Source organism: Lycium barbarum, chromosome 3 (assembly GCF_019175385.1).
Source record: "Lycium barbarum isolate Lr01 chromosome 3, ASM1917538v2, whole genome shotgun sequence".
Taxonomy (NCBI): Eukaryota; Viridiplantae; Streptophyta; class Magnoliopsida; order Solanales; family Solanaceae; genus Lycium; species Lycium barbarum.
Window position 1 is genome coordinate 89,479,699 of NC_083339.1, and position 72,089 is coordinate 89,551,787.

Genomic DNA, 72,089 nt, shown 5'->3' on the forward strand with positions numbered 1-72,089 from the left:
GAATTTAGCCAAAACTCGCATTTTGAAAATTTTTCATACAATTCTCGTGTCCGAAGAATTCCAAGGACAATACACAAATGGTCTGCATGCTTCGCTTGTGTCTGAGAGTATACTAGAATATCATCAATGAACACCATCACAAACAGATCTAAGAGAGGCCTGAATATATTATTCATCAGATTCATAAACACCGCCGGAGTATTAGTCAACCCAAATGACATCACTCGAAATTCATAGTGGCCATACCTCGTTCTGAAAGCTGTTTTGGGAATGTCCTCTTCTCTAACTCTCACTTGGTGATACCCTGATCTTAGATTAATTTTTGAAAACCATTCGTCACCCTGTAATTGGTCAAACAAATCATCAATTCTTAGAAGCGAATATTTATTCTTTATTGTCACCTTGTTCAATTGCCTATAGTCAATGCACATCCGTAGGGAGCCATCTTTCTTCCTCACAAATAGGACGGGTGCTCCCCACGGTGATGAACTGGGCCTAATGAATCCCTTCTCGGGCAAATCCTTCAGTTGTGTCTTTAGCTCCTCCAATTCTGCAGGAGCCATTCTGTAAGGAGGAATAGAGATAGGCTTAGTATCCAGCAACATATCAATAGTGAAATCAATCTCTCGTTCTGGAGGAAGGCCTGGAAGTTCATCTGGAAATACATCCGAAAAATTATTCACTCTCAGGACGGATTGAAAAGTCGGTGGCTTTGCTTCGGTATCATGAACTCGGACTAGATGATAAATATAGCCTTTAGCTATCATCTTCCTTGCCTTAAGGTTGGAAATAAACCTACCTCTTCGGGATGCTGTATTACCTTTCCATTCAAACACGGGCTCTCCCGGGAATTGGAATCGGACCATTTTCGTTCTGCAATCCACATTGGAATAACAAGAAGCCAACCAATCTATGCCCATAATCACATCAAAATCTAACATTTCCAGCTCAATTAAATCAGCAATAGTCTGACGATTACATACCACAATCACACAATTTTTATAAACTTGTCTAGCTACTGCTGGGTCACCAACCGGAGTAGATACCTCAAAAGGTTTAATTGGCTCGGGTTTCACCCCAATGCTGTTACACCTCAGAAATTTCCCCGTGAACGTAGAGTGAATAGACTAACGAAGAATACGAGTATACGATGTTTTAATCAGAAGGGAAAGACGTTTGACGACCCTAAGTAAGATTTCAAAGGCAATGGGAATAAGGGATAGATTATGCTCCACAATGACTAATTATAGGTTTTGAAGACGTGAAAGTTGCAGATTTACACTTTTATCCAGTCGATCGTAAAATGAAATACGCACCGTAAAGTGGTATACGGCCTATAAACTACCATGTCGTATTTCAACTTACAAAACTTTAACTTTCTACCAAAGAATTGAATGGTTAAAAACGACTTGAAATACGGACCGTAAATTGAAATACGGTCCGTAAACTGAGTCGTAAACCACCATGTCCTCAGCCTGACTTTCTGGTTCTGTTATGCTTTAATACGTCCACAGAATACGGGCCGTAAACTGGAATACGGACCGTAAATTGGGTTTACAACCACTGTGCACTTCAACAACTGTTCATTTCGGATTAGATTTTAAGTCATTAAAAAGGAGACCTAAGCTCATTAATTCATTTCATTTCCACGATACTTCTCTCTAGAAACCTCTAGAATATTCTCCACTCTTCATCTACAAGAAAACAAATGAAATCAAAGATCAATATCAAGAATCCAAGTGAATCAATTGGTTGAAACTTATCAAAGTTCATCGAAGTTAAGAAATTTCAAGAGAAGCAAACTAGGGTTTTGGTGCAAGAAGAGTAATACCACTCAAGGCTTGTTCCTACAACATCTAAGGTAGGTTTTATGGCATTTACATGTTATTTAGGGTATGGAAGAGTTGAAATACTTGGATTATGGAAGGATGTAAGAAATGGGTCATGAATGTGTGAATAGTAGCATTTTTGAGTAAACGTTTGAATTGAGCCATGATCATTGATAATTTGTGACTATAAAAATGTTATGAATGACATTTAGAACATGAAATAAGTATTATATATGAGAAAACGCAATAGTGAGCTATAACCATAAATGTGGAGAAATTGAAGAGAAATGGTGGATTGTGGTCAATGTATATAAATGATGATTGTTGATTGCAATATTGTGAATGTTGTTGTGAGCGTTTGGGAGTTGATATAGAATATGGGAAAAGTAGTAGAAACAGAGGAAATTCTGCCCAATTTTCCCTAGAAATAGTAGCACGTTCTTATAGCCGATTAACTAATGTTAATGCGACTTCTTTTGAAGGTAGAAACGTCTAAGGAGAACAAGAAAGCGACATATTAGTAAACGACAAAGGTATGTAAGGCTAGTCCTTTATTTCCCAGGGCATGAATCTTATGATATGATATCCCCTCCTTCTTCATGATTTTCCTACGTACCAAAAACTATGAGTCTGCAATTATGAAGAGCTTCACAATATAAAGGAAAGAGATATGCTACGAGCATGACGATACCGACGATGGATATAAGTATATAAGTTCTAAAGTTAGGATACGACATTATTACGGAACTAATGATCCTTGTGTACCTTCTATGATATTATGTTCCCTACCTCTCCATGACCTTCCTACCTTTCGGAAAACTAAGAGTTTATGATCAGGAATAGCCACGTGAGATAAAGTTAAGAGGCATGCTATGAACACGATAATGAAGATGATAAACTTAAGTCTAAAGATCTTAGAGTTCATGGTATAATGTTTCTACAAAGCTAACGACATTAACTATGATCTATTGGTGTTGCTTGTTGTATACACTCACCTCATATACTAATTCCTTCAAGGTGAGACAGACTACTTAAGAATGCTCCGTAATGTAATCGGGGGTTCTCAACCTTATGTCACCCCGACAATGTTATAGATTGTCCATAAGCCTTAATGCACGTCCTACGATCAATGTTCCGAAAAATTACAAGTCTATGTTCATAAAGGATTTCATATGAGATAAAGGTGAGAGATATACTATAGAAACGATAATGGTAATGACGAGCTTAAGCCTAAAAGATTATAAAGATTATCATACGATACTTATACGAAATTCGTGCTACGAATATAATGTGATTTTCATAGATTGCCGTTAAATTTAAATGTGTGCATTAATGAAAGGTTACGATAAGCTTATAAGATGTATGTGATGGCAATAATAATGATGAGATATACTGATCCTTGTATGATGTATGTGATATGGTCGAGCCACTACGTGGCCGAATACGGAAGATATGTATGTGATATTGTCGAGCCACTACGTGGTCGAATACGAATACTGTCGAGCCACCACGTGGCCGAATACGGATATTGTTGAGCCCTACGTGGCCGAATAAGGATAATGTATTATGTGTATGTGAAGCTACGGTACTACGATGATGATGTATACGCTATGATGATTCATGCACGACGATTATGTATATGTGATATATGTATGAAATGAATTCATCCTTAAGGGTCGCACAGGTTTTCCCTTCACCTTATGACTTACGATTTCTCTATCATGTTTATTTCATTCAGTACAATATTCGTACTGATGTCCATTTTCTTTGGACGCTGTGTTCATGCCTACAAGTAGACAGGGAGATGGCGCAGACCTTTAGAAGCTATCAGCAGATTTGCAGAAGCACTCCATTATTTCGGAGGTGCTAATCGGGTTTATACTTTTTTGTATATACATATATGTATAAGTATTTTGGGCACGACAGGGTCTTGTTCCGTCCATATGTCTAGCACTCTAGTAGAGGCTCGTAGATAAGTATAGGTGGGTATTATGGTCTCACGATGCTACTATGGTGTATATGTCATTATTTTGATAGCCGAAGGGCGTATGTATATAAAAATCAATTATGTTTTCAAATGAAAAATGATTGTCTTATGATTATGAGTTTATAAATGGTAAAGAAGTGTGTGATGACTATGGCGAATAGGGAAATGAGCGGTGCTCGGTGGTTAGCCCTGGGTACCCGTCACGGCCCCTAGTCGGGTTGTGACAAAAATGGTATCAGAGCAGTTCAGTCCTAGGAAGTGTCTACGAGCCGTGTCTAGTAGAGTCTTGTCTATGGTGTGTTGTGCGCCACATCAATAAACAAGAGGCTACAGGGCATTTAGGAAAAAAAATGGCCATCTTTCTTCCTATGAGATCGTGCGATAGAGCCATGTATAAGATCTTATCCTCCCTAATAGTGTGTAGTGATTCCAGAAATGCCGCCAAAGGGAAAAGCTACAGCCACCCAGAAGGGCAAGACTACGATAAAGAGACGGGTAGAAAGAGAGCCTCCAATGAATATTGAAGAGGGTGAATCGCATAATGAGGCCTTGTCTAATACTTCCTCCACCCCACCTAATGTGGAAGAAAAAGGAGGAGCTCCAGCTCCAATTCCTCCACCGGGTGCTTCGGCTAAACAAGTGACCGAGACCATTCAGTTATTGACACAGTTGGTTGCCGCCCAGGCACAGCGGCAAAATGCGGGCCCAAGTGATCGGTCAGCCAGTACTAGAGCCCGTGATTTTATGAGTCTAAATCCTCCAGAGTTCTTCGGGTCAAAGCCGGATGAAGACCCGCAAGGTTTTGTAGATGAGATGTTGAGGACATTGAAAATTATTCCTGCCTCCGAGACTGAACCCATGGAGTTGGCATCGTATAGACTTCGAGATGTGGCAGTATTGTGGTATAATAATTGGATAGCATCGAGACAAGAGAATGCGCCTCCACCCGTATGGCAAGAATTTATAGATGCTTTTATCCGTCACTATTTGCCACCCGAGGTCTGCCGAGCTACAACAGATAGATTTCTAAATTTGAGGCAAGGGAACATGAGTGCCCGGGAATATAGCCTCCAATTCAATTCATTGGCTAGATATGCCCCGGCTATGGTGGCCGATATGGGAGATAGAGTGCATAGGTTTGTGAGTGGCCTAGGGAAACATTTGTTCAGAGATTCCTTAATGGCTTCATTGCAAGACGGGATGGATATTTCCCGCATTCAAGCCCATGCTCAAAATCTAGAAGAGCAACGACGTTCGCAAAAGGACGAGCGTGATATGGGTCAGGGGCAAAGTAAGAGGGCCAGATCCATAAGTGCTGATAGTGACTATAGAGGGGGATCGAGGCAGTCACATTTTAGACACTCAGGTCAGTCGGTGACTAGTGTACCTCCACGATTTGCAGACTAGGGGTCTGACTTCTCTAGTCATCCCAGACCGGATCAAAGTTTCACAGAGTCGGGCTCTCGGTATAGGAGTGATTCAGGCCAGAGGAGATCATCTATACCACAATGTACTGAGTGCGGTAAGCTACATTGGGGACCGTGCCGATTGGGTTCGGATATTTGTTATGTTTGCGGCCAGTCAGGTCATATTATGAGAGACTGCCCATTTCGAGGCGGTAGGCGTGCGGTTCAGCCCGCAGGATTAGGGGCTGGTTCTTCTTCGGTGCGCCCAGGAGGGCAGACTCCCCCGATCCCAGCAGGTCGAGGTAGAGGCAGAGGGGGAGCATCTACTTCAGGTGCCACTCAGCCCTATATATATGCTTTAGCTGAGCAACAGGATCTAGAGTCATACCCCGATGCCGTCACAGGTACATCTGCACCTTTGATAATGTGTGAAAGGAGAAATGAATATTTGTAATATTAAGCAAGTATGAACTGAGAGGTTTTATGCTATGTAGCGACGGTAATCGATAAAGTACGATATGTGGTATTAACAATTTTTATATATATCCTTGAGGACAGTATTGATCCATCACCTGTAATCTTTATGAAATACCTTTTTAAAAGTACTACCGATGGCACTTAAACGGGATTGTAGGGACGATGGTACTTAAGTCTTAAGGAAGTAAGATATGAGGAGAAGAACCTCCAAGATAGTAGTTGCTGAAGGATAGAGAAAAGATAGAGCTAGTTAGAAAGAAAAAAGAAAAGAATAAGAAAAAAAAAAGAGTGACATACGCAACCGAGTAAGTTAGTTATGAATGAAAGTTCCCTTATCATGTAAACTATATTGTCAATATGTTTTATGAAGATGAGAGTATGAAGTTCAACTATCTGCACTTATTTCAACCCCCAGGAGAGATTCAAGATGAAACGCCAACGATATAAGGTATATATGCTTACTTTTCATGCTTTTGGTCGTGTGTGGCCATAGATATGTTGATATTGTGATGTAGCCCTGTGAGGCAATGACATTATGGGTTGTTGTGACAGGAAGGTAGTACCAAATGTTATAACCCATATTTCCATACATTGGGGCGTTTTAAAATAAACACGACAAGTTAAAGACAAGACTATCTCAAGATACGAAGTAGAGACTTTAACTTCCGGTTTCGTTTCAAGTCACAATTTAACTACAAATTTCGTTTGACATTGAAATATTAATGGAAAATTGGGATTAAACTAACCATAATTGGATTATTAGTGGGATTGGGAAAAACAAAAATCAGTCCATTTAAAATGGACATTGTTGGCCGTGTAGTTTAAGTGGGATGGTCAATGGTCATTGACCCAAAATAGTGTGAGACACATGTCCAAATCATGGGGTAAATACATATAGTAAAAAAAAAATCTGATTCATACCTCATTACACAACTCATTTTAACATTTCAAAGTCAAGAAACTATAGAGCTAGAGAGAGAAGCTCTCGGCCTAGAGCTAGCCGAGAGTGAGGGGTCAAACATTGCTCCAAAAAAATCGGTTTCTCCATCAAATCAACTCCTCATCAAGTGCATAAGAACGTGTAGTAGTTGTTGGAAAGAAACAAGGAGGTATAGCATTTCAATAGGGTTGAAGATTCGGCCAAGGTTGAAGAATAAGTTGTAAGGTAAGAATGATCATTGTTCTTGTGTTGCATGATGATTTGAATGTAAAATTCATGCATGTTGTTGTTGGATTGTTGTTGTGGTTGAACTTGAGGGTGAGCCGTGAGCTTGGTGAAGCCATTGTTGGTCTTGTTTTGCATGTATTGTTGATGGATTGAATGTGTGTCAACATATGTAAATGAACAAAGATTGTAAGAAGTTTGTTTATGATGTTGCATGTTGGTATTGGACTGTTTTTCTTAAAAATTGAAATGAGCCGTGTGTTGTAGACTTAATGGAATCATGTTTAATCTTCTTGTATATATATTGGAAATGGATTGAATGTGTTGTAGTATGGATAAATGGATGAAAAATCATGAAGTTGTTGGAATGGTGTTGAAGCCGTGTAAGGGGACTGTTATAGGGGGATTGCGGACTGTTTTGTGCCAAGTTTTGATTGTTGTTGTTATGGACATGGTGGTGTATTGTATGCATGTTGAATATGTGAATTGAAGTGTTAAAGAAACGAATCATGTTGAAGTATACAAGCAGTCCAAAACCGTGGACTGTTTTAAGGTCAGAAGTGAATTAGTGTATGTTGAATGTTGAATGTTGTTATGAACATATAGTGAAAGTGATGTGCAATGATTCAAGTTGAAATTGAAATGATTTGTGGGCTGTTGTAAGAATAAAAATGATGCTAAAACAGTTCCAAGAATCCTGAAAGTAATGTTATTAAACGTGTTGTTGTCGTTGTAAGTTAAAACTGGAAAATTGTGAAGTGAAAATGGTATTGTGGTATGTGCTGTTTGGCCGTGAGTTTGGGAGTGATTTGAATGATGTGCAAGCTGTCCAAAGTCCCCTAAGTCATGTTAAACAAGTTTGGATTGATATATGAAAGAATGATTAACAATGTTAGCTTGTAGCACTAGTTGGTTTGAATATGAACGAAACGTCGTTTAAATGTTAGAAAGGGATTGTGAGCGTCAAAATACGTATTAAATTCCTTTGTAGACCAATAGTTGCTCTTGATATCTTGATATAGGGTAAGTGTTTTTGGGCAGCAAGTACAAGTTATAATATGACTAAACGCTAAAGGTATGGCCCAATCCTTCTTTCTTTTGGCATGCCTTAGTTTTCGATAGGCTAGATTATAAGCCTTGAGGAAAATTCTAAGATTCGAAATCCGAGCATGTTATGATCCTTATATATTCCTTGGCACTCTTATGTATGATTTGATGAAATATGAACCATTATGTCTTTGAAATAATCGCTTTCCGAACCTTGCATAGAAAGGTTTCGCTTTAAAGAATTTCGTAATTTTTGAATGCCATATCTTTCGCATAAAGGCTCGGATTGTTCCAATATTTTTATAGAAGTTGGCATGATGTATAATGAGTATGTTTTCCATAGGCGGGCCCGACTCGGGTCAATACCCGTCCACGGGTCCCGCGACTTTCCTTTATGTAATTCGGAGAACTATTGAAAGAATCTGTTATGACTATTATTTCGATTTTCAAGTATGATCATTTTACTTATGTTGAGTTCATGATAATGATTTTATGCATATGATTACTCACGACTCTACTCGTGCGTTCTGTTATATCTTTCGCCGGTTCTGTTGTCGTGCGCACTTTGATATACTCCGGAGTTATGCTGTGTTTATGGTTCACCGAGCTACTCGCCAAGAGGGTCGGGTTCCACTGATATTTGGTGTTATGCTGTGTATGGTGGTATGTTGTGTATGGCGTTATGCTGCATTATTATATGTGACGGAGGTACGGAGATTTGAAACTTTCTGGTGTTATGCTGTGTTATGGCGCCATCGACGGGCGGACGACCATATTCTTCTGTACCCTACGCATGACTTATGTTTTAAAGTAAACATTTTGATATGTTGAATTTATACTTATGTTTTGTACTACTAGTTCGTTTATGCCTCAGATTTGTTTCTGTATTTTCTGCTTTGTATACTCAGTACATATTTCGTACTGACCCCCTTTATTCGGGGGGCTGCGTTTCATGCCCGCAGGAACAGACGCACAGTTTGGTGATCCACCAGTTTAGGACACTCTTCTGCTGTTTGGAGTGCTCTTCTCATTTCAGAGCATATATTTTTGTATACATATTTGTTTGCTGTGTATGTATACATTTGTTCAGGGGTACGGCGGGGCCCTGTCCCGCCATATGTTTTGGTTGGTCTGTTTAGAGGTCTGTAGACGTATTTGTGGGTGTGTGTGCCTACTTCTGTTCAGATGTGTTTGTATGATCCTACTCGTTATGGCAGCCTTGTCGGCGTGCATTTTGTATATGTTTTGGGACCGTTGTGCCATTTGATAACCTTGTCGGCTTTTGATATATGTATATGCATCTGGTTGTGCTGAAATGTGTCTGAGATAGTTTGATATAATTTAAGGCAGCGTGTGGCAATTGTGCCAGTATATGCTATCTGTATGTGATTCGAATTGGATAAGTTCGTTAGGGTGACCAACTCGGGCACTAGTCACGGCGTACGGGGTTGGGTCATGACAGAAGTGGTATCAGAGCGGTTTGTCCTCGGAATGTCTACAGACCGTGTCTAGTAGAGTCTTGTTTATCGGTGTGTTGTGCACCACATCTATAAACAGGAGGCTACAGGACATTTAGGGTGTTTCTTTTCTTTGAATCTTAGATCGTGCGTTAGAGCTGTGCTATTAGGATGATTCTGTTCTGACTCGTTGATGTGATTTTCAGTGATGCCTCCGAAAAAGGCGACGGCTGCCCAAAAGGGCAAGGCGGTGGCAGGAGAAACTAGTCAGGTGCAGAGAGTTACCCGGGCTCGTGCTCAGGATTTGCCGGATGTTGTGCCCCAGTCTGAGTGTTCTACTACACCACCGGAGGAGCATGGAGTAGGTCCATCATTAGCTCCAGAGGCTCCAGCGCCTGAACGTCCAGCTCCTCAGCCAGCGGCGGAGGATAGGACGTTGAGGGAGGCCGTACAGTTATTGACTACTTTTGTAGCGGGGCAGGCTCGCAGGCGTGGGCTGAGAGGTGATGATGATGACGACAGGCGTGATAGCCTGAGGGTTCGTGATTTTCTGACATGCAGTCCCCCAGAGTTTTTCGGGTCTAAGCCCGAGGAGGACCCCCATGACTTCATTCGGGGGATGAGGCGCTCATTAGATCTGGTAAGGGCTTCAGAGATTGAGTCCGTTGAGTTAGCCTCGCACAGATTACGAGATGTTGCTGCTAACTGGTACGAGTCTTAGGAGCTTTCCAGGGGTGAGAGTGCTTCCCCAGCTACTTGGGATGAGTTTGTGACTGCTTTTCTCCGCCACTTTTTGCCCCCGGAGTTACGGCGGGCGCGGGTTGATAGATTTTTACAGTTGCAGCAGAGAGGCCGCAGTGTTCGCGAGTATAATTTGGAGTTTGATTCTTTGGCTCGATATGCACCTGCTATAGTGGCTGACATGGCTGACCGGATGCACCGGTACGTGATAAGGCTGGATCTTTACTTAGTTGACAGCTGCATGGCGATGGCATCGCAGACTGATATGGACATCGCCCGGTTACAGGCCTACGCGCAGGGGGTGGAGGACCGGCACAGAGAGGATCAGTCGGGCAGAGATCGTGATAGGTGACCGCCCAAGCGGGCCAGGTCAGCTGGGTATTCTGGGGAGTCTCAAGGCGGGCAGCCTCAACAGTATGTTAGACAGTCTTCTCAGCCGGCGCAGAGTGCACTCCCGCAGTCTACCGGAGAGGGATTTGATAGTGTCAGATACTCAGGACCATCTGGGGTCGGTCAGAGTTTCAGGGTATCAGGTTCGCAAGCATCCAGGGGTCCCAGCCAGTCCAGACCACCCAGGCCCTGTTGTACTTATTACGGGAAATCGCACCCAGGGGAGTGCTATCGAGCTACAGGATCTTGTTTTTCTTGCGGCCGTCAGGGCCATATGATGCGTGATTGTCCGATGGCAAGTGGTTCCGGTAGTACAGTTCAGCTGACGGGATCAACCGCGGGTTGATCTTCTACTCCCTCAGCTATGCGCCCTGCGGGGCGAGGTATGCCGGCACAGGCGGGTCGCGGTCGAGGCCGTGGCGGTGTTTCAGGTTCTAGCGGTTCTTCGAACCGCATATATCCATTGGTTAGCCGCCAGGATCACGAGGCTTCGCCAAATGTTGTTACAGGTACCTTACCGGTTTTCTCCCGATCTGTATATGCACTGATTGATCCTGGTTCTACTTTATCGTATATCGCTCCACTTGTTGCTGATAAAATTGGGATAGGATCTGAGCCGATAGAGCCATTTGAGTTAGCATTGAAATTGGTTGTATGTTATTATGGGGAATTATGTGATTTTATAAAATTGTGAGCGTGAGATTCTAAATATGAATTATGGTTGTTGTTAATGGATTTGGAAGAAAACAATGCGATTTGGTATGTTTGTCCGTTTGGGTGCCCAAGTAGGGCACCAGTCGCGGCCCACGGGGCTGGGTCGTGACAAAAGTGGTATGACATCCAAAAAAAAAAAAAAAATTGGAACGATACAGAGAAGAAATGACCTGGGAAGCTGAGGAGCAGATGAAGAAAAATTATCCTCACTTATTTCCGGTACCTACAAATAATCCAAATCCTTTGTTTGACTATGTTGATTTGTGAAAGACTTGTATGTGATGGCTATAAAGGAAACTCCCCCGAATATTATATAAGACCCGTGGAATTAATCCAACATTCGAGGACGAATGTTCTAAAGGGGGGGAGAATGTTATAACCCATATTTCCATACATTAGGGCGTTTTAAAATAAACGCGACAAGTTAAAGACAAGACTATCTCAAGATATGAAGTAGAGACTTTAACTTCCGGTTTCGTTTCAAGTCACAATTTAACTACAAATTTCGTTTGGCATTGAAATATTAATGGAAAATTGGGATTAAACTAACCATAATTGGATTATTAGTGGGATTGGGAAAAACAAAAATCAGTCCATTTAAAATGGACATTGTTGGCCGTGTAGTTTAAGTGGGATGGTCAATGGTTATTGACCCAAAATAGTGTGGGACACATGTCCAAATCATGGGGGTAAATACATATAGTTAAAAAAAAACTGATTCATACCTCATTACACAACTCATTTCATCATTTCAAAGTCAAGAAACTATAGAGCTAAAGAGAGAAGCTCTCGGCCTAGAGCTAGCCGAGAGTGAGGGGTCAAAAATTGCTCCAAAAAAATCAGTTTCTCCATCAAATCAACTCCTCATCAAGTGCATAAGAACGTGTTGTAGTTGTTGGAAAGAAACAAGGAGGTGTAGCATTTCAATAGGGTTGAAGATTCGGCCAAGGTTGAAGAACAAGTTGTAAGGTAAGAATGATCATTGTTCTTGTGTTGCATGATGATTTGAATTCAAAATTCATGCATGTTGTTGTTGGATTGTTGTTGTGGTTGAACTTGAGGGTGAGCCGTGAGCTTGGTGAAGCCATGGTTGGTCTTGTTTTGCATGTATTGTTGATGGATTGAATGTGTTTGAACGTGTGTCAACATATGTAAATGAACAAAGATTGTAAGAAGTTTGTTTATGATGTTGCATGTTGGTATTGGACTGTTTTTCTTAAAACTTAAAATGAGCCGTGTGTTGTAGACTTAATGGAATCATGTTTAATCTTCTTGTATATATATTGGAAATGGATTGAATGTGTTGTAGTATGGATAAATGGATGAAAAATCATGAAGTTGTTGGAATGGTGTTGAAGCCGTGTAAGGGGACTGTTTTAGGGGGATTGTGGACTGTTTTGTGCCAAGTTTTGATTGTTGTTGTTATGGACATGGTGGTGTATTGTATGCATGTTGAATATGTGAATTGAGGTGTTAAAGAAACGAATCATGTTGAAGTATACAAGCAGTCCAAAACCGTGGACTGTTTTAAGGTTAGAAGTGAATTAGTGTATGTTGAATGTTGAATGTTGTTATGAACATATAGTGAAAGTCATGTGCAATGATTCAAGTTGAAATTGAAATTATTTGTGGGCTGTTGTAAGAATAAAAATGATGCTAAAACAGTTCCAAGAATCGTGAAAGTAATGTTATTAAACGTGTTGTTGTCGTTGTAAGTTAAAACTGGAAAATTGCGAAGTGAAAATGGTATTGTGGTATGTCCTGTTTGGCCGTGAGTTTGGGACTGATTTGAATGATGTGCAAGCTGTCCGAAGTCCCCTAAGTCATGTTAAACAAGTTTGGATTGATATATGAAAGAATGATTAGCAATGTTAGCTTGTAGCACTAGTTGGTTTGAATGCGAACGAAACGTCGTTTAAATGTTAGAAAGGGATTGTGAGCGTCAAAATACATATTAAATTCCTTTGTAGACTAATAGTAGCTCTTGATATCTTGATATAGGGTAAGTGTTTTTGGGAAGCAAGTACAAGTTATAATACGACTAAACGCTAAAGGTATGGCCCAGTCCTTCTTTCTTTTGGCATGCCTTAGTTTTCGATAGGCTAGATTATAAGCCTTGAGGAAAATTCTAAGATTCGAAATCCGAGCATGTTATGATCCTTATATATTCCTTGGCACTCTTATGTATGATTTGATGAAAGATGAACCATTATGTCTTTGAAATAATCGCTTTCCGAACCTTGCATAGAAAGGTTTCGCTTTAAAGAATTTCGTAATTTTTGAATGTCATATCTTTCGCATAAAGGCTCGGATTGTTCCAATATTTTTATGGAAGTTGGCATGATGTATAATGAGTATGTTTTACATATGCGGGCCCGACTCGGGTCAATACCCGTCCGCGGGTCCCGCGACTTTCCTTTATGTAATTCGGAGAACTTTTGAAAGAATCTGTTATGTCTATTATTTCGATTTTCAAGTATGATCATTTTACTTATGTTGAGTTCATGATAATGATTTTATGCATATGATTACTCACGACTCTACTCGTGCGTTCTGTTATATCTTTCGCCACTTCTGTTGTCGTGCGCACTTTGATATACTCCGGAGTTATGCTGTGTTTATGGTTCACCGAGCTACTCGCCAAGAGGGTCGGGTTCCACTGATATTTGGTGTTATGCTGTGTATGGTAGTATGCTGTGTATGGCGTTATGCTGCGTTATGATATGTGACGGAGGTACGGAGATTTGAAACTTTCTGGTGTTATGATGTGTTATGGCGCCATCGACGGGCGGGCGACCATATTCTTCTGTACCCTACGCATGACTTATGTTTTAAAGTAAACATTTTGATATGTTGAATTTATACTTATGTTCTGTTCTACTATTTCGTTTATGCCTCAGATTTGTTTCTGTATTTTCTGCTTTGTATACTCAGTACATATTTCGTACTGACCCCCTTTCTTCGGGGGGCTGTGTTTCATGCCCGCAGGAACAGACGCACAGTTTGGTGATCCACCAGTTTAGGACACTCTTCTGCTGTTTGGAGTGCTCTTCTCATTTCAGAGCATATATTTTTGTATACATATTTGTTTGCTGTGTATGTATACATTTGTTCAGGGGTACGGCGGGGCCCTGTCCCGCCATATGTTTCGGTTGGTCTGTTTAGAGGTCTGTAGACGTATTTGTGGGTGTGTGTGCCTACTTCTGTTCAGATGTGTTTGTATGATCCTACTCGTTATGGCAGCCTTGTCGGCGTGCATTTTGTATATGTTTTGGGACCGTTGTGCCATTTGATAACCTTGTCGGCTTTTGATATATTTATGTGCATCTGGTTGTGCTGAAATGTGTCTGACATAGTTTGATATAATTTAAGGCAGCGTGTGACAATTGTGCCAGTATATGCTATCTGTATGTGATTCGAATTGGATAAGTTCGTTAGGGTGACCAACTCGGGCACTAGTCACGGCGTACGGGGTTGGGTCATGACAGAAGTGGTATCAGAGCGGTTTGTCCTCGGAATGTCTACAGACCGTGTCTAGTAGAGTCTTGTTTATCGGTGTGTTGTGCACCACATCTATAAACAGGAGGCTACAGGACATTTAGGGTGTTTCTTTTCTTTGAATCTTAGATCGTGCGTTAGAGCTGTGCTATTAGGATGATTCTGTTCTAACTCGTTGATGTGTTTTTCAGTGATGCCTCCGAAAAAGGCGACGGCTGCCCAAAAGGGCAAGGCGGTGGCAGGAGAAACTAGTCAGGTGCAGAGAGTTACCCGGGCTCGTGCTCAGGATTTGCCGGATGTTGTGCCCCAGTCTAAGGGTTCTACTACACCACCGGAGGAGCATGGAGTAGGTCCATCATTAGCTCCAGAGGCTCCAGCGCCCGAACGTCCAGCTCCTCAGCCAGGGGCGGAGGATAGGACGTTGAGGGAGGCCGTACAGTTATTGACTACTTTGGTAGCGGGGCAGGCTCGCAGGCGTGGGCTGAGAGGTGATGATGATGACGACAGGCGTGATAGCCTGAGGGTTCGTGATTTTCTGACGTGCAGTCCCCCAGAGTTTTTCGGGTCTAAGCCCGAGGAGGACCCCCATGACTTCATTCGGGGGATGAGGCGCTCATTAGATCTGGTAAGGGCTTCAGAGACTGAGTCCGTTGAGTTAGCCTCGCACAGATTACGAGATGTTGCTGCTAACTGGTACGAGTCTTGGGAGCTGTCCAGGGGTGAGAGTGCTTCCCCAGCTACTTGGGATGAGTTTGTGACTGCTTTTCTCCGACACTTTTTGCCCCCGGAGTTACGGCGGGCGCGGGTTGATAGATTTTTACAGTTGCAGCAGAGAGGCCGCAGTGTTCGCGAGTATAATTTGGAGTTTGATTCTGCTCGATATGCACCTGCTATAGTGGCTGACATGGCTGACCGGATGCACCGGTACGTGATAGGGCTGGATCGTTACTTAGTTGACAGCTGCATGGCGATGGCATCGCAGACTGATATGGACATCGCCCGGTTACAGGCCTACGCGCAGGGGATGGAGGACCGGCACAGAGAGGATCAGTCGGGCAGAGATCGTGATAGGAGACCGCCCAAGCGGGCCAGGTCAGCTGGGTATTCTGGGGATTCTCAAGGCGGGCAGCCTCAACAGTATGTTAGACAGTCTTCTCAGCCGGCGCAGAGTGCACTCCCGCAGTCTACCGGAGAGGGATTTGATAGTGTCAGATACTCAGGACCATCTGGGGTCGGTCAGAGTTTCAGGGTATCAGGTTCGCAGGCATCCAGGGGTCCCAGCCAGTCCAGACCACCCAGGCCCTGTTGTACTTATTACGGGAAATCGCACCCAGGGGAGTGCTATCGAGCTACAGGATCTTGTTTTTCTTGCGGCCGTCAGGGCCATATGATGCGTGATTGTCCGATGGCAAGTGGTTCCGGTAGTACAGTTCAGCTGACGGGATCAACCGCGGGTTGATCTTCTACTCCCTCAGCTATGCGCCCTGCGGGGCGAGGTATGCCGGCACAGGCGGGTCGCGGTCGAGGCCGTGGCGGTGTTTCAGGTTCTAGCGGTTCTTCGAACCGCATATATCCATTGGTTAGCCGCCAGGATCACGAGGCTTCGCCAAATGTTGTTACAGGTACCTTACCGGTTTTCTCCCGATCTGTATATGCACTGATTGATCCTGGTTCTACTTTATCGTATATCGCTCCACTTGTTGCTGATAAAATTGGGATAGGATCTGAGCCGATAGAGCCATTTGAGTTAGCATTGAAATTGGTTGTATGTTATTATGGGGAATTATGTGATTGTTATAAAATTGTGAGCGTGAGATTCTAAATATGAATTATGGTTGTTGTTAATGGATTTGGAAGAAAACAATGCGATTTGGTATGTTTGTCCGTTTGGGTGCCCAAGTAGGGCACCAGTCGCGGCCCACGGGGCTGGGTCGTGACAAAAGTGGTATGACATCCAAAAAAAAAAAAAATTGGAACGATACAGAGAAGAAATGACCTGGGAAGCTGAGGAGCAGATGAAGAAAAATTATCCTCACCTATTTCCGGTACCTACAAATAATCCAAATCCTTTGTTTGACTATGTTGATTTGTGAAAGACTTGTATGTGATGGCTATAAAGGAAACTCCCCCGAATATTATATAAGACCCGTAGAATTAATCCAACATTCGAGGACGAATGTTCTAAAGGGGGGGAGAATGTTATAACCCATATTTCCATACATTGGGGCGTTTTAAAATAAACGCGACAAGTTAAAGACAAGACTATCTCAAGATATGAAGTAGAGACTTTAACTTCCGGTTTCGTTTCAAGTCACAATTTAACTACAAATTTCGTTTGGCATTGAAATATTAATGGAAAATTGGGATTAAACTAACCATAATTGGATTATTAGTGGGATTGGGAAAAACAAAAATCAGTCCATTTAAAATGGACATTGTTGGCCGTGTACTTTAAGTGGGATGGTCAATGGTTATTGACCCAAAATAGTGTGGTACACATGTCCAAATCATGGGGTAAATACATATAGTAAAAAAAAAAACTGATTCATACCTCATTACACAACTCATTTCAACATTTCAAAGTCAAGAAACTATAGAGCTAAAGAGAGAAGCTCTCGGCCTAGAGCTAGCCGAGAGTGAGGGGTCAAAAATTGCTCCCAAAAAATCAGTTTCTCCATCAAATCAACTCCTCATCAAGTGCATAAGAACGTGTTGTAGTTGTTGGAAAGAAACAAGGAGGTCTAGCATTTCAATAGGGTTGAAGATTCGGCCAAGGTTGAAGAACAAGTTGTAAGGTAAGAATGATCATTGTTCTTGTGTTGCATGATGATTTGAATGTAAAATTCATGCATGTTGTTGTTGGATTGTTGTTGTGGTTGAACTTGAGGGTGAGCCGTGAGCTTGGTGAAGCCATGGTTGGTCTTGTTTTGCATGTATTGTTGATGGATTGAATGTGTGTCAACATATGTAAATGAACAAAGATTGTAAGAAGTTTGTTTATGATGTTGCATGTTGGTATTGGACTGTTTTTCTTAAAAATTGAAATGAGCCGTGTGTTGTAGACTTAATGGAATCATGTTTAATATTCTTGTATATATATTGGAAATGGATTGAATGTGTTGTAGTATGGATAAATGGATGAAAAATCATGAAGTTGTTGGAATGGTGTTGAAGCCGTGTAAGGGGACTGTTTTAGGGCGATTGTGGACTGTTTTGTGCCAAGTTTTGATTGTTGTTGTTATGGACATGGTGGTGTATTGTATGCATGTTGAATATGTGAATTGAGGTGTTAAAGAAACGAATCATGTTGAAGTATACAAGCAGTCCAAAACCGTGGACTGTTTTAAGGTTAGAAGTGAATTAGTGTATGTTGAATGTTGAATGTTGTTATGAACATATAGTGAAAGTGATGTGCAATGATTCAAGTTGAAATTGAAATTATTTGTGGGCTGTTATAAGAATAAAAATGATGCTAAAACAGTTCCAAGAATCGTGAAAGTAATGTTATTAAACGTGTTGTTGTCGTTGTAAGTTAAAACTGGAAAATTGCGAAGTGAAAATGGTATTGTGGTATGTGCTGTTTGGCCGTGAGTTTGGGACTGATTTGAATGATGTGCAAGCTGTCCAAAGTCCCCTAAGTCATGTTAAACAAGTTTGGATTGATATATGAAAGAATGATTAGCAATGTTAGCTTGTAGCACTAGTTGGTTTGAATGCGAACGAAACGTCGTTTAAATGTTAGAAAGGGATTGTGAGCGTCAAAATACGTATTAAATTCCTTTGTAAACTAATTGTAGCTCTTGATATCTTGATATAGGGTAAGTGTTTTTGGGCAGCAAGTACAAGTTATAATACGACTAAACGCTAAAGGTATGTAAAGCCCAATCCTTCTTTCTTTTGGCATGCCTTAGTTTTCGATAGGCTAGATTATAAGCCTTGAGGAAAATTCTAAGATTCGAAATCCGAGCATGTTATGATCCTTATATAGTCCTTGGCACTCTTATGTATGATTTGATGAAATATGAACCATTATGTCTTTGAAATAATCGCTTTCCGAACCTTGCATAGAAAGGTTTCGCTTTAAAGAATTTCGTAATTTTTGAATGCCATATCTTTCGCATAAAGGCTCGGATTGTTCCAATATTTTTATAGAAGTTGGCATGATGTATAATGAGTATGTTTTCCATAGGCGGGCCCGACTTGGGTCAATACCCGTCCGCGGGTCCCGCGACTTTCCTTTATGTAATTCGGAGAACTTTTGAAAGAATCTGTTATGACTATTATTTCGATTTTCAAGTATGATCATTTTACTTATGTTGAGTTCATGATAATGATTTTATGCATATGACTACTCACGACTCTACTCGTGCGTTCTGTTATATCTTTCGTCGGTTCTGTTGTCGTGCGCACTTTGATATACTCCGGAGTTACGCTGTGTTTATGGTTCACCGAGCTACTCGCCAAGAGGGTCGGGTTCCACTTATATTTGGTGTTATGCTGTGTATGGTGGTATGTTGTGTATGGCGTTATGCTGCGTTATGATATGTGACGGAGGTACGGAGATTTGAAACTTTCTGGTGTTATGCTGTGTTATGGCGCCATCGACGGGCGGGCGACCATATTCTTCTGTACCCTACGCATGACTTATGTTTTAAAGTAAACATTTTGATATGTTGAATTTATACTTATGTTCTGTACTACTATTTCGTTTATGCCTCAGATTTGTTTCTGTATTTTCTGCTTTGTATACTCAGTACATATTTCGTACTGACCCCCTTTCTTCGGGGGGCTGCGTTTCATGACCGCAGGAACAGACGCACAGTTTGGTGATCCACCAGTTTAGGACACTCTTCTGCTGTTTGGAGTGCTCTTCTCATTTCAGAGCATATATTTTTGTATACATATTTATTTGCTGTGTATATATACATTTGTTCAGGGGTACGGCGGGGTCCTGTCTCGCCATATGTTTCGGTTGGTCTGTTTAGAGGTCTGTAGACATATTTGTGGGTGTGTGTGCCTACTTCTGTTCAGATGTGTTTGTATGATCCTACTCGTTATGGCAGCCTTGTCGGCGTGCATTTTGTATATGTTTTGGGACCGTTGTGCCATTTGATAGCTATTATATCCCGTATTTTCGCGCATTTGGAAAATTAGAAATAATCTTGACTTGTATGAAATAAAGTCATAATTGGTTACATTTAACATAAGAGTTGTGCATGAAAGAATATTAATGTGGAAGTGTCGAGGAAGACTAAGGGCAAATTTGGAATTTTCGAAATTAGTTTCGGGAATTACAAAATTTGATTCACAAGTCATTGGGTTCAAAAATTGAATTGAAATCAAAGCCCAAGACTTGATGGGGTGGCCGGCCAAGTGAGGCCCAAGCCCACCACACTTCACAAATTTTTTTCCATGTGCTACAATTAAATATATAGTGGCCTTTATCCCTTAGACCCTTCAAGAAACATAGAAGAAAGAACAAAGCAAACAAAGAGAGCAAGAAGAGAAGGTCACGGGTTGGCCATAGAAAATTTGACCCTCACAAATCTCCCTCCAAAAATTATTATCTTGTGGTTTTTATACTAATTCAAGGTCCCTTAACAACGTGGTGTAGTTGGTTTGGAAGAAGGAGGACTTGGGTCTTCAAATTGACAAGTTACCCAAGTGAAGAAGATAGGAAGAAAAGGTAAGGATTCATTCTCTTTTATATGTTATAAAGCCTTTGTTTATGTTGTATTAAGTAGAGATGAGTAGAAAATATGGTAACATGGAAGTTTAGAAAGTGGGTGTACATGTGTGCATGTGGCCGTGTATATGCATTATGATGTGTAGTTGGAATGAGTTGAATTTCATGTTTTATTTTAGTTGTGAGTAGGGTGGAATTAATATTGGAAAGAAAAGTCGAATGAATTTGGTGAAAGTTGGAAAAACTACATGTTGGCCGTAGGGTTAGGTATGATGAAATGGAAATGGTTTAAATGTTGTTTAATATGTTAATTGTGTTGTTGTGATTCTTGCATTGTAAATGTAGGAAAAATGATGTAAGCTGCAGTGAAATGGAGTGTGAGAACTTATGCCGTTTGCCTATGATTTTATAACATTATGGAATTAAGTTGTTAGGGTGCAAACTATGATGATTGTTGATGAATATAGAAGATGGAGTTGAGTTATGAATGTGTATGTTAAAGATTAGAAGAACCGGATAAATTATGGTTTTGGCGGAAAGTGTATATACCTTGTATATCTTGTGTATATAGTGTAGAAACGATATGAAATGCTTCTAAACTATGTTGTGGTGATCTAGATTGATAATGAATGTGAAATCGTCGAGATTAGTTTGAAAGTTAAGGTTAAAGTAAAGGTTATGGCATTATGTCGGCAAGTAGAACTAGTTGTGCCATATTGTGTTTCTAGTGTTTGTTGTTGATGTTGATGTTGTTGTTTGGGTTGTTGTTGATGATTGTGAGCCGAGTTGAATTCTCGGGGGTGCTATATGTATAGGGGAAGTGCTGCCGAAATTTCGGTAGACAAATATGAGTTGAATTGAATTCGTAGCATCTATAGCTTACAATTGGTAAATGTGACCATTTGCAGATTTTCGACGAAACGGAGAGTGAGCTTGGATAGGCTTAAAAAGCTCAAAAGGTATGTAAAGCTACCCCGATCCTTCTTTTGGCATGCCTAAGTGTATTAGGATCGAATTCGGGCCTCGAAAGACTTTCTGCCCCTCGTAATCCGCAAGTGAAAATATCACTTTTTCTTTCAGTAAGATTGAACTCTTTTGGTATGTTTTCTTGGAAATTATGCAAACCTTCTCTAAACTCCTTGGAAAGCTACAGAATGTCCGTAGAACCTTTATAGGTGATCCCATAAGCTTAAAGGGCGTAATTTGGACCCATCGCCTTGCTTGTCCCGAGGTGGGCCCACTATTCCCGGTTTTGCCCTTAATGTACTTAAGTCTTCTTTTCGAATAGTTCTTAAAAGAAACGTTTTGACTACCATTCTAATTACCTAACAAACGTTGTATTAAATATTCCATTAAGTCTGATAAATTGTTTTTATTCAGAGCCATGTTTTGGTATAGTCTGTCACTTCTATATATGTATATTCTCGTTCATGGGTACGGCGGGGCCCTGTCCCGTCATATGATTTTGTCGGTCTGTTAGAGGTCTGTGGACATGTTTGTGGGATGGGATATTTCTGTACAGCTGTGTGTATATGTTGTGTTTGGGCGATCCCATTCGCCGCGGTGGCCGGTCCGCATATATTTAAATGTTACTCTGTTGGCCCTGTGTGGCCTTTGTTGGTATTTTCTGCGTGCAGGGTATATGGGATAGTCCGTAAAACAAAGGAAACTCTGCCGAAATTTTTCTGGAGATTATCTAAATTGGAACTAAAGCCTTGTCGGCTTCTGCTATATACTAGAATGTGACTGAGTGCCCAGATCGGGCACTAGTCACAGCCTACGGGGTTGGGTCGTGACAAAAGTGGTATCAGAGCGGTTCGTCATTGGAATGTCTACAGACCGTGTCTAGTAGGGTCTTGTTTATCGGTGTGTTGTGCACCACACCTATAAACAGGAGGCTACAGGGCATTTAGGATACTACCCTTCATTCTGTCTTAGATCGTGCGATAGAGCTGTGTTATCAGGATGATTCCTCCCTAATGAATTGTTACATTTGCAGTTATGCCTCCAAAAAAGGCGATAGCGGCCCAAAAGGCCAAGGCAGCAGCTGTGGGAGAGACGAGTCGGGCCCAGATGGTTACCAGGGCCCATGCTCATATTGCTCCTGATATTTTGCCCCCGGGCAGAAGGCTCTTCCACACCGCCACACGTAGAGGATATTGGAGCAGCAGGAGCTGCAGGTCGAGGGGCGGCTCCACCGCCAGCTCCCGAGATTCCAGTACCTGAGCCACCAGCTCCACGGCCAGGGACTGAGGATCAGACTATGAGAGAGGCAGTCCAGCTATTGACCAGACTTGTGGCGGGACAGGTTCAGGGGCACGGATTGGGAGGTGACCGAGCATATAGGCGCGACAGTTCGAGAGCTCGTGAGTTCTTGACTTGTGGCCCTCCAGAGTTCTTCGGGACAAAGCCCGAGGAGGATCCCGAGGAGTTCATCAGGAAGATGCGGCGCACCTTACATTTTATTAATGCTTCAGCGACAAAGTCAGTCACATTGGCTTCGTACCGGTTGTATGATGTAGCGGCAAATTGGTACGAGTCATGGGAGTTATCCAGAGGCGACGGCGCTCCCCCAGCAGTTTGGGATGATTTTTCTCAGGCTTTTCTTAGTCATTTTCTGCCTCCGGAGTTACGGCGGGCCAAGGCTGACAGATGCTTATTGCTGAGACAGAGGGGTCGCAGTATTCGAGAGTACAGTATGGATTTCGACTCATTGGCCCGATATGCACCTGCTGTGGTAGCTACTATGGCTGACAGGATGCACATGCATATTATGGGGCTGGACCGTTATTTTGTCGATAGCTGTTTGGTATTGGCTGCTCAGCCCAGCATGGATATTGCCCGGATTCAGGCCCACGCCCAGGGCATGGAGGACCGGCATAGGGAGCGTCAGCCTGATAGGTGCCAGGATCGGAGACAGCCCAAGAGGGCCAGATCATCTGGGTATTCTGGAGATTTTCGGGGCAGGCAGCCTCAGCAGCCTCAACAGCCGCAGCAGCCTAGCAGACATCTATCCCAGCCGGCACAGAGCGCACCTCCACAGCCTACAGGTCGCAGATTTGATAGCCCAGGTTATTCAGGAGCAGGTCAGAGCTCCAGGGCTTCAGGTTCGCGGACACACAGGGGTTCTGGTCAGACGAGGCCACCTAGGCCTCAGTGTTCTTACTGTGGCAGATACCATCCGGGGGAGTACTACAGAGCCACCGGTGCATGTTTTTCTTGTGGCCGTCAGGGCCATTCTGTGAGAGATTGCCCGTATAAGGGTAGTGCGGGTGGTGTAGCGCAGCCTACCGGATCAGTCGCCGGGTCTTCATCTTCATCAGTGGATATGCGCCCTACGGGGCCAGGTACTTCAGCACCAGCGGGTCGCGGCAGAGGCCGTGGTGGAGCTTCTGGTACTAGCGGTCCTTCGAATCGCATTTATGCTCTGTCTAGCCGCCAGGATCAGGAGGCATTGCCTAATGTCGTTACAGGTACATTATTGGTTTTCTCTCGGTCTGTGTATGCATTGATTGATCCAGGTTCGACTTTGTCACATATTTCGCCTCTGGTTGCTAGTAAAATTGGTATAACGTCTAAACCTATAGAGCCGTTTGAGGTAGCCACACTGATTGGGGACTTTATTGTGGCAAATCAGGTATATAAAAACTGTTCTGTAATTGTATGTGGCCGTGACACTAAGGCAGATCTGGTGGAGTTAGATATGGTCGAGTTCGATGTTATTATGGGAATGGACTGGCTAGCCTCCTGTTATGCTAATGTTGACTGCCAAAATAAGGTAGTTCGTTTCCAGTTTCCCGGGGAGTCAGTTATAGAATGGGTCGATAATACAGCATCGCCGAAAGGTAAGTTTATTTCATACCTTAAGGCGAAGAAAATGATCAGGAAGGGTTATTTTTATCATCTGGTTCGGGTACAATACTTGACAGCGGAAACGCCGACTCTTCAGTCAGTTCTCGTGGTTAATGAATTTCCAGATGTGTTCCCAGATGAGCTCCCAGGCCTTCCTCCAGAGCGGGAGATAGATTTTACTATTGATTTGCTTCCAGATACTCAGCCGATATCTATTCCCCCGTACAGAATGGCACCGGCAGAATTGAAAGAACTGAAAGAGCAGTTGAAGGATCTGTTAGAAAAAGGCTTCATCAGACCCAGTACTTCGCCTTGGGGAGCCCCGGTATTATTTGTGCGTAAGAAAGACGGGTCGCTGAGTATGTGTATTGATTATCGGCAGCTGAATAAGGTAACTATAAAGAATAAATACCCCCTCCCCAGAATTGATGGCTTGTTTGATCAGTTGCAGGGCGCCAGATATTTTTCGAAGATAGATCTTCGGTCTGGCTATCATCAGGTACGGGTACGGGAGGCCGATATTCCTAAGACAGCATTCCGGACCAGATATGGGCATTATGAATTCAGAGTTATGTCTTTTGGGCTGACTAATGCTCCTGCAGTATTTATGGATTTAATGAACCGGGTATTCAGGCCATTCTTGGATATGTTCGTAATTGTATTTATCGATGATATTCTGATTTATTCTCGGTCCGAGGCAGAGCACGCAGGTCATCTGAGAGCGGTATTGGGGGTACTTCGGCATCAGGAATTATATGCAAAATTTTCTAAATGTGAATTCTGGCTGGCTTCAGTGGCATTTCTGGGGCATATTATTGCAGCTGATGGTGTCCGGGTGGATACACAGATGATTGAGGCCGTGAAAAATTGGCCCAGACCCACGACGCCCACAGAGATGCGTAGTTTCCTGGGGTTAGCTAGCTATTACAAAAGATTTGTGGAAACGTTTGCTTCGATTTCAGCGCCTTTGTCAAGGCTAACTCAGAAGGGAGCCAAGTTCCAGTGGACTGATGCTTGTGAACGAAGCTTCCAGTTGCTGAAAGAGAAGCTGACTACAGCCCCAGTTCTGACTCTTCCAGAGGGACCCGATGGATATGTTATTTATTGTGATGCTTCTGGCGTGGGATTGGGCTGTGTATTGATGCAGCACGGCAGAGTTATAGCTTATGCTTCTCGGCAATTGAAAAAGCATGAAAAGAATTATCCTACTCACGATCTGGAGCTTGCAGCGGTGGTCCATGCCCTGAAGATATGGAGACATTATTTATATGGCGTTCATGTTGATATCTATACAGATCATAAGAGTCTCCAGTATATTTTCAAGCAGAAAGAGCTTAATTTGCGGCAGCGGAGGTGGCTGGAGCTCCTGAAAGACTATGATGTGGATATTCTGTATCATCCGGGCAAGGCTAATGTTGTTGCAGATGCGCTTAGCCGGAAATCTATGGGCAGCTTGGCAGATTTACAGCCAGACAGGAGAGAGATAGTACGTGACATTCATCAGTTGGCTAATCTTGGGGTTCGTCTGGCCGATTCTGGAGGTACACGGATTTCTGTCCGAGGGGTTTCTGAATCATCTATTAAGGAAGATATCAAGCGGCATCAATATGAAGATCCTGTTTTGGCACGATACAGAGACACAGCCTATGATAAGGAGAAGACTCCGTTCGAGTTCACTCCGGACGGGACTTTATTATTTAGGGGCAGGTTGTGTGTACCTGATATTGCAGGCCTTCGGCAGCAGGTTATGAGCGAGGAACATTATGCTCGCTGTTCGGTCCATCATGGGTCTACGAAGATGTACTATGATCTTCGATGCTTATACTGGTGGGATGGCATGAAACGGGACATCGCAGAGTTCGTCGCCCAGTGTCCCAATTGTCAGCAGGTCAAGATTGAACACCAGAAACCGGGTGGACTGTTGCAGGAAATGGAAATTCTGACGTGGAAGTTGGAGATCATTAATATGGACTTCATTACAGGGTTACCTCGCACTCCACGGAAGTATGATTCCATCTGGGTTATTGTTGATAGGCTGACAAAATCAGCCCATTTTCTCCCCGTTAGAACTACTTACTCCGCTGAGGATTATGCCAGGCTTTATATTAAAGAAATTGTGCGATTTCATGGAGTTCCTATATCTATTATCACGGACAAAGGTGCTCAGTTCACAGCGAACTTCTGGAGATCTTTTCAGGAAGGATTAGGGACTCAGCTGAGCCTGAGCATAGCTTTCCATCCTCAGAGTGACGGACAGGCCGAGCGCACTATGCAGACGCTTGAAGATATGTTGCGGGCCTGCGTTATTGATTTCAGAGGTAGCTGGGAGGATCACTTGCCATTGATTGAATTTTCTTATAATAACAGCTACCATTCCAACATCCAGATGGCTCTGTACGAGGCTTTATATGGTAGGAAATGCAGGTCACCTATCGGCTAGTTTGATATTGTCGAGACAGAGTTAATTGGCCCAGATATGATCCAGTATGCAGTTGATAAGGTGAAACTTATTCGGGAGCGGCTATTGGCAGCCCAGAGTCGACAGAAATCACACGCTGATAAACGGCGTCATCCTTTGGAATTCCAGGTTGGTGATTGGGTATTTCTGAAGGTATCGCCTATGAAAGGCGTGATGCGGTTCGGCAGAAAGGTTAAACTTAGTCAGCGTTATATTGGGCCTTATTTGATTGTGCGGAAAATTGGGAATGTCGCCTATGAGTTAGATTCGCCATCTGATTTGGAAGCGGTACATCCGGTATTCCATGTCTCTATGCTCCGCAAATGCATTGGTGATCCCTCCAGAATATTTCCGGCAGATGATATTCAGGTGACGGAGCAATTATCTTACGAGGAGCAGCCCGTAGCCATCTTGGACCGCCAGGTAAGAAAGCTCCGGAACAAAGATGTAGCCTCTGTTAAGGTGTTATGGCGGAACAACAATAGGGAAGAAATGACCTGGGAGGCCGAAGAGGAGATGAAGAAGAAATATCCTCATTTGTTCCCTACGCCCACAGGTAACCTTGAATCCTTGCTAAATTCTATTTCAATAATAAATGTGTGCCGCATGTGCTATCTATAAACAGAAACTTCCCCCATAGTATTTTCAAACCCTATAAGATTAATTTAACATTCGAGGACGAATGTTCTAAAGGGGGGGAGGATGTTATATCTCGTATTTTCGCGCATTTGGAAAATTAGAAATAATCTTGACTTGTATGAAATAAAGTCATAATTGGTTACATTTAACATAAGAGTTGTGCATGAAAGAATATTAATGTGGAAGTGTCGAGGAAGACTAAGGGCAAATTTGGAATTTTCGAAATTAGTTTCGGGAATTACAAAATTTGATTCACAAGTCATTGGGCTCAAAAATAGAATTGAAATCAAAGCCCAAGACTTGAGGGGGTGGCCGGCCAAGTGAGGCCCAAGCCCACCACACTTCACAAATTTTTTTCCATGTGCTACAATTAAATATATAGTGGCCTTTATCCCTTAGACCCTTCAAGAAACATAGAAGAAAGAACAAAGCAAACAAAGAGAGCAAGAAGATAAGGTCACGGGTTGGCCATAGAAAATTTGACCCTCACAAATCTCCCTCCAAAAATTATCATCTTGTGGTTTTTATACTAATTCAAGGTCCCTTAACAACGTGGTTTAGTTGGTTTGGAAGAAGGAGGACTTGGGTCTTCAAATTGACAAGTTACCCAAGTGAAGAAGATTGGAAGAAAAGGTAAGGATTCATTCTCTTTTATATGTTATAAAGCCTTTGTTTATGTTGTATTAAGTAGAGATGAGTAGAAAATATGGTAACATGGAAGTTTAGAAAGTGGGTGTACATGTGTGCATGTGGCCGTGTATATGCATTATGATGTGTAGTTGGAATGAGTTGAATTTCATGTTTTATTTTAGTTGTGAGTAGGGTGGAATTAATATTGGAAAGAAAAGTCGAATGAATTTGGTGAAAGTTGGAAAAACTACATGTTGGCCGTAGGGTTAGGTATGATGAAATGGAAATGGTTTAAATGTTGTTTAATATGTTAATTGTGTTGTTGTGATTCTTGCATTGTAAATGTAGGAAAAATGATGTAAGCTGCAGTGAAATGGAGTGTGAGAACTTATGCCGTTTGCCTATGATTTTATAACATTATGGAATTAAGTTGTTAAGGTGCAAACTATGATGATTGTTGATGAATATAGAAGATGGAGTTGAGTTATGAATGTGTATGTTAAAGATTAGAAGAACCGGATAAATTATGGTTTTGGCGGAAAGTGTATATACCTTGTATATCTTGTGTATATAGTGTAGAAACGATATGAAATGCTTCTAAACTATGTTGTGGTGATCTAGATTGATAATGAATGTGAAATCGTCGAGATTAGTTTGAAAGTTAAGGTTAAAGTAAAGGTTATGGCATTATGTCGGCAAGTAGAACTAGTTGTGCCATATTGTGTTTCTAGTGTTTGTTGTTGATGTTCATGTTGTTGTTTGGGTTGTTGTTGATGATTGTGAGCCGAGTTGAATTCTCGGGGGTGCTATATGTATAGGGGAAGTGCTGCCGAAATTTCGGTAGACAAATGTGAGTTGAATTGAATTCGTAGCATCTATAGCTTACAATTGGTAAATGTGACCATTTGCAGATTTTCGACGAAACGGAGAGTGAGCTTGGATAGGCTTAAAAAGCTCAAAAGGTATGTAAAGCTACCCCGATCTTTCTTTTGGCATGCCTAAGTGTATTAGGATCGAATTCGGGCCTCGAAAGACTTTCTGCCCCTCGTAATCCGCAAGTGAAAATATCACTTTTTCTTTCAGTAAGATTGAACTCTTTTGGTATGTTTTCTTGGAAATTATGCAAACCTTCTCTAAACTCCTTGGAAAGCTACAGAATGTCCGTAGAACCTTTATAGGTGATCCCATAAGCTTAAAGGGCGTAATTTGGACCCATCGCCTTGCTTGTCCCGAGGAGGGCCCACTATTCCCGGTTTTGCCCTTAATGTACTTAAGTCTTCTTTTCGAATAGTTCTTAAAAGAAACGTTTTGACTACCATTCTAATTACCTAACAAACGTTGTATTAAATATTCCATTAAGTCTGATAAATTGATTTGATACTCGAAACTCATTTACTATGATTCCTTCCGACTTCATTGGATCGGTTTGTCGTTGATATGCCTCATCGAGTCTATGGAAACATTCATGATATTTTAATTGCATTAGTATCTCACTACTCCATTCGTGGATGCCCCAATGTTTCCCACACTGAGCCCGGGCCAGGATATGTTGTCTAGCGCGATCCTTTGCATTGTTCGTCGTGCCTCGATGTGAGGGGGCAGGTATACGCGTACATGGGTTTGTGGAGTATGTTGTGCCATGTACGTTTGTTCTGAGATGATTTACTATGGCCATCTGATATGACATATTATGTTACGGGGTTATGCCCCTATTCTGATTCTTCTGTGTTGTGGCACCAGCGTCGGGAGGGTGGCCACGTTCTGTCTGCTGAGTCCCTTGGCAGGGGCCGGATTTGATATGACATATGTTTCTGTACACACTCTGCATGTTTTGAAAATATGTGTTTGATACTTTGGATTTTCTGCTTACTTTCTGTACGTTCTGTACCAGTTATGATCTTGTTTCTGTAATTCAGGCTTTGCATATTCAGTACATATTTCGTACTGACCCCCTTTCCTCGGGGGCTGCGTTTTCATGCCGCGCAGGTACCGACGACAGGTTTGCTGATCCGTCCGCTTAGGACCTCCTTCTGCTATTTTTGGAGCGCTCTTTCATTCAGAGCCATCTTTTGGTATAGTCTGTCACTTCTATATATGTATATTCTCGTTCATGGGTACGGCGGGGCCCTGTCCCGTCATATGATTCTGTCGGTCTGTTAGAGGTCTGTGGACATGTTTGTGGGATGGGATCTTTCTGTACAGCTGTGTGTATATGTTGTGTTTGGGCGATCCCATTCGCCGCGGTGGCCGGTCCGCATATATTTAAATGTTACTCTGTTGGCCCTGTGTGGCCTTTGTTGGTATTTTCTGCGTGCAGGGTATATGGGATAGTCCGTAAAACAAAGGAAACTCTGCCAAAAAATTTCTGGAGATTATCTAAATTGGAACTAAAGCCTTGTCGGCTTCTGCTATATACTAGAATGTGACTGAGTGCCCAGATCGGGCACTAGTCACGGCCTACGGGGTTGGGTCGTGACAATAGCCTTGTCGGCTTTTGATATATGTATATGCATCTAGTTGTGCTGAAATGTGTCTGAGATAGTTTGATATAATTTAAGGTAGCGTGTGACAATTGTGCCAGTATATGCTATCTGTATGTGATTCGAATTGGATAAGTTCGTTAGGGTGCCCAACTCGGGCACTAGTCACGGCCTACGGGGTTGGGTCGTGACAGAAGTGGTATCAGAGCGGTTTGTCCTCGGAATGTCTACAGACCTTGTCTAGTAGAGTCTTGTTTATCGGTGTGTTGTGCACCACATATATAAACAGGAGGCTACAGGACATTTAGGGTGTTTCTTTTCTTTGAATCTTAGATCGTGCGTTAGAGCTGTGCTATTAGGATGATTCTGTTCTGACTCGTTGATGTGTTTCCCCGCTACCAAAGTAGTCAATAACTGAATCATCCTAATCTGTGATGATTCTGTTCTGGCATCAAAACAGAATCATCCTAAACCACCATGTCCTCAGCCTGACTTTCTGGTTCTGTTATGCTTTAATACGTCCACAGAATACGGTCCATAAACTGGAATACAGACCGTAAACTGGATTTACGACCACTGTGCACTTCAACTACTGTTCATTTCGGATCAGATTTTAAGTCATTAAAAAGGAACCTAAGCTCATTAATTCATTTCATTTCCACGATACTTCTCTGTAGAAACCTCTAGAATATTCTCCACTCTTCATCTACAAGAAAATAAAGGAAATCAAAGATCAATATCAAGAATCCAAGTGAATCAAGTGTATGAAACTCATCAAAGTTTATCCAAGTTAAGAAATTTCAAGAGAAGCAAACTAGGGTTTTGGTGCAAGAAGAGTAATACCACTCAAGACTTGTTCCTACAACATCTAAGGTAAGTTTTATAGAATTTACATGTTATTTAGGGTATGGAAGAGTTGAAACACTTGGATTATGGAAGGATGTAAGAAATGGGTCATGAAAGTGTGAATAGTAGCATTTTTGAGTAAAGGTTTGAATTGAGCCATGATCATTGATAATTTGTGATTATAAAAATGTTATGAATGACATTTAGAACATGAAATAAGTATTATATATGAGAAAAAGCGATAGTGAGCTATAACCATAAATGTGGAGAAATTGAAGAGAAATGGTGGATTGTGGTCAATGTATATAAATGATGATTGTTGATTGCAATATTGTGAATGTTAATTGTGAGCGTTTGGGAGTTGATATAGAATATGGGATAAGTAGTAGAAACAAAGGAAATTCTGCCCAATTTCCCCTAGAAATAGTAGCACGTTCTTATAGTCGATTAACTAATGTTAATGCGACTTCTCTTGAAGGTAGAAACGTGGGTAGTCCTTTCTTTCCTAGGGTATGAATCTTATGATATGATATCCCCTCCTTCTTTATGATTTTCCTACGTACCAAAAACTATGAGTCTGCAATTATGAAGAGCTGCACAAGATAAAGGAAAGAGATATGCTACAAGCATGACGATACCGACGATGGATATAAGTATATAAGTTCTAAAGTTAGGATACGACATTCTTACGGAACTAATGATCCTTATGTACCTTCTATGATATTATGTTCCCTACCTCTCCATGACCTTCCTACCTTCCGGAAAACTAAGAGTTTATGATCAGGAATAGCCACGTGAGATAAAGTTAAGAGGCATGCTATGAACACGATAATGATTATGATAAACTTAACTCTAAAGATCTTAGAGTTCATGGTATAATGTTTCTACAAAGCTAACGACATTAACTATGATCTATTGGTGTTGCTTGTTGTATACACTCACCTTCTATACTAATTCCTTCAAGGTGAGACAAACTACCTATGAATGCTCCGTAATGTAATCGGGGGTTCTCGACCTTATGTCACCCTGACATTGTTATAGATTGTCCATAAGCCTTAATGTACGTCCTATGACCAATGTTCCGAAAAATTACGAGTCTATGTTCATAAAGGATTTCATATGAGATAAAGGTGAGAGATATGCTATAGAAACGATAATGGTAATGATGAGCTTAAGCCTAAAATATTATAAAGATTATCATATGATACTTATACGAAATTCGTGCTACGAATATAATGTGATTTTATAGATTGCCGTTAAATTTAAATGTGTGCATTAATGAAAGGTTATGATAAGCTTATAAGATGTATGTGATGGCAATGATAATGATGAGATATACTGATCCTTGTATGATGTATGTGATATGGTCGAGCTACTACGTGGCCGAATACGAAAGATATGTATGTGATATTGCCGAGCCACTACGTGGCCGAATACGGATACTATCGAGCCACCACGTGGCCTAATACGGATATTGTGGAGCTCTACGTGGCCGAATACGGATAATGTATTATGTGTATGAGAAGCTACTGTACTACGATGATGATGTATACGCTATGATGATTCATGCACGACGATTATGTATATGTGATATATGTATTAAATGTATTCATCCTTAAGGGTCGCGCAGGTTTCGCCTTCACCTTATGACTTACGATTTCTCTATCATGTTTATTTCATTCATGCCGTACATACTCAGTACAATATTCGTACTGATGTCCATTTTCTTTGGACGCTGTGTTCATGCCCTTAGGTAGACAGGGAGATGGCGCAGACCTTTAGGAGCTGTCAGCAAATTTGCAGAAGCACTCCATTAATCCGGAGGTGCTAATCGGGTTTATACTTTTTTGTATATACATATATGTATAAGTATTTTGGGCACGACGGGGTCTTGTTCCGTCCATATGTCTAGTACTGTAGTAGAGGCTCGTAGATACGTATAGGTGGGTAGTATGGTCTCACGATGCTACTATGGTGTATATGTGTCACGACCCAGCCCCGTGGGCTGCGACTGGCACCCTACCTGGGTACCCAGACCAAATCGCATATTCGATACCAAATCCAAACTTATTTCAGAATTTTACAAAATCATAGCAAACATAGGTTATATCAAAATATGTCTTAAGCGGTCGCACAAATCAGAGTGTCATATCAAATACAAACTGAGCGGCGGAATGGCCATCGCCGGTCAAAAGCGCAAATATAAGCATAAGGGCCATTTAGGGCCATCATAACAAACAGACCGCTTTAAGACCAAAAAACAAAATCGAACAAACATCCATAGGACCCTCGCCCCACATATATGACTACAGGCCTCTACGAACTCAAAACAAAGACAGATGGCGAGACAGGGCCCCGCCGTACCCAAATAGTCAAATGTACAGAATGCACACACAACAGGGGGTATGTACCAAAAGTTAGGCTCCAGATCAAGGGGAGCGCTTCAACACAGCAGAATGAGTAGCCTAAACCGGAGGATCTCCCAAACGAGCTTTTGTACCTGCGGGCATGAAACGCAGCCCCCCCCAAAGAGAGGGGGGTCAGTACGAAATATGTACTGAGTATGTAAAGCACGGAGTACAGATATATGAACCAAACTGAAAGCAAATCAAAAGACAAAGTAGAGAACAAACCGGAGTGTCAAAATCCGTACCAAATCATATACATATACATAATGCAGGCGCAAATCATGCAAAGCTCAAGAACGTGGTCGCCACTCCGACACTGGCGCCACACACAACATAACACCAGAAGGTTTCAAATCTCCGTACATCCCCGAACACAAACATAATCATAGGTGAGCGTATCGCATCACGAGCCATATCACAGCATAACTCCAAACGGAACCCGGCCCTATGGCGAAGCCTCGGGAACCGTAACACAGCATACGGCCGAATTTGTCATAAGGCGCACGAATCAAAACCGGCCCGGGAACCGGTGAACGAAGTCATAATAAGGCACGAGCGGAGTCGTGAGCAAACAAATGCAAATCATACTTCAAAATAGTCTTCAAAACATAATAGTTTCACAAATCGTCCCATAGTACAAAATAATCGAATACTTAGTCGATATAAGGTTTCATTTCACAAAACGTTTCCAAAATAGTACGTATAGTTCAAAACATAACTTGGCGCATCGTAATGTTCAAAACATACCCCGTAGGAGGAAGTTCCAAAAATCAGAAGTAGTATATCCAACTCTATTCACAAAGATAGCCCAATGAGAGAAATAGGGCGTTTCGGGGTAGCGGGCCCACCTCGAGTCAAAGTGAGGTGGCGAACATATTTTTACAAACATTTATATGCCAAAGGTCATACATAATCGTTTCTAGGTTACCCGACCACATTTCGATAGGTTTCGGACGAGTGGTGGCATTCTAGCCAAAATAGAGCCCTTAGGCTTCAATTGAATTGAATGAATAGTAACTTTTCTGTGGATCGGGTTTCGAGGAGCAGAAATGCTCCGGAAGTTCCAATATTCGCCTAGGATACTAGGACATGCCATATGAAGGAGTAGGGAACTTTACATACCTCACAGATGTCGTATGCTCTCCCAAAAGTCCAGTCCCGTTTCGCCTGAAATCTGCAAATGGCCAAAGTTACCAATTGAGATTCTTAGGCTAAAAATGCCATTAACTTCATTTTTGCTTACCGAAATTTTGGCAGCATTTCCCCTATAAATCAAACATCCCCGAGACTTAGCTCGGCTAAAAATATATCTATAACAACAGCCCACACATCAACAAACAACACAAGCAATAATCAAACCACTCTAGGTTCAAAGTTCAACTTTATTACTTACGTTGGCAACATTCATTCAAACTTCCAAAACTCCAATTCTATATCTACATAATTGTATTCATTTCCTCATTCAAACTTATACAATCACATCCTAACTACAATCCAAGCCAAACACGAAATTTCCCCAAAATCCATTACTTTCCATAATTCTTCAAAACATCAAAAATTCACGACGAACATTCTAACTCACGTCGTTTCATTCCGAATTTATTAACATCATTATAAATTCATATTTAAAGTCTCTAGCACCCTAAATATACAATGATATACATAATGATACCAAAGGTATACGCTTTCCGATAATATCCGAAATCATTTTCCAACGCCAATTTAATTCATCAATCAATCATTTACGACACAAGGATCACAACAACACATTATGCCAACTAAACAAGATCAAATTCATAATCCTTCTTCCTCCTAGGGCACACGGCCACAACACCAAGTATACATACACCCACGGTTTCGCACACACATTAAAACTACGAAATTCTCGTCTATTCTCAATCATTAACACATTCATACCAATTCTATAACATTAGAGGGGCAAAATTCTTACCTTTTCTTGAATTTCCGACTTGTCGCAAACGAGGTTCTTGTGCCAAACTAATTATACCCCGTTGAAGAGGGCCTTGAGTACTTCACAACTATGGGAAGAACAAGAATTTTTGCTTAACAACAAAGCTTGGAAAATCTTTCTTTCTCCTTTTCTCTCCTTCGGCCGAGAGCTCTCTTTGGAGTCAAAGTGGAAATGTGATTTTTTCTTGAAAAATTCTAAGTGTGAAGTGATATATATCCAATTGTATAAGTCATGTGCTCAACACATGACATTAAAAATGGGTTGGGCTTTGGCCTTTGGCCGGCCCCTTCAAGAATTCTTGGGCCTCATTTGTGTTATATTTTTCTTGGCCCAATTCATAAAACGTCCCGTTTTGTAATTCCCGAAACTAATTTCCGAAATTCCAAATTTACCCTCGGCCTTCCCCGATGTCTTAACATTAAAGATTCCGTAACCAACATAGTCATATTCACAAAAATCAAATCATATCCTTACAACACACAAGTCGTAATTATTTCTCGATTTTCAATCATACGAAAAACACGGGACATAACAATATGTCATTATTTTGATAGCCGAAGGGCGTATGTTTATAAAAATCAATTATGTTTTCAAATGAAAAATGATTGTCTTATGATTATGAGTTTATAAATGGTAAAGAAGTGTGTGATGACTATGGCGAGTAGGGAAATGAGCGGTGCTCGGTGGTTAGCCTCGGGTACCCGTCACGGCCCCTAGTCGGGTCGTGACAAATGCGACCAGTAATATAAGGAGTAATATAGGACAACGTAGAACCCAGATCGATTAATGAATAAACGTCATGAGAGAATATGGATAGGTTAACTGTAACCACATCCGGGGAGGACCCAAGATCCTGGCGTCCGGCCAAAGCATAAATACGGGGTTGGGTACCAACCGAACTGGATGTTCCCCCTCTGACCCTACCACAGCCTGCTGGAATCTGGGGAATCTACCCTATCGGGCGCACCGATGAGGAAGAACCAGCTGCTGATCCTTTAGGCAGAACCCCAACTCTACTACCCGTGAATAGACAATCTCGCATCATATGCCTAACCTGACCATAGGCCTAGCAAGCATCTGAACCTCGGTGACACTGACCAGAATGTAATCTACTGCACTGGCTACATCGCGGCACTGATGGTATCCACTAGCTAGGATCACGTCCAAACTGAGGACCTAAGACTCTCGAACTCTGACTCGGACCTGAATAAATAGGGCGATCAAATTTCCTGCTGCAAATCAAGGAGGTGCACTGGTCGCAGACTGGCTCGAATATCTGGAATATTGTTGCCGCTGACCCCCTCTATACTCACTACTAGCACCGGCAGATCTGGCCCTCTTGCTCTGTCCACTATCAATGTCACGCTCACTCCTCTGCGGCTGTTGATGCTCTTCTAAATTTTGGGCTTAAGCCTAAATACGGGAGATGTCCATCCCCTCCTGTAGTGAAGCTGTCAAGCAATCTTTGAACAAATATGGCCCTAAGCCACTCACAAATCGATGTACTCTGTCTCCCATGTCAGCCACTATAGTCGGAGCATATCTAGCCAATGAATTAAAGTGAAGATTGTACTCCCGAGCACTCATATTCCTTTGCTTTAGATTTAAAAACCTGTCAGCTCAGGCCATTCGAACCTCGGGTGGAAAATAGTGGCAGTTGAAAGCATCTACGAATTCTTGCCAAACTGGGGGAGGTACATTTTCCCCTCTTGAAGAAATCCAATTGTTATACCATAGAACCGCCACATCCCGCAACCTATAAGACGCCAACTCAACTGACTCGGTATCCGATGCATGGATAATTCTCAATGTCTTCAACATCTCATCTATAAAACCTTGCGGGTCTTCATTCGGCTTCGACTCGAAAAATTCTGGGGGATTTAAACTTATGAAATCATGGGCTCTAGCACTAGTCGCCCTGTCACCTGAACCCGTACTCTGTTGCTGAGCCTGAGCGGAAACTAGTTGTGTCAATAGCTGATAGATTTGGTCATTTGTTGACCCGAAGTACCCGGTGGAGGAACTAGAGGCATAGGAGCTGGAGCTGAAGCCCCCTCTTGTTGTTCTAGAATAGGCGAAGTGTGAGAGGTATGGGATGGAGCCTCATTATGAGATTCACCTTTTTCCATATTTGTTGGTGGATCCCTTTCCACTCGTCTTTCTAACGTAGCCTTGCCCTTCTGGGCGGCTGTAGCTTTTCTCTTTACCGGCATCACTGAAATAATAATGCACAATTAGGGAGGAGAAAATCTTATAACATGGCTCTATGGCACAATTTAATAAGAAGACGAATGGTCATTTTTCCTAAATGCCCTGCAGCCACTTGTTTATATGTGTGGTGCGCTTCACACCCAAAAACGAGACTCTGCCGGACAAGACTCGTAGACACACCCAAGGACGGAACTACTCTAGTACCACTTTTGTCACGACGCGACAAAGGGGCAATGACAGGTACCCGAAGCTGGCTACCGAGCACCACTCGTTATGTTGACCATCATACTCATCCTGAATAGCTAAAAAAATGATATACAAGAATATATTCTGATGTATCCATGAGACAACTACAACCCACACATCCGTATCTATGAGCCTCTACTAGAGTACTGAGACATAAGGACGGGACAGGACCCTGTCGTGCCCAAATATATACACAAAAGAATACATCAAAAACTGGTACCTCCGAAATAGTGGAGTGCTCCAGTGTAGCTTCTGATAGACTACTAAGAATCCAGGCCACCTCCCTGTCTACCTGTGGTCATGACCACAACGTCCAAAAAGAAAGGACGTCAGTACGAACATTGTACTGATTATGTAAGGGATGAACAATAATAACATATCGAAGATATAAAAGAACATCAAGTAAGGGAACAACCTGTAGCTGAATGTCACTTAAGATGGAACAATGCGTGCTATCTTACATCATAAACAATATCATAGCAAGTATGTATATATAAGCTGCCCGAACATATAGGTACGGTGTGATCATCATTAGCCCGCGTCCAGGCCGCCCACGTCCGTGGTAAACATTTCATGCCACCCACTAGTGGTGTCTGCCCATGCCCTCTAGACATGGTGTGTATGCCACCCGCCTTAGCGGTCTCTGCCCGGCCATATAAGCATGGTGTAATCTCACTATCATATACTTATCATAAAGCATGCATAAGAACTCAAAGATGAACTATAACTCTATTGGGGTGACGTAAGGTCGAGAACCCCCGATGGCATAGTCATGATCATCATGCCTTACCTTGAAGGAACTAGTATTATAAGGTGAGTGTAACAACAATGAGCAACATCAAGAATCTTATGAGGATCATTAGCTTCGTAGAAATACCATTTCATAAGCTTTAGAATCTCTGTACTTAGACTCATCATCATCATTATCATATTCGTAACACATCTCTTATCGTTTTCTCATGAGAAGCTCTTTATAAGCATAGACTCATAGTTTCTGGAATATAAGAAAATCATAGAAAGTCAAAGGAAGTCATGTCATAGGAATCATGCCTTAGAAAAATAAGGGACTAGCCTCACATACCTTGATGTCTCTCTAACTTTATCAATTAAGAGCTTTCCTCCAATGTTCACGATTCTACATTCAAGGGAATTCGTACTAGAATTAGATAGTCGGAAGCATACTTAGGCTTAAGCTAAAGCTAACGAAAATTGGACAGCATCTCCTTTCTTTCTACAACTTCCTCCATATGCTATAACAACTCCCAACATCAATAACAACATTCATAATATCATAATCAATAACTTTGTCAAGTTTGACATTATTCAATTCTTACAATTCCTTCTCAAAGTCATCCATAACCATGGTTATCACCCAACGTCGCATTCATCCACATATAATGCTTCTCCAATAGTCTTAATATTATTTATAACAAGATTATACTCATAATATCTGAAGAATTATGGTTCATGTGAAACTATTATTCAAGAACACCATTATTTCACATTTGAGCTCCATATTCTACTTTCTTCTATATTCCAAGTCTTTCGACCCTTCAATATTCTAAATAACATGAAATGATCATAAAACTCACCTTTGATTATGTAGGAACGTGCTTTGGATGGAAATGCCTCACTTGGAGAGAACCCTAACTTGCACTCCAAAGAGATTTGTTGCTCCCATCAACCCTAGCTAGAATTCTTGCACTTGATTTACTTGGATTGATGATATTGATCTTTGATTTGTCTTGAATTTATGTAAGTGAAGGGTGTGGAGTGTTCTAGAGGTTTAGAGAGAAGTGGAGAAGTTTTAAAATGAGAAATAAGAAGCGGGAACACATTTATATACTTGAAAAATACTCAGCCCGTTGGGTGTTATACAGATCCTTATACGGTCCGTATATTATAATACGGTCCGTATAAGTGACCGTATTTCACCATCAAGGAAATCTCTTTTTCTGTTGGGTTATACGGACCCTTATTATGACTGTATAAAGTTATACGGACCGTATAAGTGGTCGTATAACTCCACCTTTCTGAAATTATTTCCGTCATTTTGTTTGATCTCCAATTCTTAGGGAACCTTCTTAACACTTGTTTAACACTTCATTAACAATCTAAGGAGTGTTATAACTTTTCCTCAAGACATTATTCAATCAACATTAGCTTGGTACTTTGCAAACCCTTTTCAAGAAACTACTTATGCTTGACATTCTTCAACTAACTTTCGTCTCTTGATTCTAACGTCTTTTGAATTATTAATTAGAACTGTTAAGTACTACCTTTTACTTGTAGAAACATCATATACTTCTTATCTCACGTTGGTCTATCTACCACATGATGACATGAAATTTTCTGAGGTGTAACAGTTAGCGTGTTTTGAGCAAAAATCTTATTATGAGGATAATAGCTAATGTGGAAAATGTGTTGGGGTTGTTATACTTGGTGTATTTGGAAGAATGAAGTGTTATCTACAAGCGTATATCAGGTTGCTCAATTGTATATCTTTAAATGTTGTGGATATAAGTTTAAAGAAGATCATATGAGGTAGTTATGTTAATTATTGGTTGTGGACTTTGCGGTGATGATTAAGAAATAGGGAAAATGCTGCCCGTTTCACATTATAATCAAGTTATCATTGATATACGTTATATACTAGCGCCATCTAAGTTGTATATGCATTTCTTTGTTATAGGATTGGCGCTCTAGTTGTGATAAGCTTGTTGTTGGATTACATGGACGACTTGAGGTATGTTAAGGCTAACTCTTTTTTTTTGGCATGATCCTTATGAACGGAACGTAAATGTAATGCTACTCCCTAATGGATTCAATTCTTAGTAGCTAGGGATGTTCCATGTTGATTCATGTTCTAGAATATTGTTCTCAGTAAGTTCTTCTTCGGATTCTGTATGATTCATAGAGCCACTTATTGATCGAAATGCTATTTCATAAGGTGTAATGACTTTCCATCACTCCGACGGACTTAGGATGTACTCTTATCACATTCTTCCATTGCATTTCATATATATATATATATATATATATATATATATATATATATATGTACAGACCTATGACCACTCAGACGTTATATACGCGTATAGTATGTATTATATATATGTATGAGGTATGGGCAAGGTGATGGCGTTATATACGCACTATCACCTGATCAGCTGGTCACATGATGATGATGATGCACACAGAGGCCGCTATGATACGATAGGATGCCCACAGAGGCTTGACAGGCGTTATATACGGATATATATGCATGCACAGTATTTATGTATATCATTGGCCCACAGAGGCAGTTCAGACATGCAAGTTGCATTTGTTTCATCCTATGTTCTTTTATGTCTCTTTCATGTTACTTTTATGCCTTGCAGACTCAGTACTTTGTCCGTACTAACGTCCCTTTCCTGGGGCACGGAATGTCGTGCCCGCAGGTTTAGTTAGACAGGTTGACAATCCACCCCTATAGGCTGTTGTTCAGCTGATATTGGAGCACTCCTCTCATTCGGAATTGCAGTCTAGTCTTGGTACGATATTATTTTATGTACATATGGGTACGGTGGGGTCCTGTCCCGACCTTTTATGTCAAATACTCCAGTAGAGGCTTGTAGATAGTCATGGTATAGTTAGACTTTATATGGGCCTTAGGCCAACTTTTTTTGCTATATAGTATTACACGTTAGGCTTGTTGGCATGCATAGTTTTTGTCTGGTTTAGTTGTATAGTGTATCTTCTTTGACTCATTAGTTTTTTAGCATATCTCTTATATAATTTAGCAGATTTTCATCTGGTGACCCCGAGGTCCACTCTTGCATATGATCATGATAGAAAAGCATGTTTAGCGGTTCTCGACAGGTAAGGCTCGTGTGCCCATCATGGCTCTCCAGTTTGGGTCGTGACACGAGGTTACCTTATTCCAGATTCTAGGGTGAGCTGATCCCGAGGATCTCTCTTATATCATATTCTCCCTTTCATTTTGTGACAACATTCTATTTTTGTATTGTCTAAGACTTGTATTTCTATTTAGAAGCTCTTGTATGAGTTAGACCAAGTTTTGGATTGTATTTGACTAAGTTACTTTTCGCACTTATATATTCAAGCTGAGATTGTAAGATAATGTTGTAAGTGTAATCAACTCCTTACTTTTCTTTATAAATGATTTGCTATTTTGGGTGTGGTTCACCTACCGGTGGGATAGTGTAGGTGTCATAAGGACCCGTGAATTTGGCTCGTGACAAATTGGTATCAGAGCTTTAGGTTCACCGATCTCATGAGTACAGGAGCAATATCTAGTAGAGTCCTGCAGATTGGTATGTATACGTCCGTACCCATCCTGGAGAGGTTACAGGGCATTTAGGAAACTTTCATTTTTTTCATTCCTTTCGTGGTGACTCGTTCAGACTAATATCTGACTTCATATTCTATTATCTCATAGATGGTGAGGACTCGTGAGGATATAGCTAGGGATGAGGCACCGGTACCTGCTGCTAGAGTTGTGGCACGTGGCAGGAGTCGGGCACTAGAGGCGAGTCAGACCCGTGCTAGATTAGTGTCTCCGGTGTTGGATATTGAGCATGAGATTGAGCATAAGAACGAGCCTATTGAGGAGGAGAAGTTCGGGCCAGCCCAGGCACCACCTGATATCATTGCTACACCATTAATACAAGATGCTATGGTGCACATTTTGATCCTACTTGAGGATTTGACCTATGTCAGCGCTTTCCTAGCTATACCAGATGGGTCACAGACTAGTGTTGGAGGTCAGACACTTGATTAGTTTCAGACTCTGAGGCCACAGCTTGCTACCAATATGGATCCTCGCATTAACGAGATCCCCGCACCATATTTTCCTCTCCCTACAGTCCGTGGACAAGCTATGACCCGTGATGAGTAGAAGACGTTTGATCAGTTTACCAAGATGAGCCCTTTCTGGTTCAATGGTACTCCCGAGGAGGATGTGTATGTGTTGATCGTCAGTTGTCATGAAAGGCTGCACAAGCCGGGTGTAGTGGAGTCGCATGGGTTTGACTATGTTTCTTTTAAGTTAATTAGGGGCGCCAGGTGATAGTGGAGGTCTTACATTCGGTGCCGATCAGTTAGGTTGCCTCCTTTGACTTGTACTCATTGTATCAGGTATTTTTGGAGAAGTATGTCCCTCGTAGCTTGAGAGACATAAAAAGGGACGAGTTCACCAACTTGGAGCAGAAAGGGTAATCTGTTGCGGAGTATGAGTCTCGATTTCATACTTTGGCCCGTTATGATATGTTGTTACTCCCTACTGAGGCAGAGAGAGTGAGGAGGTTTGTGAAGGGATTGACCCTTACACTTCGATTGGCAATGTTGCAGGTGATAACTTCTGGGTTTCGTTTTAGGCAGTGGTGAATCACACCAAGGAGGTTGAGTCAGTGAGGTGGCAAGAACATGATAGGGGTGATGACAAGAGGATTCGCAGAGTTGGTGGTTTCGGTGGTTCCTCTTCTAAGTGTAACGACCTATTTGGTCGTTATAGTCTTTTCGATACTTTTGACCCTTTTCCAAGCTTTTTTAGCTAACATTTGACTCGAGAAAACCGTTGACATGCTTCTTGAGATGTTTGGATATAATTTGGGTGACTTTTTAGGAAAATTGTGCTTAGAAGCGAAAAAAGAGTTGACTCAAAGTTGATTTTTAGGGAAACGTACCTTTTTCGGGAATCTGTGAATTTCGAGAGTTTCGGATGGTCATTTAGAACTTATTTGTATATTTAGTTCGATTCTCAATGCACTCGAGTGCATTTTGGGACTTGGGTTGGGAAGTTAGATTTGAGGTATCCAGGGTTGATGCGGGCAACGAGACCTTCGTTTGGAATTTTGAAGCCACGAGCACGCTCGTAGCATGTTTTTATGTATGTCTGCATATTTGGTATATAAGCAGATGGCCTTGGGTGATAGTCGGGATTTTGGGTTGAGATTATAATTTTGGGGAGTTTCTGGTTCTGGTGCCCCGCCATGGAGGCTAGTGCATATTTTAACTAACCACCGCAGCGGTTTGAGTGAGCGTTGAAGCGGGACTGCTGCAGTGGTCTTGTTATCGCAGAAGCGGTCATTGGGCAGTTGATGTCATTAAATGAGTGTTAAAATCCCTAAGTCTCTTATTCCTTATTATTTCGACTTTAGTGTTATTGGGAGCATTTCAAGGAATTTCTTGGGAGAAAATCTTGGTGGTAAGTCCTTTTACTTTCCTTTCCATTTCATGATTTCATTATTACCTTAGGATTCCATTAATCATGCTAGTTCACTAAGAGTATAAGAATTAAAAGAGGGTTCAATGAGTTCTTCTTTCTAGGCTTTGTAATCTTGATTTATTGATTTGGATAGTTTTATTAAGCATGGAATTGATGATTAGAATCTTTGTTGCATGATTTCTTCCTAATTATTGGCTAAATTATGGAATTGGAAGTTAGGGTTTATACCCAATTTTGGTGGTTTTGCCTAGCACCCGAATTTAAGTAAATTGTTGTTTCTTGTAGCTTGTAATTGATGGGAATTGATCACGTAGAGCTTTAACCTCATGTTGAGGCCTATAGATTCCTAATTTTGTCATTCTAGTTCATAGAACCCATTCCATAGGTTGGGGATTTGGGTCTTGAATAGAAGTAGGGTTTGAATGATGTTCTTCTTGATTCTAATTTCATGATTCGGATATGTTTAGACTTTCATTATCTCAAGGCTCAAAGGAAAGGGAAGACTAAGGTTTGATTTTGGAGACTTTACTGTTCGGCCTTCCAGGTAGGTTATGGTTTACCCTATGGTGAGACTTCGGTTAGCGAAGCATATATTTAGACGATATGGTCAAAGAATGTATATAAGCCTTCGCGTATGAGGTTTGGTTGGATATTACCTTAGGTTGGGCCTTGTTGTATGATTTGGGGCAAGCCTCCCTGTTGTGTTGTGACTTATCTTGTTCTATTTTTTGTTGGCACGTTGCCACATGGAGAGAAGATATTGGTGACTAGTGATATATCTTGATGATGATATTGTGACACCTTACTTGTTGCTGTTTTGAGACGAGGATTATGATTCTTTTGTGGCTTATTGTGTAGCCTTTTATTGATATTGATAGTGTGCCCACATGTGGTACTGTTGAGATTGATTTGATTATATACATTGAACTCATACATTGTACGCATTATCATCCTTTATTGTATATTGTTGATACATTGATGATACATAAGGAAGCATTGATATGAGCTGGGCTCAGTTGGATAAGAGTAACATGAGGACCCATGTCTGATGTTTATCCCGAAATCGAGGTATGAGTGCTGGTAGCGATTACCGAGGTCTTTGCCGGAATAGTGAGGATACATGGACTTCGGGGGTCCCCCATCGGTTGTGCTGCCTAGATGTGATGTTCCATCGTAGGAGTACACGTGTACGGTGCATATGCATTGCATTCACACTTCATATATGATTGCATTTCATTGTATCATTTGCCTTCCTGTGATATTCCTGTGATTTATTGTGATATAAAGATTCAGATTGGACACACTAAGACTTGGCACAGATGGGTTTAGATGCTATAACATAGGTGATGACTTGTACTTGGTTATTGGCTCGTGTTGACTTATACCTTGTTGATTTACCTGTTTATCTTACTTTATTGTCTTGGTAAATGTTAGTTAATCTTAGTCGGCCTATGACACCTACCAGTACGTGTTGTTTGTACTGACCTGCATTTGCTGCATTTTTTTTACGAATGCAGAGTATCAGGTGGGATAGGCGTCTACCCCTCGTTACTGAGAGTTCGAGGCTGCTGTTCGAGTCTGTTGAGGTGAGCATGTGGACGCCTCGCTAACCGAAGAATCTTCTTTTATTATGTCTTACTTTGCTATTCTGAGACATATTAGAGACTATTGATGTATTGTTACTACTTCCAGACTTATAGATTTTAGTTACATGTTCTTGCATGACCAGACCTGATACTGGGGTGGTTTTTGATTTACTTCCGCACTTATTATATGTTGCACCTCGGAAAATTCCCCGTTGGTACGCAAGTAAACGAACTAGTGATGTGTGCGAGGAGTGCGAGTGTATAATGTTTCATGAGCAATGTGTGTATATGGACGAGAATGATTCGAATGAAAAGTCGAGAAATGTGAAAAGTCGAAAGTTGGCAAAACTGCCCAGTGGTCGTAAAGTGCAAAATACGGACCGTAAAATGGAATACGGTCTGTAAACTGGCAGTCGTAAATTGCCATGCAAGGTTTCAACTTTCTGCCCAGCTGAGAAGTGGTAAAATACGACCTGGTGGATGGACCGTAAAGTGATTTACGGCCCGTAAACCATGGTCGTAAATCACCATGCATGCAGCCAAAGTTTCTGGTTCTGCTTAAGGTTAAAGACGACCACGAGGGACGGTCCGTAAACTGGAATACGGACCGTAAACCTCCATGGACGACCACTGTACACCTCAGCACAAAATTTCAATTCATTAAATATGAGGACCAAGACTTGTTTTATTTCATTTCTACATTACACCACTTCTCTCTAGAATCATCTCTCTACATTTATTTCATAAGTTTTCAAGGATTATAAGTCACCAACAATATAAACATGTGAAGCAAGTGTAAGCAAGCCATTAAATACCATTCAAGTCAAGAAATGCAAATGGAGAAAAACTAGGGTTTTGCTCAAAGTGGAGTATTATTAACCAAAGCTTTTTCCTACAACTTCTAAGGTAAGATTCATGATTTGTACATGATGTTTAAAGTATTGAAGAGTTGAAATACATGGATTGTAGAAAATATGGTCAAGTAGGTCATGAATGATGAATAGTGACATTTTGAGGAATAGTTTGAATTGAATCATGAATGTTGTTGTGTTGTGATATGAATGCATTATAAATGGTACTAAGATCATGAACTAGACACTTTAGACGAATAGGCAAAGTTGGATGTTATGACCATGAATATGGGTGAATTAGAGGCAAATTAAGGAATCTAAATAATGTGGATAACGTGAATGACTAATGGCCATTGTTATGATATTAATGAAGGTATAGACGCTAGCATTGGAAGGAAGCGTGCAAGTGTAGAATAGTCCGACGAAAAGGTATGTAAGGCTAACCCTTCTTTCATAAGGCATGGTTCCTTGGCCAATCTCTTAAATCCTCTATATGAGTATGTTGTATTCAAGTGATTGACACTCTGAGCTCATAAGCTCACGACCCTCGATACGTGCTATGAATGTACTACGCACCCCATTAACGAGTTAGCATAAGATAGAGATGTAGCGAAAACGATGATGATAGTGATGACGATGATAATAATAATGATGCTAAATGTACCTATGAAGGGCTATAATGACACCCCGAGCTTATAATGCCGGGTAGAATATATATATATGGATGTATACATATATATATGTATGTATATGATTACGTAACGTTCGCACACATCTGCAGATGGTACGGATAACCCTGAAGCCTTGGTAGGGCCAGGTAGAAATAACATTGAGCCTTGGTTGGCCAAGTATGTATGAAACACCGAACCTTATGGTCGGGTACGCTATGTATATATATAAGTGTATGACTATGTATATAATATGAATATGAATGTGAAAAGACTATGTATATGAATGCGAATAGGGGCATGTATACGAATACGAGCACTATTATGAAATACGCATGAGAAATGGAAAGTCCCTATGAAAGGCAGGTAAGTGCCATGATGATGATATTATTGTCTTCCCTCCTATGCCACTTCATATATTGTCTATGATGCTTCTATATTGATGTTGATCATGTTTTACATACTCAGTACATTCTTCGTACTGACGTCCTTTTGTTTGTGGACGCTGCGTCATGCCCGCAGGTGCACAGGGAGACAGACTTGATCCATAGCTGCTTATTCAGAGATTACATAGCGGAGCTCCATTTCCTTCGGAGCCGTAGCTTTTGGGTACTTATTCTTTTGTGTGTGTTATTATGGGCATAGCGTGGTCCTGTCCCGCTTATGTGATATGTTATACTCTTCCTAGAGGCTCGTAGTCATGTGTATATGGTTAGACATGTCCGGCCTTGTCAGCCTATGTTTTGTATATCATTTTGTCGGCCACGTTGGCCACGTACATTGATGTGGCATAGATGCCTATGGTGATATAAATGTACCGTTGTCCAATTGGGACTAGTTGACGAATGAATGGAAATGTATGTATAATTATGTGGCTCACCTTGATGTAAGTATAAGAGTAAGCTAAGAGGGTGCTCGGGTGGGTTAGCACCGGGTGCTCGTCGCGGCCCCGAGTCGGATCGTGACATTATATATATTCATATGCCAGAGTTACGTTATTTTATCTTCTACCGCTATTTCTTTATTGTGTTATGAATGTTAGGTTACGGGTTCACCTATCGAGGTGGGATAGCTAGGTGCCCGTGTGGCTTTGTGAAATTGGGTTGTGACAAGTTAGTATCAGAGCCCTAGGTTAAACGGTCTATAAGAAAAAAGCATGTCTAGTAGATTCTCATGGATTAGTACGATGAGCTCCGTACTTATCTGCGAGAGGCTATAGGACATTTAGGAAACTTCACTTTCTTTCATTCTTTCGTGCTACTTTATTCTAATTGGTATCTGGAACAATCGAATTGTTATCTGACTCTTATCTATTCTCTCACAGATTGTAAGGACTCGAGCTACGATTACCCAAGACTAGGTGCCAGAGCTAGCAGCTATGGCTAGCACCAGGGGAAGAGCGACAGCCAGAGAACGGGGTCAAGCTAGAGGCCGTGAGGCTGCCCCAGCCAGGGGTAGGGCTCCTGCAGTAGGGCAGCAGTGTGAGAGATCTTCATCTCCAGAGCCTGAGGTTCAACAGGTTTGAGACCCGACCGTCGAGAATGATAGGGCTCCATTAGATGTACACCCCAAAGTCACTTCAGACCAAACTATGCAGGATACTACAGCTCGTGTTCTACTTCTTTTAGATGCCTAGAAGGCTGCTGCTGGTGTTACTACTTCGGGCCGAGGACAACAGACTAGAGTTGGGGCGCAGACCCCTGAGCAGAGTCTGACCCGTATAACGCAGCTTGCTGCGGCTATGGCTCCACAGATCGATGCATTGCCAGCCACGGGAGATGATCTTAGACCCGGGGTGGGCCTTGTTATGACCATGACTGATCAGGATCTAGTTGAGAGGTTTAGGAAGTTGCAGCCGTCGAGAATCGCGGGTACTTCTGCAGAGGATACGTATGAGTTCATCTTAGACATGTAAGAGTTGTTGCATAGAATGGGGATTTTTGAGTCCTATGGGCTTGATTGTGTGTCCTACCAGTTTCGCGGGGACGCGAAGACCTGGTGGAGGGATTTCATTGCTTGCAGACCTGAGGGTTCTCCTCCACTGACTTGTACACAGTTTTATCGGGCCTTCATTCCGAAGTCTGTGCCTCAAGCTTTGAGAGAGGCACGTAGAGAGGATTTCCTCCACTTGGAGCAGAGGGGATTGTCCGTTAAGGCCTACGTGACTCGCTATTTTTATTTTGCCGGTTATTCAGCTCCCCTAATTCCTACTGAGGCTAACAGGATTCGACGCTTTATTGGTGGGCTCGTTAGTTCTCTTCAGATTCCATGCCTTCAGCTTGAGGTCATGGGGGCTTCCTTCCGGTCCATTGTTGAGCAAGCTTCTTTAGTCGAGGCTGCTAAGGCCCGCGCATTTGAGGGAGTTAGTGAGAAGAGGTAGCGATAGATCGGAGGGTATAGTGGTTCCAGCTCGAGGGGCACCAGACAGTCTTCTAGGCAGTATCAGCCCTAATTCAGCCGCCCCGTGCACTCAGCATTGCAGGCTTCTTCTAGTGGCCAATGCAGACAGAGGGACTTTGAGAGTTCATTATCCCGACCCAGGCAGGGTCATTAGTTCCAGAGGACTCCGACATCTTTCGGTAGCCGAGGTGGCGCTTTTCAGAAGGACGGTGCTCAGCCAGGCCGCGATGGTTCACAGGTTTCTAGAGGTGGATCCTAGGCTAGGAGAGGTAGGTCTCAGAGTTTGAGAGGTGGATATGGATGTGATGGAGCCTAGTGTTATTTGTTCCCAGGTAGAGCCGAGGAAGAGGCCTCAGATGCTGTTATTTCAGGTACCAATTCTGTCCGAGATAGAGCAGCGTCTATATTATTTAATCCTGGATCCACTTATTCGTATGTGTGTGCATATCATGTAGTTGATTGGGATTTACCTTGGGATAGCATAGCTGTACCTATTCATGTGTCTACTCTGGTTGGACATTTTGTTGTGGTTTGTTGAGTTTATGGGTAGTGTTAGGTTACATTTGCGGGTTATGACACTTCGGTAGATTTGATGATACTTGACATGGTGGATTTCGATATTATGTTGGGTATGACCTGGCTTTCTCCTTATGATGCGATCTTGGACTGACATGCGAAGACAGTCACTACAGCATGCTCGGCATCCCTAGACTTGAGTGGAGAGGTACTCCTATCCCCGCTCCGAAAAATATTATTTTCTTTCTTCAAGCAAAGAAGTTATTCAACAAGGGGTGTTTAGCTTATTTGGCTCATATGCGTGACACTATTGTTGTATCTCCACCCTTTGAGTCCATTCCCATTGTGAGCGAGTTCGCAGAGGTATTCTCGTCCGACCTGCCGGATATGCCACCCGATCGCGATATTGACTTTTATATTCACTTGGATCCGGGCATTCACCTTATTTCTATTCTGCCATATCGGATGGCACCTGTCGAGTTGATAGAGCTTAAGGAGAAATTGCTTGATTTATTGAGCAAGGGGTTCATTAGACCGAGTGTCTCCCCTTGGGGTGCCCCTGTGCTGTTTGTGAAGAAGAAAGATAGAACTATGAGGATGTGTATTGATTATCGCCAGCTAAAAAAGGTTACTATTAGGAACAAGTGTCCTACGCCTCGTATTGATGATTAATTTGACCAGCTTCAGGATGATTCAGTGTTCTCGAAGATTGACTTCTGTTCAGGCTACCATCAGCTGAAGATCGGGGCTAAGGATATTCCGAAGACAGTTTTTCAGATGAGATATGGATATTATGAGTTTCTGGTGATGCATTTGGGCTTACCAATGCCCCGGTTGCATTTATGACTTTGATGAATGGCTTATTTAGGCCATTACTTGACTCCTTTGTGATTGTGTTTATCGATGATATTTTGGTGTATTCCAAGAGTAGAAAGGAGCATGAGAGCGATCCTCATGCTGTACTTGGGATGTTGAAGAAGAATAATTTGTTTGCTAAATTTTTGAAGTGCGCATTTTGGTTGGAGTCTGTGGCGTTCTTAGGCCACATTATGTCCAAGGACGAGATAATAGTTGATCCTCAGAAGATTGAGGTTGTGAGGGATTGGGCGAGGCCCACTACTGTGATCGAGGTTCGTAGTTTCGTAGGGTTGGCCAGTTACTACCGTCGGTTTGTGAAGGGTTTTGCTTCTATTTCCTCGTCATCGACCAGATTGACTCAGAAAGATGTTCCCTTCCAGTGATCCGATGATTGTGAGGAGAGCTTTCAAAAGCTCAAGACTCTTTTGACTTCAGCCTGATTCTAGCATTGCCCGTGAAGGGTAAGGACTTCTTAGTCTATTGTGATGTATCCTGTATGGGTTTGAGTGTTTGTTTGATGCGGGACGGTAGAGTTATAGACTATGTTGCCCGTCAGTTGAAGATCCATGAGAGGAATTACCTTACCCATGATTTGGAGTTGTTGGCCGTGGTCTTCGCTTTGAAGATTTTGAGGCATTACTTGTATGGTGTCCATTGTGAGGTTTTTACCGCTCACCGTAGCCTTCAACACGTGTTTACCCATAGAGATTTTAATTCTAGGCAGCGCCGATGGATGGAGCTCCTGAAGGACTACGACATTTTTATTCTTTATCATTCAGGGAAAGCCAATGTTATTGCTGATGACTTGAGTCGCAAGGCTACGAGTACGGGGAGTTTAGCCCGCTTGGTTGTTTTCGAGCATCCGTTGGCCATGGAGGTTCAGACTCTGGCCAATAGTTACATTCACCTTGATATTTCATCCCCAGGCAGAGTGTTAGCTTGTGTGGAGGCGAGGTCGTCCTTATTAGATCAGATCAGGACTCATCAGTTTGAGCATGCTGAATTAAGCAACATTCGAGATAGGGTTCTGAGCAGTGAGGCCAATGAGGCCATGATTGATTTTGAGGGCACTTTAAGGATTAAGGAGTGCGTGTACGTTCCTTGTGTTGGTGACTTGATTTAGTTGATTTTGCACTGAGGTTCATATCTCTCGATATTCCATTCATTCGGGAGAGACTTAGATGTATCGTGACTTGAGGCAGCATTACTAGTTGTGCTGCATGAAGAGGGATATAGTCGATTTTGTAGCTAAGTGCAGTAATTATTAGCAAGTTAAGTATGAGCACCAGCAACCCAGTGGTGTACTTTAGAGGATGCCTATTCTAGAGTGTAAGTGGGAGAGAATTGCCATGGATTTCGTTGTGGGTCTTCCGAAGACCCTGGGTAAGTTTGATTCGATTTGGGTGAAAATTGATCGGTTTACTAAGTCCGCTCTTTTCATTCCAGTTAAGTTTTCTTATACCGCGGAGAAGTTAGCCAAGTTGTATATTCTTGATGTTATGATATTACATTGGGTTCCCATTTCCATCATATTTGGTTGTGGTACTTTCTTCACTTCCCATTTTTGGAGATATTTTCATGATGAGTTGGGTACCCAAGTGGATCTTAGTACAACTTTCCACCCCCAGACCGACGGACAGTCCGAACGGACCATTCATGTGCTTGAGTATATATTAAGGGCTTTTGTTATTGTCTTTGGTGGTCATTGGGATTAGTACTTTCCATTGGCAGAGTTTGAGTACAACAACAGTTATCACTCGAGTATCGACATGGCCTCTTTTGAGACTTTGTGTTGTAAGAGATGTAGATCTCCAGTTGGTTTGATGCATTTGAGGTTCGACCTTGGGGTACGGATCTATTGAGAGAGTCTCTTGAGAAGGTGAGGGTTATTCAGGCCAAGCTTTTGGCAACTCAGAGTCGACATAAGATGTATGCGGACCGTAAGGTTCGAGATTTTGAGTTGTCCATTGGTCATCAGGTTCTACTAAAGATATCACCCATGAAGGGTGTCATGAGATTTGGGAAGAGTGGTTAGTTGAGTTCGAGGTATATTAGGCCATTTGAGATCTTTGATTGTGTAGGCGATGTTGCTTATGAGTTGGCCTTTCCACCTGGCTTGGCAGGGTTTATCCATTTTTCTATGTGCCTATGCTGAAGAAGTATCATAACGATGGTACTTATATTGTTCGTTGGGACTCGGTGTTGCTTGATGAGAATTTGACCTATGTAGAGGAGCCTTTTTTGATTTTGGATAGGCAGGTTCAAAAGTTGAGGTCTAAGAAGATTGCTTCTGTGAAGGTGCAATGGAAGCATCGTCTTGTTGAGGAGGCCACTTGGGAGACAGAGTCCGACATGCGTAGCCGATTTTTGTGGTTGTTTGCTGATTCAAGTACTTTTCCATTCTTTTCCCTTCGTTGCTCGAGGACGAGCGATAGTTTAATTAGTATCTGATATAACGACCGGTTTGGTCGTTATAGTCTTTTCAGTACTTTTGACCCTTTTCTGAGCTTGTTTAGCTCACATTTGACCCAGAGGAACCGTTGAAATGCTTCCTGAGGTGTTTGGATATAATTTGGATAACTTTTTGGTAAAATTGGGATTAAAGCAAAAAAAAATAGTTGACTTAAAGTTGACTTTTGGGCAAACGGACCTTTTTCGGGAATTCCTCAATTTTGAGAGGTCTGGATGGTCTGTTAGAACTTGTTGGTATATTTGGTTCGGTTCTCAATGCACTAGGGTGCATTCTGGGACTTGGGTTGGGAAGTTGGATTTAAGGTATCATGGGTTGACTCGGTCAACGAGACCTCCGTTTGCAATTCCGAGGCCACAAGTGCATTTGTAGCGTATTTTTATGTATGTCTGCATATGTGGTATGTGAGCAGATGGCATCAGGTGAGTCGGGATTTTGGGTTGAGATTGTGATTTTGGGGAGTTTATGGTTCTGGTGCCCCGCCATAGCAGCACAAGTACCGCAGCAGCGGCACCGCTATAGAGGGGGCCTTGCCGCTGAAGCGACTAGTGTATATTTTAGCTGACCACAGCAGCAGTCTGAGTGGACGTCGAAGCAGGACCGCCGCAGCAGTATCGTTATCACAGGAGCAGTCATCGGGCAATTAATGCCTTTAAATGAGTATTAAAAGCCCTAAGTCCCTCATGCCTTATTATTTCGACTTTAGTGTTATTGGGAGCATTTCAAGGCATTTCTTGAGGGAAAATCTTAGTGGTAAGTCCCTTTACTTTCCTTTCTATTCAATGATTTCATTATCACCTTTGAATTCTATTATCATGCTAGTTCACTAAAAGTATAAGAATTAAAAGAGGGTTTAATGAGTTCTTCTTTCTAGGCTTTGTAATCTTGATTTATTGATTGGGTTAGCTTTATTAAGCAAGGAATTAATGATTAGAATCCATTATTGCATGATTTCTTACTAATTAGTGGCTAAATTATGGAATTGAAATTTAGTGTTTATACCCAAATTTGGGGTTTTGCCTAGAACTCGAATTTAAGTAAATTGTTGTTTCTTCTGGCTTGTAATTGATGGGAATTGATAACCTAGAGCTTTAATTTCTTGTTGAGGCCTATACATTCCTAATTTCGCCCTTCTAGTTCATATAACCAATTCCATAGTTGGGGATTTGGGTCTTGAATAGAAGTAGGGTTTGAATGATGTTCTTCTTGATTCTAATTTCATGATTCGGATATGTTTAGACTTTCATTATCTCAAGGCTCAAAGGAAAGGGAAGACTAAGGTTTGATTTTGGAGACTTTATTGTTCGGCCTTCCAGGTAAGTTATTGTTTACCCTATGGTGAGACTTCGATTAGCGAAGCATATATTTAGACGATATTGTCGGAGAATGCATGTGAGCTTTCTGGTATTGAGTTGGGTTGGATATTGCCTTAGGTTGGGCCTTGTTATATGATTTGGGGTATATTTTGTTGTATTTGTTGTTGGCTCGCTGCCACGTGGAGATAGTAGATATTGGTGACTAGTGATATATCTTGATGATGATATTGTGATACCTTAGTTGTTGTTGTTTTGAGACGGGGATTGTGATTCTATTATGGCTTATTGTCTAGCCTATTATTGATATTGTTGGTGGGCCCATTTGTGGTATTGTTGAGATTGATTTGATTATTGACATTGAACTCATACATTGTACACATTCTCATCCTTCATGATATATTATTGATACATAAGGAAACGCTGATATGAGCTGGGGTCAGTTGGATGAGAGTGAAGTGAGGACCCATGTCTGATGTTTATCCCGAAATCGGGGTATGAGTGCTGGTAGCGATTGTCGAGGTCTTTGCCAGAATAGTGAGGGTACATGGACTTCGCGGGTCCCCTATGGGTAGTCCTGCCTAGATGTGATGTTCCATCGTAGGAGTACACGTGTACGGTGCATATGCATTGCATTCACACTTCATATATGATTGCATTTCATTGTATCATTTGCCTTCCTGTGATATTCCTGTGATTTATTGTGATACCATTGTGATATACAGATTCAGATTGGATACACTAAGACTTGGCACTGTTGGGTTTAGATGCTATAAAATAGGTGATGACTTGTACTTGGTTATTAGCTCGTGTTTACTTATACCTTGTTGATTTACCTGTTTATCTTACTTTATTGTCTTGTAAATGTTAGCTAATCTTAGTCGGCCTATGACACCTACCAATACGTGTTGTTTGTACTGACCAGCATTTGCTACATTCTTTTACGAATGCTGAGTATCAGGTGGGATAGACGTCTTCCCCTCGTTGCTGAGAGTTCGAGGCTGATGTTCGAGCCTGTTGGGGTGAGCATGTGGACACTTCACTACCCGAAGACTCTTCTTTTATTATGTCTTACTTTGCTATTTTGAGACATATTAGAGACTATTGATGTATTGTTACTACTTCCAGAGTTGTGGATTTTAGTTAGATGCTCTTGCATGACCAGACCTGATACTGGGGTGGTTTTTTATTTACTTCCGCACTTATTATATTCGTATGTCAGACTTACGTTATTTTATCTTCTTTCGCTATTTTTTACTGAGTTGTGAAGGCTGGGTTAAGGGTTAGCCTACTGTGGTGGGATAGGTAGGTGCCCGCCTGACTTTGTGAAATTGGATCGTGACACTAAGAGCGGGGGACACAATGGCAGAGGTCATCATCACCATTCAAGTCGTCCCATTCAGTCAGCACTTCAGATTTCAGTTAGTAGTTCGTCCTGGCACAGTGAGTACCGTTCAGGGCAGACATCTCGGGGTTCTTATTCCTGACACTCAAGCCGTGTAGGACATTCTGGATCTTCAGTATCTGTTTATCAACCCATGACGGGTCGGACTTGCTATGAGTGTGGTGACCCGGGGCATTTCGTGAGAGAGTGCCTCTATAACGACCCGTTTGGTCGTTTTGGTTGCTCTTGTGTTTTTGCTTATTTTGTCCTTGCAAAACTGACCTTCTGCTTGGTTTCGGAATTTGCTAAGTTGGGTAGCCTTTAAGTGGTAGGTTGACATTAGACATCTTCGGCGGTAGTTTAATCTTTTGGGATTTTTAACGGTTCCATTAGCTTCGGAACATCGAATATAGGCTGTTTGAATGTTTGGTTCAACCCGAGGGTCATGGGAGCAATTTGGTCCTCTGGTTGGAAAGTTGGTTTTTTCCAGTTCGTGGTTGACAAGGTCAACGAGACCTCTTTTGGGAATTTTGAGAGCGCAAGTGAGTTCATTGCACGTTTTTACAAGTGTCTGCATATTTGGTTTATCTTGGGGAGGTTTTGGGAGAGTCTCGAGATTTCGGGTGTAGAGAGTCAAAAATAAGATTTTCCTAGTTTCTGGTGTATGCGCAGGTGCGAGAGGGTCCCGCCCCTGCGGATACACTCCAGCGAGTGGAGGCTCGCAGGAGCGAGACTCTGTGGACATTATCAAAGCCCGCCCCTGCAAAGATTTTCCTGCAGGAGTGCGTGCGCTGAGGCGAGCTTGGCTCTGCCGCCGCGAAGCCATGATATTTTGAGGGTTCGCCGAGGCGAAGTTGGTTCCGCCAGTGCAAGTTCACCAGTGAAAACTTAAGTGCGTAGGTGCGCAAATTGCTGAACAAAATGTGGTCTTTAGTGTGTTCTTCCTTTAGAATCCCATTCGAAAACCCTTAAGTTTGAGAGCTTTATTGGAGAAGAATTGAAGGCAATTCAAGGAGGAATCATTGGGTAAGTACCTTAACTTGGTTTTATGATTACTTCATTGAGTTAGATCCTTAATCCATGCATAGAATGTTGAAATTAAGAGATTTATGGAAGAGTTTTGGAAACCCAAAATGAGAATTAGGATTTGGAAAATTGAGCATGAATTCGTAGTTGTTTATGGATGATTTTTGGTATATGAGTTATATGAAGCATAAGGATCATGATTTTAGGCTCAATTTACTGTTTTGCCATTTTGGGTTTGAAATCCTAATTTAGGGCTTATTTTGGGGATTTTGGAGTATGTAGCAATATGGATATTGTTGGACTCGTGTTCTAACGTATATTCCGTATTTGATTAGACTTTGTTTGTTTGGAGAATTCTCGGAGTGGAAAGGGGCGTCGTGACTCGAGATTTAGCTTACCAGGCATGTTAAGACCTTGAACTCTTTCTTGAATGTGTGTGTTAGTTGAAATGAATCTACTAAAGGGGTAATTGGGCGAATTAAGGGGGATTCTGATACTTGTGAGGTAACGAGCACTAGTATCGGATACTGGCCATCATGTTTGGGTATTTGTGCCATTTCAATGTATAGTTGGTCTGAATGCTGTGTCTGGCCACTAGCTGATAGAATAGTATGATCCTTTGGATCTGTGATTAGGGTTCGATGCTCGTGCTTTATGTCTCTTATCATTATTATTTGTCTGTTTTGTCTATTCTTGTGCATATGACTCATACATATTTCCTCGTTGAAATGAAAAGAAGTAAAAAAGTGAAGCCTTTTATGGTATTACGAACATGAGAATAGATTTCATGCTTTACACTTGTCTTGACTTGATACATGCCATATTAATGCTTTACATGTATTCATGCATACGACTTGAGGATATGATTATGAGTTCGATGGGATCTTGTTCCGAATGGGTGATGGTGTTGGCACATTATATTGGCACTTGAGCCCGGTTGGCTATGAGATAGGTTATTGAGATATGATATGATTGAGGCCGTGATCCGAGGAAACTACCGGAGTGGCGATATATGGGCCTCATGAGCACCCCGTGGGTCACGGTTCATTAATATTCGAACGTGTATATATCGGGAAGTGGAAGCAAAGGCCTTGCATTGCATTTGGATATCATTCATCCATTGTCTACATTGTTGTTGTGATTATTGGTAATTATTTGGCCTTATCTTGAAATCTATTTGTTATGTGGGTTTAGCAGTTATTATGAATATCTTATACTTGGACTAATGACGGATAAGTGTTGCTCCCAAACCCACACGCAAGTATACGCAGTCGTACCAGTAATATAGGATTTAAAGTCGAGATAGAGTACCCACAGAGACTTATTATTAATCGTTAACTAAATTAAACTAATTCTAATTATCTAAATAAGAAATAAAAATAAAAGAAAGAAAATAATAAACTTTAACCAAGAAAGGGCGGATTTTTACGGGAGAAAACATAGATCTAGGGCTATAACCACTAACAATCTAGTTGAGTCTTCAAATCGTTCTACCTATGGGTTACTAGTTGACGGTTTGATGTTAACATTATGAGTATCTTCCGAGTTGCTCACAACCCTGTAGATGCTACTGTAGAGCTTATATTCCTATGGTCACCAGAGGTAACAAAAACGCATTTACTTCTCCGTATTCAACTAAGCAAGAATAAAGGGTATATTCCTATCCTCACTAGTGAAAAGATTAATCGAACAAGCTCTTTTTATTCTTATTACGCATGCAAATTCTCAATCCCTAGTTCAATTCACACGCCACAGATAGTGTCTACCTATTTCGTCAAATAATCAAATAATTAAGATCAAGAATAAATAAAAACCCCAAAGATGGAAAATCAATAGATATAAACGATAATCAAATGATAACTTTCATTTTTGAGCCAAAAAGCCTAGAAGTAAAGAGTTTAGCTCCACATAAACATGGAGGAAAACAACAAATCATCCGAATAAAAATGTAAAAACGAGTATTACAAAGAAGAGAAGGTAAAAAACTGTAACTACGGCCTCCACGGTGACTCCAAGCTCTCTCTAGGTCCAAAATTATGTAAAAACCTTGTAGAATATGTATTTGTAAGGTACCAAAAGACCTTGAATTTTTAAAAACCAAACCCAATTTGGACCAGAAAAATAGCAGGCTACACCACCTGTGCGCAGACAAGACTAAATTATATTCAGAGACCGTTCCTTCTGGCAGCACAGGTGCGACGCAAACTGGTCTCACGTTCACTTCCTTCAGGTACTTTTTCTTCTACTTTAATTTCAATTGCTTTTGAATTCTTCACTTCATCACATGTTGCTTGCCACGTAAACAAAAGTTGAAGGAATTTCCGTTGAGCTGCTTGCTCCATTTCATCCATCCAACAAGCATATTTTTTTTTTTTTACGTCCTTTTACTGCTTCTTCAATTGTTGCATTGGAATTGTTTTGCTTCATCCAATCATAACTCCATGATATGCCAAACATTGGCCCATTAATTCATGTCTCTTCTTGTCTCAAACGTGACCTCTTTTATTTTCTCAATCTCTCACTTTTTATTCAATTTTACTCCAAATCTCTTCATCTTCACCCTGCTTTATTCCTATATAATAAAAATACAATATTAGCATAAATCACTATAATTAATACTCAAATGACAATTAAAAGTACTAAAATGTGAGACAACAATGGCTAAATATATACATTTTTGGCTGAACATCACCACCCCACACATAAACTCTTGCTCGTCCGCAAGTATGCACTAAAACCACTCTCAATTAATCAGGACTAGGAACACCATCACTTTGGTTGATACCAATAATTAGGCCCTATAGCAACTCAAACCATCAAATACACACTTCCTGATCATCATGCAAGATATACAAGTCAACAAACAAACAACAAACTTCTAACCTCCTAACCTCATAGACGGACTCTAACTCATCAAATTTAAGCTCGCTCACCTACTATGTCAAAGAAATCTAATAATATCACCTATATATCGTGAAACAAGTGCCCTCACAAGAAGAAATAATTCATACTCAATTCATGGATTGAATGTAAATTAAGGACTTAGTATCAAGGCACAACTCTGGCACTCACAATGAAATTCACATGTATGCATAAAGAACCATAGGCTTGCCCATTATGGATATCTCTACTAATTAAGTGTGCTCGAATAGAATCAAATAGGACTTTAGCGGGTTGTAATGTTGGCTAGGGAACGGGTAGGAAAACTATATAATAGTGACTTACACTTCCCCGAGCACTTGCACTTTTAGATTTCATCACCCATTATCTTCATCTCTTCACATTATTTTTCATCCCTCTCTTCATCAATTATTTCACAAGTATTTCCCTCATATCAAGAACATTTCAATAATTTTTTTAGCAATTTATTTTTTCATGTCACATTATTTTTAAAAGGGCCTTTTCATCACTTTGCAGCTATCACTGCTCACCTTTTTTCAGTTGACCATTTCTTTTTTTCAGATTTATCAATTATATCATAGTCTAAGCTACAGTGCTCAAGGAAGTAGGATGAAAAAACTAGAGATTCAAACAAAAGCATTAAGGAAAAAATACGGCTAACAAACGAAAGGCTACACGCCGAAAGGGCTAACGAGTGGTAACAATTTCTGAAAAGGCTAAAATGCACAAGACACATCAAAGAAAGCCTATCATCATCTTCTAAACAAAGCAACACTTTTTATTTTGCTTCAATAGCATGCAGGGCAAGTTCTAGACTATGATGCAAAACATGGAATAAATATAGAAAATTCTCACCACACATTGCACAAGTATCAATCAAAATGGATCAATTTTACTCTAGGACAGATAGGGTCATGGAAAACTACAAAAATAAGAATAAGCTATATACATAGTCATAAACCTAAGTGTAGATGTCAGAAAGTCTGTTATTTTTTCATTACTCAAGCACTCACAGGAAAGTACTACTCCAGCTCAGGCCTAAATATGCTAGTATCAAACAAGTCAAAAGGTCTTTCTTCTCCCTCTTTTACTACTCCTAAACAAAATTAAATCTAAAAATAAAAAATTACCCGATTCAAAGGCCCCCCGACGGGAAAGAATCGAGGCCATAAGAAAACCAAAGGAGTGAATGATCTATGCCACTAATGACAGAAAAAGAAGCTATAAAAGAAAAATAAAAGAACGAACAAAGAAAAAAAAATCTTTTTGAATTATTATTAGTTTTCTATTTTTTAAAAAAAAATATATAAGGCTAAGAAATAAAAAAAATAATCCTATGGTATAATCATCCTTGACCTTAAAAATCGGAAGTACCCACCCCCACTTAAAAATATTCATTGTCCTCGATGCATGTATAACGTAGGAAAAAAAAACAAGGGTGAGAAATACTCCCAGAAACCCTCTAGGGCCTAGCTAGCAGCATAATCCTCAACATTAAGGGTCGGAATGACCCCACGCTTAAGCCCAAACATGATCCTCAGCTTTCCACTTCAGTTGCTTAGACTTCCCCTAATCTGTAAAACAAAAACAAATAAAAAATTACACTATAAAAATAAAAATCTAAAACTTTTACACATTGGGTTGCCTCCCGTCACGGCACGATGTGAATCAACTTTTTCTTCCACTTCAAACTTATAAATTGTACCCCCAATTTTGCTTCAAGCTTTCGGCTATGATTCAGGGGCAGTGGTGTAAAAATAAAGTAACCAAGCAATATATATCTCGTCTTGCACTTCTTGGCCCTTAAGTGAGGTATGCCGTTTTATCTCTTTGATGTGAAAAAATATAGAATTTAAGGGTCGTGTTCCTCATCTATACACTTCTCCAAAGGCTTTATTTCCATGACCCCAACCAAACATAATGTAGAAAAATATTTAGATGAGGACCAACACGCCCCAACTCTAAAACTGCATTATTTTTGTCATCCTCACATTTGTACATCTCCTCAACATTGACATCATCAATAATATTTTTACCGAATTGTTAGAATTCGTCTGTCTGCCCCTAATCCAGACTACTATCCACGACAGTTGGTAGTTGGGCATCAGACGCCTCAACCTTTTTATTTAATTGAGTCTGCAAGTCATGGATATCTGAGCCAAATTGGTCTATCTCTTGTCCGAGCTTTGTTCTTCCTTCCATGAAGTATGCCATGTCATTTGTAATTTCATCAAAATAATCCCCCCATACCTCTAATCGTTGAGCTTGAACCAATAGCCAAGTATCACTCACAATATCAACTTTGTGAAAATCACTTGAGAGACTAGAACAACACTTAGGGCAATCTTTCGACTGACCACCACACCATTTACAAAAGTTCTAATCATAGGATTTAGAAGGGTCACATATCACTTCTCGTATGGTCCAAATTTTTTAACAATTTTCCCATAAGTGGGATCCTCCGAGTTTAAAGAAATTATTAAAATATGAATATCCAACATTCGATAAATTTTCGTTCTTAGATGTCATGTCAAGAAGAATATCATAATATTAAATAAAAAAGATAGAACTTGAATAGACAAAAAGAGAAGTTTAATCTAGATAAACAGTTAATTTCTAAGTCCCTGGCAACTGCGCCAAAAACTTATTACTCCCAAACGTACAGGCAAGTATACACTATCATACAAGTAATATAGGATTGAAAGTCCAGATATCGTACCCACAGAGACTTATTATTAACTATCAACTAAATTAAACTAATGCTAATTATCTAAACAAGAAATAAAATCCAAATTTATATTTATAAACTAAATAAAAATAAAAGAAAGAAAATAATGAACTTCAACCAAGATTGAGCAGATTTTTATCAGAGAAGAGATAGATCTAGGGCTATGATCACTAACAATCTAGTTGAGTCTTCAAATCGTTCTACCTATGAGTTACTAGTTGATAGGTTGATGTTAACTTTATGAGTATCTTCCGAGTTGCTCACAAGCTTGTAGATACTCCTATAATGCCTATATTCCTATGGTCGCCAGAGGTAGCAAGAATGCATTTACTTCTACGTATTCAACTAAGCAAGGCTAAAAGGTATATTCCTATCCTCATTAGCGAAACGATTAATTGAACAAGCTTTATTTATTCTTATTACGCATGCAAATTTCCTATCCCTAGTTTAATTCACACGCCATATATAGTATCTCAATACTTCACCAAACAATCAAACAATTAAGATCAAGAATAAATAAATAACACAAAGATGGAAAATCAATAGATATAAACAATAATCAAATGTTAACTTTTATGTTTGAGCCAAAAACCCTAGAACTAAAGATTTTATCTCCACATAGACATGGAGGAAAAATAACAAATCATCTGAATAAAAATGTAAAAACTAGTATTACAAAGAAGGGAAGGTAAAACCCTGTAACTATGGCCTCCACGGCGGCTCCAAGCTCTCTCTAGGTCCAAAGTTATGTAAAAACCCTGTAGAATATTATTTTTTTGGCGTGGATTGCCCTTCATTTCGGGTGGTCTTTAATTTTTGCCCTTCAAATTGGTAATCTTCAATTTATACCCCTCGCCTAACACCCCAAGGTTGTGGGTTCGAACCCCAGCTCAGGTAAAAAAAAAAGAAAAAAAAAACTCGCTTGGCAGAATTTGGCAAATCTGCCCAGCAAAATTATGCCTTCAGGCAGAATTTGCATGGGCAGAAATTCTGCCTGTGAGGTGTAAATTCTGCCTGAAGGGTAAAATTTAAAGACCACCATTTTGAGAGGTAAAAATTAAAGATTCACCCCCAGCACAGGGTAATCCAGCTGCCTGTGAGGTGTAAATTCTGCCTGAAGGGTAAAATTTAAAGACCACCATTTTGAGAGGTAAAAATTAAAGATTCACCCCAGCACAGGGTAATCCAGCAAATTGCCCATATGTATTTATTTATAAGGTACCAACAGGCCTGAACTTTTTAAAAACAAAATCCAATACGGACCAGGAAAAATAGCGGGCTGCACCACCTGTGCGCCGCACAAGTGGTACACAAGACTAAATTATATTCAAAGACCATTCCTTCTGGCGGCACAGGTAAGATGAACATTGGTCGCATGTCTACTTCCTTCAGGTATGTTTTCTTCTACTTCAATTTCAATTGCTTTTGAATCATTCACTTCAACACATGTTGCTTGCCACGTAGAAAAAAGTTAAAGGAATTTCCATTGAGCTGCTTGCTCCACTTCATTCCATCCAATAAGAATTTTATATTTTTTTGCGTCCTTTAACTGCTTCTTCAATTGTTATACATTGGAACTTTTTTGCTTTATCCAATCATCACTCCATGATATGGCAAACATCGGCCCATTAATTCATGTCTCTTCTTGTCTCCAACGTGACCTCTTTTATTTTCTCAATCTCTCACATTTTATTCAATTTTACTCCAAATCTCTACATCTTCACACCGCTTTATTCCTATATAGTATAAATATTGTATTAGCACAAATCACTATAATTTATACTCAAACGACAATTAAAATAACTAAAACATGAGGCAACAATGGCTAAATATATGCATTTTTGGCCGAACATCAACAAGCATGGTAATGGCATCTTAGACCAACCCTCGTCTCCATTTCGAAAAGGGTCGGTCAACGATGCATGCAGAGTACTCGTTGTTTATTTTACTCATGCTACACTTGCTACACCTTTATTTGTGTGCAGACTCGATCCCTAGCACTAGTGGAGGCCGCAACCCCCGGGTTCCCCGTTAGAGCTATTCGTTGAGATTCGGGGTGAGCTTCATGGTTTCTGGATGGTTCCAGATTTCTCCTTATCTTTATTTCATTGTCTTTCTTATTTTCAGACGACTTATGATGTATATTGTATTAGACTTTTATTACTCTTAGTTAGTCCTTCTATTATGGTGACATCTGATTTTGGTGGTTTAATTGTAAAAGATACTTAGTATTTTATTCAAGATTTATTAAGACGTATGAAATGACTTGTATGCTTTATTTTTGCACTTAGATTTCATTTTAATAATGGATGTGTTAGCTTATTAGTACGATGGGACTAGTGCCATCACGAATTGGGTTTTTGGGTCGTGACAAATTGGTATCAGAGCCCTTGGTTAATCGATCTCACCAATATAAGGTCAATGTCTATTAGAGTCTCGCGGATGGGTGTGAAAAGCTTCATACTTATCCTCGGGAAGCTATAGGACATTTAGGAAAACTCTCATCTTTTGATTCCTTCTCGTGCGTAGTTGCTTCTAATATGTTGTAAGATTTCTTTGGTTCATTCTCTCATATATGGTGAGGACACCGTCAACCACCGTAGGTGGTCAGGGCCAAACACCAACACTCATACCTACTCCCCGAGCTGCTAAGGGATGTAGGGGACAAGGTAGAGGTCGAGGCCGGGCTGGAGCCCGTGTTGCTAGAGCACATACACCCGCTCATGATCCTACCCGTGAGGCTTCCCCCGAGCTAGAGGGTGGTGACTAGGTCGAGGGTGAGGTACCCGTGGAGGTACCGGGTCAGGATCCCCCAGTTCCTGCCATTGCAGAGTTTTGCCACGATGCTGTGGCTTGCCTTTTTAGTTACTTTTATTGGATTTCTTAGGCAGGCATGATCCCAACTGTTTCTGTCACGACCTAACCGGAGTGCCATGACGGGCACCCAAAGCTAACATACCGAGTACCATAACACGTACATGTATCTCATATCCATACTTGAGTTGGCCATAATGCTAACTATTAAATGCCATAATTTGTAAGGGACGCAAGCCTAAAAGATAACTACACATATATACGTCATCAAGCTGCTCTCAATTACTTGAGCCAACAAGGCTACTAATCCAATGATACAACACAAGAGGGATCAAGAAGGTCACCAAACATCTAGTTGTACATATCTGTCTACGACCCTCTACTGGAATGCATAATATAATAAGGTCAGGACAGGACCCTGCCATACCCATCCGTACATAATACCATACCAATTGGACAACAACTCCGGGACAAGTGGAGTGCTCCTGTACCAACGCTGAGAGGGCAGCCTATGAGTCTGAACTATCTCCCTGTCTACCTGCGGGCATGAACGCAGCGTCCCAAAAAAAACGTCAGTATCAATAATGTACCAAGTATGTAAGGAATTATAGCAATATGATGAAAGCATGAAGATAACACATAATAAAAAAGAATAACTTAAACCTCATAATACCTCTTAAAATGACTGTCATGCATACTTAACTTTTCTCTTAGGAAACATTCCATACCTATACAGATAATTATACCATACCCGACCCTATAGGTTTGATCTCGTCCGTAACAGGCCATAATAATACTCGGTGTGGTCCTTACCTAGCCATAACAGGGCTCGGTGTTATTTGTACCCAACTACAGTGGTGTGCACAATAGAAATCATACCCGGCCATATAAGCTCGGTGTCAGAAAATAACTATATATATACATATATGGTATACATGATAATCCAAAGGAAGCATTACAACTCTATCGGAGTGACATAAGGTCGGTGAGCCTCTGATTACCATTATGGAATCATCATTATCACTATATCTTTCCTTAGAGGATCAACTATCGTAAGATGAAATCAACGACAATGAACAAGATCAACAATATCATGAGAACTTTCAGAATCATGAGCTTCTAGAATCTCTAGGAAATAGGACATTATGGATATCTTGGATGGATTCACAATAAGGAAATCATGCCTTTTTAAAAGAAAGGGTTAGCCTTAACATAGCTTGTCGCTCACTTAGCTACTCAACGTGTTACACCCCGGAAATTTCCCGTTAACGTAAAGTGAATAGACTAACGAAGGGCATGACGTATACGATGTTTTGATAAGTACGAAATAAAATTTGATTATTCTAAATGAGATTTCAAAGACATGTGAGGTAGGAGACGGAAGTTGTTAAGGAAAGCAAGGTATAGGTTCAGTGTCAGGCAAGATTTACGAGTATCAAATTAATGATGGCTTAATGATATTTCGAGAAGAGTTATAATGTCCCTTATATTGTTAATGAGGTGTTAAATAAGTGTCAAGAAGGTTCCATAAGGATTGGAGATCAAACGTACGACGGAGATCATTTTAGGGAAATGGGGTTATACGACCGACTTATACGGTCCGTATAACATTATACGGTCCGTATAAAGGTCCATATAACACCCAGAAGAGATAATGTTTGCCTGGTGGTGAACCACAACCACTTATACGGGCCATGCAATGTTATACAGACCGTATAAGTGTCCGTGGAAGTCTCGACGTGCTAAGTTAAGTTCAATTATATAAATGTGATCCCACTTCACTAATTTCATTTCCCACACTTCTTCATCTCTCTCAAGGCTTATAGAGAGTTCCACACACTTCTTCCATAAGAACTCAAGGGATATTCAAGGTCAACTTCATCAAACCAAGAGAGTCAAGCGTATGAGACACATTAAAGTTCATCCAAGCCGAGGAATTCCAATGGAAGTGAACTAGGGTTTTGGTGCAAGAGAAGTATTTCCATTCAAAGGATTATTCCTACATTATCTAAGGTAAGTTTTATGATCTTTACATGTTGTTTAGGGTAATGAGAGTTTGAAAGACTTAGATGATGGAAGGAGATAGAAAATGGGTCACAAAGATGTGAATAATGAGATTGTGAGTAGTAGTTTGGAATGAGTCATGAATATTGATATGTTGTGATTGTAAGCATGCTATAAGTGACATTTAGAATATGGGATAAGTATTATATGTGAGAAAATGCAATAGTGAGCTATGACCATGATTATGGAGGAATTGAAGTGAAATTGTGAAATGTGGATAATGTAGATGAATGATGATTGTTGCTTATAATATTGTGAATGTTGTTATGGATGGTTGGGAATTGATATGGAATATAGGGAAAGTTGTATAAACAAAGGAAATGCTGCCCAATTGTCTCTAGCTTTAGTAAGCATGTTCTTATAATTGATTAGATAATGTTAATACAAACTTTCTTGAAGGTAGAAACGCGAGCAACGAAGAAGAACGATCAAACACTAGAATAGCTAAACGAAAGAGGTATGTAAGGCTAATCCTTTCCTTCTAAGGCATGACTCCTATGACATGAATCTTCCTATTTTTCTGTGATCTTCCTAAATAACGGAAATTATGAGTCCATGACTAGAAAGAGCCGCATACACATATGATAAAGAAAAGAGATACGATACGAGCATGATAATGATGATGGTAAGTTTAAGTATAAAGAATCCTAGAGTAACATACAATGTCCATGAGGTTAATGATCCTATGTATGGTTCAATTGATGATTTTTATTGTATACACTAACCTTAAAATGTTAGTCCTCTCAAGGTGAGACATAATGATTATGATCACTCCATAATGTAATCGGGGGTTCACGACCTTATGTCACCCCGACATAGCCATAGTTGCCTTCAATTTCTAATGTATGTTTGATGATAAATGTATAATGACGCTAAGCTTATGATATGTATGAAAATGTTAAGTTTACGATGGGTATATGACGATGCGATTCCACCGTGCCTAAATGGCCAGGCATGTCACCGCGAAGGCGGGCTGCATACGATTCCAGCGTGCCTAAATGGTCGGGCATGTCACTGTGAAGGCAGGCTGCATACGATTCCACCGTGCCTAAATGGCCGGGCATGTCACCGCTAAGGTGGGCTACTATGTTTACACCGATCCTAGAGGGCCGGGCATGACACCACTAGTGGGCGGCATATGATGGTTACCCGGACTCGTAGGAGCTACTAGCAGACTTTGAGAGCACCCCATTATTCCGGAGGTGCCATTGACTTATTCTTTTGTGTATATATATGTTTTGGGCATGACGGGGTCCTGTCCTGTCCATATGTCTAGTACTCTAGTAGAGGCTCATAGATGCGTATGTGTGGGTAGTATTGTCTCACGATGTCCTTATTGTATGTACAATATTTTGATAGCCGAAGGGCTTATGTATATAAAGGTAATTATGTTTTGAAGTGAAAAATGTTTTTCCAATGACTTGAGTATGAGATTAATGAATGAACGCTTGATGAGTACGATGGGTAATGGTATGAGCGGTGCTCGGTGGTTAGCCCCAGGTACCCGTCATGGCCCCTAGTCGGGTCGTGAAACAACGCTTAACTTCCGAATTCGAAAATCTACATACAAGGTGAATCATACCAAAATTAGGCTAAGAACATTCTTAAACCCCTTGTTAAACTGGTTTTTAAGTTAACGAAATTCGGGCAGAATTTCCCCTATAATATCCACTTCTATCCATCTCCAAATCAAACCAAAACATCAACAACAACTTCAAGATATAACAACAAACATGTGCAAATCCGTCCTAAAACATCCTTCAAAAATAGTCCATAAATTAACAACATCAACAACTCAAACTATAATCTTTCTATCATGGTTTTCTTCACATTAAAGCACTGAAACCCTTCAAGGACAACTCAATAACTAAATTAGGATGATAAATATAGGTTATTAGTCTAGAAATTCAAACTATAACACTCTGCTTCTGAGCTATGAAGCCAACCACTTGCCAACAACGCTAGCTACAACCTTATCTTAACTTCCCTCGGGTTTTACGATGTCAATCCGTGCATAAACTTTGACACAAGGTTAATGTCACACCCTAATTCTACTAGGGTGTGATGGGAACTCGGCCCCACATCTGGAGCCGAGCGAACCCACAGACCTTCGGGACACATAAAATCTTATTAGGCCTTTAAAGCAAATAAAGATAAAATACATAATAAATTTTTCAAATATTCTTTCCGAGGATATCCAAATCAAACAGAATCTGTGATCGTATATAAAATTTAATATATAGTATAGAATGACATATCGGCTGATGAAGCCGCTTGCACAACTGACAACTATACCCACGACTCTGTCTGCAAAGTCTATAACATCAATCTAGAGGAAGCACACATACAAACTCTGACTCAGTGGCACCCCAGGAACAAATGGAGCTTGCCAACTCTGCTAGAACATCCTCTATAATAACTCCACATCATCTGGGTGTACCTGCGCGGCATGAAACGCAGCCCCCGAAGAAAGGGGGTCAGTACGGAATAGGTACTGAGTATGTAAAGCATAAAATACAATAAACAGAATCATAACCTGAACAGGGGGTACAGAAAATAAGTGCAATAACCGGAATATCAAAATGCTTACTCATAAAACATAGGTAATGCATGTCAGAACATATGCCATATCCGGCCCCCATCAAGGGACTCGGTGAACAGAACGTGGTCGCCACCCCGACACTGGCGCCACAACACATCATACTCCAGAGTAGGGAATAGCTCCGTAACATATCATTTCATATCAGATGGCCATATCGTATCATATCATATCATATTAGAATATGTGTACATGGCACAACATACTCCACAACCCATGTACATGTATACCTGCCCCCTCACATCGAGGCACGGCGAACAATGCAGTGGAATACGCTTGATAACATATCCTGGCCCGGGCTCAGTGAAGGAAGTATTGAGGCATCTACGAGTAGAGTAGTGAGAAACTTATGCATCATAAAATATTTACAAAGACTCGACGGAATAATCCGAACGACAAGTCATTTAGGAAAGAAATCAAACGGTAGTCATAACACGTACCTTTCGGACGATACAACGGATTATGTCAAAACAAAACTTCTGAGTTCGTTTGTACATGTCAAAATATATCATAGGTCTCCATAGGATAGTTAAAACAATTTTTGTTAATAATCGGAATAATAGTCAAAAGTTTCCTTTGAATGTCGCTCGAAAATAAGTCCAATAGAACAATATGGAAAGGGTTGGGGATCAGTGGGCCCACCTCGGGTCAAGCCGAGGTGGCGTACATAAATTACGAACCTTAGGCTTTGTGGATTCGTTTGCAAAAAGACTTGGGGCATTCCGAATTTATTTGTGAAAGTTATGGACGTTTTACGGCGCAAGACTCTTTTAGAAGTAAAAATGTTCAAACATATTTTTCCAACAAAACATAGGTTCATAATTCAATTACATTGAATGTTTAAGGGCCAAACCTACGCTCGGATTTCTAGGAATAGAGTTTCCCCCGAGACTCGTGTCATAACCTAATATGACTAAGACATGCCAAAGAAAGAAAAGGTAGGGCTTTACATACCTTATTCGCCCCTTACGCTTATCCAAACCCAATTCCCAAACTCCTCAAAATCTATAAAAGGTCACAATTACCAAACATTAACATATAGGCATTTAAGTACTCAATCTTAAGTAACACTTGTCTACAGAAATTTGGGCAGCATCTCCCCTATAAATTCAACATCCCCGAGAATCTAACTCGGCCAAAACATCAATCACAATACCAACAACAATACCAACAATATCAACAACCAATCCAAAACGCATTCTAGCATAAGTAATCTTCCTTTCTACACAGTACATCAACTTTCAATCCAATTACGTACGTTCAAGCCAATATCAACGTTTACATATTCATTCACTAATTCAAGATTATTCAAACATAATTCAAGAATATTCCAAGCAATCAATACAATATTCAAACAATTCCACCAATTCCATATTCCACCCGAAATTCCTACATGTGCAACAAAACTACCACGACGCATCTTCTACTTTCAAATTCATAATCAACAACAACAATCCACACTTTGACAACTTCATTTCCATAATATCATAAGATTATACTAAAGTGACATAGTTTCCTACAATCAATTTCAATGCCAACTTAA